This window comes from Pseudophryne corroboree, chromosome 8, assembly GCF_028390025.1.
Source record: "Pseudophryne corroboree isolate aPseCor3 chromosome 8, aPseCor3.hap2, whole genome shotgun sequence".
Classification (NCBI taxonomy): Eukaryota; Metazoa; Chordata; class Amphibia; order Anura; family Myobatrachidae; genus Pseudophryne; species Pseudophryne corroboree.
In genome coordinates, this window is record NC_086451.1 from 294,431,856 (window position 1) to 294,503,944 (window position 72,089).

Here is a 72,089-nt window from a genome sequence, read left to right on the forward strand (position 1 = left end):
TTTTTTTTGCAAAACCAGGTTGATTTTGCCATGTAAATGATTGCCACTTTAAAAAAAACAGGAGAACTCTCACAAAATCTCTCACTTTCTGATTCTCACACTCTATTATATTTCCCCATTATCTGAGAATACAAACAAGGTATAATATGTGTAGGTATCTCATAAAAAATTTGGTGATATTAATCTTGGAATGTGACATTAGCCGATGGCCGCAAATGGCCTCTGCACAAGAGTAAGAAAACCTTTAGTGGTGAAGGGGTTAAAGGGGTAGCTTCAACTAAATTGTCAGTTCTGAGTAATGCAATCGACTGCCGCTTCTCTGCATGTTAAGTCCCAGAGGGTGCACATAACATGGATTTTTCCTCACAGCCTCAGGGGCTGGAATCTAAGGATTAACCTGTGTTGCCTTTGGGTTTTCCGTTTAAGGAAATGGACTAAAAATTTAATAGCTTTGAGCATTAAACCCAGAGTTTTACCCATGCGGTAAACACCACAAGCAATTGAATCTGCACCAAAATGTCTTAGATGTCTCCTAAATAATTTTCTGATATGGGAGCAAAGCAAAACAACAGTACACAAAAGAAAGGAGTAATTACATCTTGGCAAAACCATCTTGCACTGTAGTGGGGCGGATGTAAAATGTGCACAGATATTTAAATTTGATAGGGGTGCGTCCAAACATTATGCATTTAGAATCCCGGTGGTCGCAATACCGACGATGAAAACCCGACAGGGGTACAATGCTGTCGTCGGAAAGAATACCGGCTGAGGTAGGGGATTCTCCCTCTCCAGGACACCCATAGAGGGAGAACAGAACCTCGATGCGCTCACCCTGCTGCCGGCATTCTGGTGGACGGGATGCCGCTGTTGGCATAGTTACAGCCAGCATCCCGTACACCGGGATCCCATACCGATCCCGTCCAAACTCAAATCTATATTGCAGTATAGCAATAAAGCTGTCTAACATTTGTTGGCTTAATGTAAAAACAGCCAGCACTGTATTTACTAGAGATGAGCGGGTTCAGCTCTCAGAGAACCGAGCCACACCGAACTTCACCATTCGAGTCCGGTTCCGAGCCCGGCTCGGGTTTTCCCTCCTGACTCGGAAACCCGAACGAGGCAAGACATCATCATCCCGCTGTCGGGCTCTCGCGGGATTTGGATTCCATATAAGGAGCCGCGCGTCACGGCCTTTTTCACTCCAGTCTCGGAGAGTGTAGTGAGAGGACGTGTCTCCGTCCTCAGTGTCTGTGTGGGGGTGGGAAAGTGGGTTGGTGAGTCTTGGGATGTGTTGTGCTGCTCAGTCCAGTCCAGTGTAGTCAGTGTATTGTGCTGCATCAGTCCAGCCAGTACAGTGTTGGTGTCCTCTGCTGCTATATGTCTCCAGTGCTGCTGGCTGCTGTATAAGTCCCTTGCATTTTTGCTGTGTTGTCTTGCATCAGACCAGGGGTAGTGTCTTGTGCAGCATCAGTCCAGTGACCAGTCACAGTGGTGGTGTCCTCTGCTGCCATATATCCAGTGTAGCTTTATAAGTCCCTTTCAGTGGTGCTGTGTTGTCCTGCATCAGACCAGGGGAAGTGTCTTGTGCAGCATCAGTCCAGTGACCAGTCACAGTGGTGGTGTCCTCTGCTGCCATATATCCAGTGTAGCTGTATAAGTCCTGTGAATGCCAAATTGCTTTCTCACAAATATTTAAAATGCCCACTCTAATATATATTGCAGACGCCAGGCACATCTTATTACCATATACGATAAAAGTGCGCAGTACATCGCAAATCTCTGCATCCCATAAGAGAAAACAATACACCCACACATTATCTGAGTTCCAAAGCTCATTGATGTATATATTTGTTATTAAAAGGATATGGATTCAATATATTACAATGTACAGTATACCTATAGTTACAACTCATACAGTAAGCAGTTAGTACATACAGTTACATACAGTTACAGTTACAGGCCACCAATACAATACCATTCCCTCAATGCTTATGTCTCTCTCTCTCTGTTGGGACTCCATCTTATGCTGAGACCAAAATAGGAACTGCCCTCCTGTGTGGTCAGCAATGTGTTATCTAGTTTCTGGGGGAGGGGACTCACTCATTCATGATGAGTCACTAGTCTCTTTGTATATGCTGAACAGGTTCAGCCTTGGGGACGTCCAAAGGGGCTGGCCTGAGCTTCCTGTCCACTACCTGTTTGGAATATCTATTGTTCTAATAAAAGTGATTTTAGCTTACATACATTTAATCATAATTATTTGTTGCAATGTCCTACAACTTTATAACAAGTATCAAATGAATCTACACATTAATCTGGTTGCTTTAATAGTAAATATGACAGGTCTATCTGGTTTCGTTCAAATAATACACATACATGACATTACTTCATTATATATAATTTTAAATCATCATGATGTCTGGCGCTTGATATTATTATAGTTATGTACTGTATGAAATAAATGTCGAATCCATCTCTGTGGCATGTCTGTGTAAATGCGTGTGTTACCATATATTGCTGTGCTCGCTGCGCGTATTTGCAAGTATAGTGACTCATAATGTGTGTAGTTTGTATGTTCTTTTTATGTAATATTTTTGACTTCGACAGTCCCTTTCAGTGGTGCTGTGTTGTCCTGCATCAAACCAGTGGTAGTGTCCTGGCCATCAGTCATTCCAGTGACCAGGCAGTCACAGTGGTATACACTGCTATCTGTCCACTGCTACAGTATTATAATAATAATAATAATAATAACAACCACAAGTTCCTCACAGGGTTGCTGTGTTGTCCTGCATCAGACCAGTGGTAGTGTCCTGACCATCAGTCATTCCAATGACCAGGCAGTCACAGTGGTATACGCTGCTGCTATATGTCCACTGCTGCCATATTATAATAATAATAATAATAATAATAATAACAACAACAACAAGTCCCTCACAGTGTTGCTGTGTTGTGCTGCATCAGACCAGTGGTAGTGTCCTGACCATCAGCCATCAGTCATTCCTGTGCCGCATATTGTGTTATATAACTCCAGAAACATAATAAAGAACAAAAATTTTGAGGATAGAATAGGGAAAGATCAAGAACCACTTCCTCCTAGTGCTGAAGCTGCTGCCACTAGCCATGACATAGACGATGAAATGCCATCAACGTCGTCTGCCAATGTCGATGCCCAATGTGATAGTAGAGAGCATGTAAAATCCAAAAAGCCAAAGTTCAGTAAAAATACCCAAAAAAAGAAATTTAAATGGTTTGAGGAGAAACGTAAACTTGCCAATATGCTATTTACGACACAGAGTGGCAAGGAACGGCTGAGGCCCTGGCCTATGTTCATGACTAGTGGTCCAGCTTCACATGACGATGGAAGCCCTCATAAATGAGTCCTTGACACTTATGTTGGTGTTAGACGTGTGTCCGGTATCCGCCATTAGTGCAGTGGGATTTAGACAATTGATGGAGGTATTGTGTCCCCGGTAACAAATCCCATCTAGATTCCACTTCACTAGGCAGGCGATAGCGAGATTTTGCCATTTAATTCCAGTGATTTGGATGTATAATTATTAATTACAGTGATCTTGCCAATTAAATCCAGTGATTTGGAAGTATAATTACAGTGATTTTGCCAATTAATTCCAGTGATTTGGACGTATAATTCCAGTGATCTTGCCAATTAATTCCAGTGATTTTGCCAATTAATTTCAGTGATTTGGACATATAATTCCAGTGATTTGGACGTATAAATCCAGTTGGAATTGTTTGTGTCGCTTGGCTTAGTCATACAGCTACCTTATTGCCACCTCTTCGACATCTTTGCATGAGGTGCTGTTTGGGGCCTAGTTTTTGAAAAGTGCCATCCTGTCTGACACTGTCATGTGAGTCCAGGGGTACTGCTGTATTAGTCCTGGGTACTGCCGTATAAGTCCACCAATTGCAGATTTTTTAAAAAGTGACTGGAGCTTGCTGGAGATGCTGTCAGTGGACAGAACAATTGCGGCCCACTCTCGACATTCAGCCACTGCATGACACTACTAGATGGGCCAGGTGGTTGTATCACTTAGCTTAGTCATACAGCAACCTTGGTGCACCTTTTTTCTTCTTTGCATCATCTGCTGTTAGGGGCCTTTTTTTTTATATCTGTCCTCCTGTCTGCCACTGCAGTGCCACACCTAGATGGGCCAATTGTTTGTGTCGCTTGGCTTAGTCATACAACTACCTCATTGCAATTCATTTTCTTCTTTGCATGATGTGCTGTTTGGGGCCTTTTTTTTTTTATAACCGCCCTCATGTCTGCCACTGCAGTGCCACGCCTAGATTGGCCAATTGTTTGTGTCACTTGGCTTAGTCATACAACTACCTCATTGCAACTCTTTTTCTTCTTTGCATGATGTGCAGTTTGGGGCTTTTTTTTTTTTTATATCTGCCCTCCTGTCTGCCACTGCAGTGCCACGCCTAGATGGGCCAATTGTCTGTGTTGCTTGGCTTAGTCATACAACTACCTAATTGCAACTCTTTTTCTTCTTTGCATGATGTGCTGTTTGGGGCCTTTATTTATTTCTGCCCTCCTGTCTGACACTGCAGTACCACTCCTAGATGGGCCAGGTGTTTGTGTTGTCCACTTGTGTCGCTTAGCTTAGTCATTCAGCAACCTCGGTGCAACCTTTTGGCCTAAAGACAATGGCCCTAATTCCGAGTTGATCGCTAGCTGCTTTCGATCGCAGTGCAGCGATTAGGTAAAAAAACTGCAATTCTGCGCATACGTATGGGGCGCAGTGTGCACGCGTTTCGTACTTTCACAAAAGCCATTGCAGTTTCACACAAGGTCGAGCGACGCTTTTCAATCGCACTGCTGACCGCAGAGTGATTGACAGGAAGTGGGTGTTTCTGGGAGGTAACTGACCGTTTTCGGGGAGTGTGTGAAAAAACGCAGGCGTGCCAGATAAAAACGCAGGAGTGGCTGGGAAAACGTAGGCATGGCTGGCCGAACGCAAGGCGTGTTTGTGACGTCAAAACAGGAACTAAATAATCTGAAGTGATCGCAAGGTAGGAGTAGGTCTCGAGCACAATCTTTTTTTGTAGCCGCTCTGCGATCCTTTCGTTCGCACTTCTGCTAAGCTAAGATACACTCCTAGAGGGCGGCGGCTTAGCGTTTGCACTGCTGCTAAAAGCAGCTAGCGAGCAAACAACTCGGAATGAGGGCCAATATTGTGAGGTGTTCAGTATAGACTGGAAATGAGTGGAAATGATTGTTATTGAGGTTAACAATGGTTAATAATACCGTAGGAGCAAAATTACCCCCAGATTCTGTGATTTTAGCTGTTTTTATGTTTTTTTCAAAAATCATCCAGATCCCAAACCAAAACCAAAACACAAAAGTGGAATTAGAACCAAAACACAAAACACGAAAAGTGCCAGCCGCACATCTCTAGTATTTACCCAACATGTAAAAATAGGATTTTGGATACCTACCAGTAAATCCTTTTCTCGTAGTCCGTAGAGGATGCTGGGGTCCACATTACTACCATGGGGTATAGACGGGTCCACCAGGAGCCATTGGCACTTTAAGAGTTTGAGAGTGTAGGCTGGCTCCTCCCTCTATGCCTCTCCTACCAGACTCAGTCTAGAAACTGTGCCCGAGGAGACGGACATCTTCGAGAGAAGGATTTAACACAGATAGTGGCAAGATTCATACCAGCTCACACAAACAAGGCACATCAAGCTAACTTAGCTTGAAAATTCAGTAACCGCTGAAACATTACTTACCAAGTATCAATGCAGTACTCAACTAAAACGAAGTTGTACTGAACCAAATAACGATAGCAGGAAAACAAAGCGCTGGGCGGGTGCCCAGCATCCTCTATGGACTACGAGAAAAGGATTTACCGGTAGGTAACCAAAATCCTATTTTCTCTTGCATCCTAGAGGATGCTTGGGTTCACATTAGTACCATGGGGATGTACCAAAGCTCCCAGAACGGGAGGGAGAGCACAGAGGCTCCTGCAGACTGACTGACTGAACTTCATCAGAGGCCAAAGTATCGAACGTGTAGAACTTTGCAAACGTGTTCGACCCAGACCAAGTTGCAGCTCAGCAAAGTTGTAACAAGGAGACACACCGGGTAGCCGCCCAAAAAGACCCCACTTTACGAGTAGAGTGGGCCTTGACAGTTGTAGGACACGGCAATCCTGCCATTGAATACGCATGCTGGATAGTGAACCTGATCCAGCGAGAGATTGTCTGTTTAGAAGCAGGACACCCAAATTTCTTGGGTTCATACAAGACAAACAGAGAGTCCGATTTTCTATGACGAGCAGTCCTCTTCACATAGATTTTCAGAGCCCTTACAACATCCATGGACTTTGATGAAATTGAGGAGTCATTAGCCACTGGCACCACAATAGGTTGGTTGATATGAAATGCTGACACAAGCTTCGGAAGAAACCGCTGATGTGTCTGGAGCTCAGCTCTATCTTTGTGGAAGATCACGTATGGGCCTTTACAGGACAAAGCCCCCAACTCCGACACACATCGAGCAGAAGCTAAGGCCAACAACGTGACAGCCTTCCATGTAAGAAATTTCACCTCAACCTCCTGTAGAGGCTCCAACCAGTCCAATTGGAGGAACTGCAACACCACACGAAGGTCCCAAGGCGCCATAGGCGGTACAAAGGGAGGTTGGATGTGCAGAACTCCCTTCAAAAAGGTCTGAACCTCAGGGAGGGCAGCCAAATGTTTCTGGAAGAAAATGGATAGGGCTGAAATCTGCACCTTCACAGATCCCAACCTCAGGCCCATATCCACACCGGCTTGTAGGAAGAGGAGAAACCATCCCAGTTGACTCTCCACCACAGGAAATTTCTTGGACCCACACCAAGATACATATTTTTTCCAAATTCGATGGTAATGTTTGGACGTTACTCCTTTCCTAGCCTGTATCAGGGTAGGAATAACCTTGTTCGGAATGCCCTTTCCAGCTAGTATCAGGCATTCAACCGCCATGCCGTCAATCGTAGCCGCGGTAAGTCTTGATAGGCGAACGGACCCTGCTGCCACGGGTCCTCCCGAAGAGGAAGAGGCCTTGGCTTTTTTTGCAGTAGATCCAGAAGATCCGCGTACCAAGCACTTCTTGGCCAGTCTGTAGCAATGAGGATTGCTTGAACCCTTGTTCTCCTTATGAGCTTTAGAACTCTTGGGATGAGTGGAAGTGGAGGAAACACGTACACCGACTGGAACACCCATGGAGTCACTAGAGCATCCACCGCCACTGCTTGTGGGTCCCTCGACCTGGAACAATACCGCCGAAGCTTCATGTTGAGATGAGAGGTCATCATGTCAATCTGGGGTACACCCCAAAGATCTGTTACCTCCTTGAACACCTCCAGATGTAGACGCCACTCCCCTGGATGGAGAGTGTTTCTTCTGAGGAAGTCCGCTTCCCAGTTGTCTACTCCTGGAATGAAGATTGCTGATAGCACCAACGCATGTTTTTCTGCCCAGAGGATGATTCTTGTTACCTCTGACATTGCAGCTCTGCTCTTTGTTCCGTCCTGTCAGTTTATGTAAGCCACCGTTGTCACATTGTCCGACTGCACTTGAACGGCCCAATTTCTCAGAAGATGGGCCGCTTGGAGAAGACCGTTGTAGATGGCTCTTAGTTCCAGAATGTTTAACGGCAGGCAGGCTTCCAGACTTGACCACCTTCCTTGGAATTTTACCCCTTGAGTGACTGCGCCTCAGCCCCGGAGACTTGCATCCGTGGTTAGTAGGATCCAGTCCTGAATCCTGAACCTGCGGCCCTCCAGAAGGTGAGGTAATAGCAGCCACCAAAGGAGTAAAATCCTGGCCTTTGGTGACAGACGTATTCTCTGGTGCATGTGTAGATGGGATTCCTACCACTTGTCCAGGAGATCCAGCTGGAAGGACCAAGAGTGAAACCCCCCGTACTGCAGGGCCTCATAAGAGGCCACCATCTTTCCCAGAATGCGAATGCACTGATGAACCGACACCCGGGTTGGCTTCAGGACATACCCGGACCATCGTTTGAAGCACTAACGCTTTTTCCTCTGGAAGAAACACCCTCTGCACTTCCATGTCGGGGATCATTCCCAGAAAGGACAACCTCCTGGATGGTTCCAAATGTGATTTTGGAAGATTCAGGATCCAACCATGTTCCCTGAGAAGCTGGGTCATGAGAGCTATGGACTGTAACAGCTTCTCCTTGAACGATGCCTTTATCAACAGATCGTCCAGATACGGAATTATGTTCACCCCCTGTCTGTGGAGGAGAATCATCATTTCTGCCATCACCCCAGAAGCAGTGTACATGGATTTGAGTGTATTATCAATTTTACGGTCAGCCGGCTCTTTCAAGGCGGTAGATCCTGGAACAGGTAAAACCACCTTCTTTGAGAGTCTGGATACTGACGCATCAACAGTAGGCGGGTTTTCCCATTTTTCCTATCCTCTACCGGGAAAGGAAATGCCACCAGAACCCTTTTAGGTATCTGGAATTTTTTATCCGGGTTTTCCTAAGCCTTTTCAAAAATAGCATTTAATTCCTTTGATGCAGGGAAGGTTAGCGAGGCTTTCTTATTTTCAGTGAAGTAATCCTCCTCAACCTGCTCGGGTGTTGTATCAGCAATATTCAACACATCTCTAATAGCCTCTATCATCAACTGCACCCCTTTAGCAAGAGATGCTGCCCCCCGCAACACATCCCTGTCACCGTCTGCAGTGTCAGAATTGGTATCCGTATCATGCTGCATGATCTGCACAAGAGCACGTTTATGTGAATATACAGCGGGGAGCCCTGAGGTACCAGAACTGGTCCAGACTGCCATAGAGCTCTGTAAAGCCTGAGTTGCAGATTCATTTTATGCAACTCTATTTGAAATCTGAGAAACCATAGATTTGATAGAGGATAACCACTCAGGCTCCCTTGCTGGTATCTGTGCAAAACCAGTGCAATCCTGATTAGATGGAATGGGAACATCCTGAGAGGACATATCCTCTGCAGCATATGACACAGAGTCCCTGGACATTGCTTAATGGAGACCACAGACACTCCACACACACACACAGGGGAGGACAGACAGAATTTCACCCCCAAGAATGGCAAGAGAGACACAGAGATTGGAGCCAACCCACACACAGCGCTTTTAATGTAAAGGGAGACCCCTACTAGCGCTGACTGTGCACCTTAATAGGTTACACAGTCTTAATGCAGCCTCCCCCCTTCTACAACCCCCTGGTACCGTGAGAGATAGCTGGAGTTGCTGTGGAGGGACTTGATCTTCCTGGACAGCGCTGTGCAGGCAGGAAAATGGCGCTGAACGCTGCTGGATCCGCTCTGAGAAGCTCCGTCCCCAAAATGGCGCTGTCTTCCCGCTCTTCACAAGGATTATACTGGCCTGAGGTAAAATGCTGGCTGAGATCAACGGACCCCGACAGGCTTTCTGACCAGTGCAGGGTTCAGGCGCTGGCTCAGGGCGCCCCTCACAGCACCGACTAAGTACCACTGAGCCTCCGGAGCGCAGTTAGTACTGCACTCCTACCCTGTTGCCGCCATCTTCACACTGGCCCCCCGCTTGCTAGGTGGGTCGGTGACTCACTCGCCACTGATCTTCAGCTCTGTAAGGGGGTGGCGGCATGCTGCTGGGGTGAGCGATCCCCTGTGGCGGGGAATGATCTATCCCATCAGGAGCTCAGTGTTCTGTCAGCGGAGATAGTGGCTCAGACCCCGCAGGGCGGACACTACTCCTTTCCTTAGTCCCACGAAGCAGAGAGGCTGTTGCCAGCAGCCTTGCTCCCTGTAAAATAAGAAACTCTAATAAAAACTTTACTGAAGAAGCTCTGTAGTGCTCCCCTAGCTGTGACCGGCTCCTCCGGGCACATTTTCTAAACTGAGTCTAGTAGGAGGGGCATAGAGGGAGGAGCTAGCCCACTCTCTCAAACTCTTAAAGTGCCAATGGCTCTTGGTGGACCCGTCTATACCCCACGGTACTAATGTGGACCCCAGCATCTTCTAGGACGTAAGAGAAAACAAAATTTATTTGCACCCATTGGTGTCATGCCTCATCTTTGCCGTGAACTGTTCTCACGTGTGAGTGGATCATGGCAGTGACTATTCGCATCTGGCTGCAAATAGTCACAGGGTGCGTACACACAATGCATTTCTATCTAAGAGGTTACATACACATGTGCCTCTGCACAACCGCAGGCACATTATTCGCATTAAACGTGACTCCTTTTTCATGAATAGCTGCACAGATGAGCTAGCACTCATCTGTATAGCGGTGGGGTGCTGTTGCTATGTGGTCCAGAGGCTTAGTGGGCCCCAGAGCCAGCTCATATGGTTGTCGACCAAGGTCTCAAAATTGCCTGCTAAATAATTGTGCCTGGTCCATTTACCGCATACTTGCCTACCTGACCCTCTCCATGAGGGAGATAATGCTCTGCTCCTGGCCTTTTCTGGTAATGTATGATTGCCATCACCTGTGGTGAGCTAGTTAATTGATAAGAAAGGTGTTTCACCACAGGTGATGGCAATCATACATTACCAGGAAAGTCCAGGAACAGGGCATGTTCTCCCTCATGGAGAGGGTCAGGTAGGCAAGTATGGTTACCGGCCTGAAAAGGATAGGTCTCTCCCTCTCAGTAAAGCTTCACATTGACATGACCCATCTCGCACACTCTTGTTTTACCCTTACAGGCCCAGGTGAACTAATCAGTGGGCCTGGCACTGTCAGAGAGTAGTCTCCTTGATCACAGGCCCTCATTCCGAGTTGTTCGCTCGGTAAAAATCTTCGCATCGCAGCGATTTTCCGCTTAATGCGCATGCGCAATGTTCGCACTGCGACTGTGCCAAGTAAATTTGCTATGCACTTAGTAATTTTACTCACGGCTTTTTCATCGTTCTGGCGATCGTAATGTGATTGACAGGAAATGGGTGTTACTGGGCGGAAACAGGCCGTTTTATGGGCGTGTGGGAAAAAACGCTACCGTTTCCGGAAAAAACGCAGGAGTGGCCGGAGAAACGGAGGAGTGTCTGGGCGAACGCTGGGTGTGTTTGTGACGTCAAACCAGGAACGACAAGCAGTGAAATGATCGCAGATGCCGAGTAAGTCTGGAGCTACTCAGAAACTGCTACGAGGTGTGTAATCGCAATATTGCGAATACATCGTTCGCAATTTTAAGATGCTAAGATTCACTCCCAGTAGGCGGCGGCTTAGCATGAGCAAATCTGCTAAAATCCGCTTGCGAGCGAACAACTCGGAATGACCTCCACAGTCTTTGTTAAGTAAGAAACAGTAGGGGAAATGTATTAACCTGGAGAAGGGATAAAGAAGTGATAAAGCAGTGATAAGTGTAAGGTGATAACACACCAGCCAATCATTATGGATTTGAAAATGACAGTTAGGAGCTGACTGGCTGGTGCGTTATCTAGAGATGAGCGCCGGAAATTTTTCGGGTTTTGTGTTTTGGTTTTGGGTTCGGTTCCGCGGCCGTGTTTTGGGTTCGACCGCGTTTTGGCAAAACCTCACCGAATTTTTTTTGTCGGATTCGGGTGTGTTTTGGATTCGGGTGTTTTTTTCAAAAAACACTAAAAAACAGCTTAAATCATAGAATTTGGGGGTCATTTTGATCCCAAAGTATTATTAACCTCAAAAACCATAATTTACACTCATTTTCAGTCTATTCTGAATACCTCACACCTCACAATATTATTTTTAGTCCTAAAATTTGCACCTAGGTCGCTGGATGACTAAGCTAAGCGACCCTAGTGGCCGACACAAACACCGGGCCCATCTAGGAGTGTCACTGCAGTGTCACGCAGGATGTCCCTTCCAAAAAACCCTCCCCAAACAGCACATGACGCAAAGAAAAAAAGAGGCGCAATGAGGTAGCTGTGTGAGTAAGATAAGCGACCCTAGTGGCCGACACAAACACCGGGCCCATCTAGGAGTGTCACTGCAGTGTCACGCAGGATGTCCCTTCCAAAAAACCCTCCCCAAACAGCACATGACGCAAAGAAAAAAAGAGGCGCAATGAGGTAGCTGCGTGAGTAAGATAAGCGACCCTAGTGGCCGACACAAACACCGGGCCCATCTAGGAGTGTCACTGCAGTGTCACGCAGGATGTCCCTTCCAAAAAACCCTCCCCAAACAGCACATGACGCAAAGAAAAAAAGAGGCGCAATGAGGTAGCTGTGTGAGTAAGATAAGCGACCCTAGTGGCCGACACAAACACCGGGCCCATCTAGGAGTGTCACTGCAGTGTCACGCAGGATGTCCCTTCCAAAAAACCCTCCCCAAACAGCACATGACGCAAAGAAAAAAAGAGGCGCAATGAGGTAGCTGTGTGAGTAAGATAAGCGACCCTAGTGGCCGACACAAACACCGGGCCCATCTAGGAGTGTCACTGCAGTGTCACGCAGGATGTCCCTTCCAAAAAACCCTCCCCAAACAGCACATGACGCAAAGAAAAATTAAAGAAAAAAGAGGTGCAAGATGGAATTGTCCTTGGGCCCTCCCACCCACCCTTATGTTGTATAAACAGGACATGCACACTTTAACCAACCCATCATTTCAGTGACAGGGTCTGCCACACGACTGTGACTGAAATGACGGGTTGGTTTGGACCCCCACCAAAAAAGAAGCAATTAATCTCTCCTTGCACAAACTGGCTCTACAGAGGCAAGATGTCCACCTCATCATCATCCTCCGATATATCACCGTGTACATCCCCCTCCTCACAGATTATCAATTCGTCCCCACTGGAATCCACCATCTCAGCTCCCTGTGTACTTTGTGGAGGCAATTGCTGCTGGTCAATGTCTCCACGGAGGAATTGATTATAATTCATTTTAATGAACATCATCTTCTCCACATTTTCTGGATGTAACCTCGTACGCCGATTGCTGACAAGGTGAGCGGCGGCACTAAACACTCTTTCGGAGTACACACTTGTGGGAGGGCAACTTAGGTAGAATAAAGCCAGTTTGTGCAAGGGCCTCCAAATTGCCTCTTTTTCCTGCCAGTATAAGTACGGACTGTGTGACGTGCCTACTTGGATGCGGTCACTCATATAATCCTCCACCATTCTTTCAATGGTGAGAGAATCATATGCAGTGACAGTAGACGACATGTCCGTAATCGTTGTCAGGTCCTTCAGTCCGGACCAGATGTCAGCATCAGCAGTCGCTCCAGACTGCCCTGCATCACCACCAGCGGGTGGGCTCGGAATTCTGAGCCTTTTCCTCGCACCCCCAGTTGCGGGAGAATGTGAAGGAGGAGATGTTGACAGGTCGCGTTCCGCTTGACTTGACAATTTTCTCACCAGCAGGTCTTCCAACCCCAGCAGACTTGTGTCTGCCGGAAAGAGAGATCCAAGGTAGGCTTTAAATCTAGGATCGAGCACGGTGGCCAAAATGTAGTGCTCTGATTTCAACAGATTGACCACCCGTGAATCCTTGTTAAGCGAATTAAGGGCTCCATCCACAAGTCCCACATGCCTAGCGGAATCGCTCCGTGTTAGCTCCTCCTTCAATGTCTCCAGCTTCTTCTGCAAAAGCCTGATGAGGGGAATGACCTGACTCAGGCTGGCAGTGTCTGAACTGACTTCACGTGTGGCAAGTTCAAAGGGCATCAGAACCTTGCACAACGTTGAAATCATTCTCCACTGCGCTTGAGACAGGTGCATTCCACCTCCTATATCGTGCTCAATTGTATAGGCTTGAATGGCCTTTTGCTGCTCCTCCAACCTCTGAAGCATATAGAGGGTTGAATTCCACCTCGTTACCACTTCTTGCTTCAGATGATGGCAGGGCAGGTTCAGTAGTTTTTGGTGGTGCTCCAGTCTTCTGTACGTGGTGCCTGTACGCCGAAAGTGTCCCGCAATTCTTCTGGCCACCGACAGCATCTCTTGCACGCCCCTGTCGTTTTTTAAAAAATTCTGCACCACCAAATTCAAGGTATGTGCAAAACATGGGACGTGCTGGAATTTGCCCATATTTAATGCACACACAATATTGCTGGCGTTGTCCGATGCCACAAATCCACAGGAGAGTCCAATTGGGGTAAGCCATTCCGCGATGATCTTCCTCAGTTGCCGTAAGAGGTTTTCAGCTGTGTGCGTATTCTGGAAAGCGGTGATACAAAGCGTAGCCTGCCTAGGAAAGAGTTGGCGTTTGCGAGATGCTGCTACTGGTGCCGCCGCTGCTGTTCTTGCGGCGGGAGTCCATACATCTACCCAGTGGGCTGTCACAGTCATATAGTCCTGACCCTGCCCTGCTCCACTTGTCCACATGTCCGTGGTTAAGTGGACATTGGGTACAACTGCATTTTTTAGGACACTGGTGAGTCTTTTTCTGACGTCCGTGTACATTCTCGGTATCGCCTGCCTAGAGAAGTGGAACCTAGATGGTATTTGGTAACGGGGGCACACTGCCTCAATAAATTGTCTAGTTCCCTGTGAACTAACGGCGGATACCGGACGCACGTCTAACACCAACATAGTTGTCAAGGCCTCAGTTATCCGCTTTGCAGCAGGATGACTGCTGTGATATTTCATCTTCCTCGCAAAGGACTGTTGGACAGTCAATTGCTTACTGGAAGTAGTACAAGTGGGCTTACGACTTCCCCTCTGGGATGACCATCGACTCCCAGCAGCAACTACAGCAGCGCCAGCAGCAGTAGGCGTTACACGCAAGGATGCATCGGAGGAATCCCAGGCAGGAGAGGACTCGTCAGAATTGCCAGTGACATGGCCTGCAGGACTATTGGCATTCCTGGGGAAGGAGGAAATTGACACTGAGGGAGTTGGTGGGGTGGTTTGCGTGAGCTTGGTTACAAGAGGAAGGGATTTACTGGTCAGTGGACTGCTTCCGCTGTCGCCCAAAGTTTTTGAACTTGTCACTGACTTATTATGAATGCGCTGCAGGTGACGTATAAGGGAGGATGTTCCGAGGTGGTTAACGTCCTTACCCCTACTTATTACAGCTTGACAAAGGCAACACACGGCTTGACACCTGTTGTCCGCTTTTCTGTTGAAATACCTCCACACTGAAGAGCTGATTTTTTTGGTATTTTCACCAGGCATGTCAACGGCCATATTCCTCCCACGGACAACAGGTGTCTCCCCGGGTGCCTGACTTAAACAAACCACCTCACCATCAGAATCCTCCTGGTCAATTTCCTCCCCAGCGCCAGCAACACCCATATCCTCCTCATCCTGGTGTACTTCAACACTGACATCTTCAATCTGACTATCAGGAACTGGACTGCGGGTGCTCCTTCCAGCACTTGCAGGGGGCGTGCAAATGGTGGAAGGCGCATGCTCTTCACGTCCAGTGTTGGGAAGGTCAGGCATCGCAACCGACACAATTGGACTCTCCTTGTGGATTTGGGATTTCGAAGAACGCACAGTTCTTTGCGGTGCTTTTGCCAGCTTGAGTCTTTTCAGTTTTCTAGCGAGAGGCTGAGTGCTTCCATCCTCATGTGAAGCTGAACCACTAGCCATGAACATAGGCCAGGGCCTCAGCCGTTCCTTGCCACTCCGTGTGGTAAATGGCATATTGGCAAGTTTACGCTTCTCCTCCGACAATTTTATTTTAGGTTTTGGAGTCCTTTTTTTACTGATATTTGGTGTTTTGGATTTGACATGCTCTGTACTATGACATTGGGCATCGGCCTTGGCAGACGACGTTGCTGGCATTTCATCGTCTCGGCCATGACTAGTGGCAGCAGCTTCAGCACGAGGTGGAAGTGGATCTTGATCTTTCCCTAATTTTGGAACCTCAACATTTTTGTTCTCCATATTTTAATAGGCACAACTAAAAGGCACCTCAGGTAAACAATGGAGATGGATGGATACTAGTATACTTATGGATGGACTGCCGAGTGCCGACACAGAGGTAGCTACAGCCGTGGACTAACGTACTGTGTCTGCTGCTAATATAGACTGGATGATTGATAATGAGATGAAATCAATATATATATGTATGTATATATAATATCACTAGTACTGCAGCCGGACAGGTAGATAATATATTTATTAGGTAATGATGACTGATGACGGACCTGCTGGACACTGTCAGCTCAGCAGCACCGCAGACTGCTACAGTAAGCTACTATACTCTATAGTAGTATGTACAAAGAAGAAAGAAAAAAAAAAAAACCACGGGTAGGTGGTATACAATTATGGATGGACTGCCGAGTGCCGACACAGAGGTAGCTACAGCCGTGGACTAACGTACTGTGTCTGCTGCTAATATAGACTGGATGATTGATAATGAGATGAAATCAATATATATATGTATGTATATATAATATCACTAGTACTGCAGCCGGACAGGTAGATAATATATTTATTAGGTAATGATGACTGATGACGGACCTGCTGGACACTGTCAGCTCAGCAGCACCGCAGACTGCTACAGTAAGCTACTATACTATAGTAGTATGTACAAAGAAGAAAGAAAAAAAAAAAACCACGGGTAGGTGGTATACAATTATGGATGGACTGCTGAGTGCCGACACAGAGGTAGCTACAGCCGTGGACTAACGTACTGTGTCTGCTGCTAATATAGACTGGATGATTGATAATGAGATGAAATCAATATATATATATGTATGTATATATAATATCACTAGTACTGCAGCCGGACAGGTAGATAATATATTTATTAGGTAATGATGACTGATGACGGACCTGCTGGACACTGTCAGCTCAGCAGCACCGCAGACTGCTACAGTAAGCTACTATACTCTATAGTAGTATGTACAAAGAAGAAAGAAAAAAAAAAACCACGGGTAGGTGGTATACAATTATGGATGGACTGCCGAGTGCCGACACAGAGGTAGCTACAGCCGTGGACTAACGTACTGTGTCTGCTGCTAATATAGAGTCTAGACTGGATGATAAATTATTGATAATGAGATGAAATCAATATAATATCACTAGTACTGCAGCCGGACAGGTACTATATATATTTATTATGTAATGACTGATGACGGACCTGCTGGACACTGTCAGGTCAGCACAGCACCGCAGACTGCTACAGTAAGCTACTATAGTAGTATGTATAAAGAAGAATGAAAAAAAAAAAAACCACGGGTAGGTGGTATACAATATTATATATATATATATATTATATACAATTATATATATATATATATATATATATATATTAAACTGGTGGTGATTGATTATTAAACTGGTGGTCACTTCAGGACAGGTCACGTTGCAACTTGCAACTAGTACTCCGAGGCCTAAGCAGACAATCACAAAATATATTATTATACTGGTGGTCAGTGTGGTCACAACAATGGCAGTGTGGCACTGACTCTGGCAGCAAAAGTGTGCACTGTACGTTATATGTACTCCTGAGTCCTGCTCTCAGACTCTAACTGCTCCCCACTGTCAGTGTCTCCCCCACAAGTCAGATAATACACTTACAGTCACACTATCTAATCTATAAATATCACTTCAGCAAGTAGTATAGTAGTATACAGTAGTACTCCTCCTAATGCTCCCCGAAAATACTGTGTCTCTCTCTTCTCTAAACGGAGAGGACGCCAGCCACGTCCTCTCCCTATGACTCTCAATGCACGTGTGAAAATGGCGGCGACGCGCGGCTCCTTATATAGAATCCGAGTCTCGCGATAGAATCCGAGCCTCGCGAGAATCCGACAGCGTGATGATGACGTTCGGGCGCGCTCGGGTTAGCCGAGCAAGGCGGGAAGATCCGAGCCTGCTCGGACCCGTGTAAAAAACCTGAAGTTCGGGCGGGTTCGGATTCAGAGGAACCGAACCCGCTCATCTCTAGCGTTATCACCTTGCACTTATCACTTCTTTATCCCTTCTCCAGGCTTAATACATCTGCCCCAGTGGGCCTAATTCAGAGTTGATTGCAGCAGCAAATTTGTTAGCAGTTGGACAAAACCATGGTGGTCATTCCGAGTTGTTCGCTCGCTAGCAGTTTAGGCAGCCGTGCAAACGCTATGCCGCCTCCCACTGGGAGTGTATTTTAGCTTAGCAGAAGTGCGAACGAATGGATCGCAGAGCGGCTACAAAATATTTTGGTGCAGTTTCAGAGTAGCTTCAAACCTACTCAGCGCTAGCGATCACTTCAGACTGTTCAGTTCCTGTTTTGACGTCACAAACACGCCCTGCGTTTGCCCAGCCACACCAGAGTTTTTCGTGGCACGCCTGCGTTTTTTCAAACACTCCCTGAAAACGGTCAGTTGACACCCAGTAATGCCCTCTTCCTGTCAATCACTTTGTGGCCAGCAGTGCGACTGAAATGCTTCGCTAGACCTTGTGTGAAACTACATCGTTCGTTGTAATAGTACGTCGTGCGTGCGCATTGCGCTGCATACGCATGCGCAGAAGTGCCGATTTTTTTGCCTGTTCGCTGCACACGAACGAAAGCAGCTAGCGAACAACTCGGAATGACCACCCATGTGCACTGCAGGGGGGGCAGATATAACATGTGCAGTGAGAGTTAGATTTGGGTGGGGTGTGTTCAAACTGAAATCTAAATTGCAGTGTAAAAATAAAGCAGCCAGTGCACATGGTTTTGCCCAACTGCTAACAAATTTGCTGCTGAGATCAACTCTGAATTATCCCCAGTGTGCAACAGTGAAAATCTTCAATCAAGGTGGAATCTTATCTTATGCATTAGGAAGTATCCCCATCAGGTAGAAGCTGGTTGCGCACCACCCCCTCTACTTCGGTTCCGCGGCCGTGTTTTGGATTCGGACGTGTTTTGGCAAAACCTCCCTGAAAATTTTTTGTCGGATTCGGGTGTTTTTTTACAAAAAACCCTCAAAAACAGCTTAAATCATAGAATTTGGGGGTCATTTTGATCCCATAGTATTATTAACCTCAATAACCATAATGTCCACTCATTTTCAGTCTATTCTGAACACCTCACAATATTATTTTTAGTCCTAAAATTTGCACCGAGGTCGCTGGATGGCTAAGCTAAGCGACACAAGTGGCCGACACAAACACCTGGCCCATCTAGGAGTGGCACTGCAGTGTCAGGCAGGATGGCACTTCAAAAAAATTGTCCCCAAACAGCACATGATGCAAAGAAAAAAAGAGGCGCACCAAGGTCGCTGTGTGACTAAGCTAAGCGACACAAGTGGCCGACACAAACACCTGGCCCATCTAGGAGTGGCACTGCAGTGTCAGGCAGGATGGCACTTCAAAAAAATTGTCCCCAAACAGCACATGATGCAAAGAAAAATGAAAGAAAAAAGAGGTGCAAGATGGAATTGTCCTTGGGCCCTCCCACCCACCCTTATGTTGTATAAACAGGACATGCACACTTTAACGAACCCATCATTTCAGCGACAGGGTCTGCCACATGACTGTGACTGAAATGACTGGTTGGTTTGGGCCCCCACCAAAAAAGAAGCAATCAATCTCTCCTTGCACAAACTGGCTCTACAGAGGCAAGATGTCCACCTCATCATCATCATCATCCTCCGATTCCTCACCCCTTTCACTGTGTACATCCCCCTCCTCACAGATTATTAATTCGTCCCCACTGGAATCCACCATCTCAGGTCCCTGTGTACTTTCTGGAGGCAATTGCTGGTGAATGTCTCCACGGAGGAATTGATTATAATTCATTTTGATGAACATCATCTTCTCCACATTTTCTGGAAGTAACCTCGTACGCCGGTTGCTGACAAGGTGAGCGGCTGCACTAAACACTCTTTCGGAGTACACACTGGAGGGAGGGCAACTTAGGTAGAATAAAGCCAGTTTGTGCAAGGGCATCCAAATTGCCTCTTTTTCCTGCCAGTATACGTACGGACTGTCTGACGTGCCTACTTGGATGCGGTCACTCATATAATCCTCCACCTTTCTTTCAATGGTGACAGAATCATATGCAGTGACAGTAGACGACATGTTAGTAATCGTTGGCAGGTCCTTCAGTCCGGACCAGATGTCAGCACCCGCTCCAGACTGCCCTGCATCACCGCCAGCGGGTGGGCTCGGAATTCTTAGCCTTTTCCTCGCACCTCCAGTTGCGGGAGAATGTGAAGGAGGAGCTGTTGACGGGTCACGTTCCGCTTGACTTGACAATTTTCTCACCAGCAGGTCTTTGAACCTCTGCAGACTTGTGTCTGCCGGAAAGAGAGATACAACGTAGGTTTTAAATCTAGGATCGAGCACGGTGGCCAAAATGTAGTGCTCTGATTTCAACAGATTGACCACCCGTGAATCCTGGTTAAGCGAATTAAGGGCTCCATCCACAAGTCCCACATGCCTAGCGGAATCGCTCTGTTTTAGCTCCTCCTTCAATGTCTCCAGCTTCTTCTGCAAAACCCTGATGAGGGGAATGACCTGACTCAGGCTGGCAGTGTCTGAACTGACTTCACGTGTGGCAAGTTCAAAGGGTTGCAGAACCTTGCACAACGTTGAAATCATTCTCCACTGCGCTTGAGTCAGGTGCATTCCCCCTTCTTTGCCTATATTGTGGGCAGATGTATAAGCTTGAATGGCCTTTTGCTGCTCCTCCATCCTCTGAAGCATATAGAGGGTTGAATTCCACCTCGTTACCACCTCATGCTTCAGATGATGGCAGGGCAGGTTCAGGAGTGTTTGCTGGTGCTCCAGTCTTCGGCACGCGATGGCTGAATGCCGAAAGTGGCCCGCAATTCTTCGGGCCACCGACAGCATCTCTTGCCCCTGTCATTTTTTAAATAATTCTGCACCACCAAATTCAATGTATGTGCAAAACATGGGACGTGCTGGAATTTGCCCAGATGTAATGCACGCACAATATTGGTGGTGTTGTCCGATGTCACAAATCCCCAGGAGAGTCCAATTGGGGTAAGCCATTCTGCGATGATGTTCCTCAGTTTCCGTAAGAGGTTGTCAGCTGTGTGCCTCTTCTGGAAAGCGGTGATACAAAGCATAGCCTGCCTAGGAACGAGTTGGCGTTTGCGAGATGCTGCTACTGGTGCCGCCGCTGCTGTTCTTGCTGCGGGAGGCAATACATCTACCCAGTGGGCTGTCACAGTCATATAGTCCTGAGTCTGCCCTGCTCCACTTGTCCACATGTCCGTGGTTAAGTGGACATTGGGTACAACTGCATTTTTTAGGACACTGGTGATTCTTTTTCTGAAGTCTGTGTACATTTTCGGTATCGCCTGCCTAGAGAAATGGAACCTAGATGGTATTTGGTACCGGGGACACAGTACCTCAATCAAGTCTCTAGATGCCTGTGAATTAACGGTGGATACCGGAACCACGTTTCTCACCACCCAGGCTGACAAGACCTGAGTTATCCGCATTGCAGCAGGATGACTGCTGTGATATTTCATCTTCCTCGCAAAGGACTGTTGGACAGTCAATTGCTTACTGGAAGTAGTACAAGTGGTCTTCCGACTTCCCCTCTGGGATGCCGATCGACTCCCAGCAGCAACAACAGCAGCGCCAGCAGCAGTAGGCGTTACACTCAAGGATGCATCGGAGGAATCCCAGGCAGGAGAGGACTCGTCAGACTTGCCAGTGACATGGCCTGCAGGACTATTGGCTTTCCTGTGTAAGGTAGAAATTGACACTGAGGGTGTTGGTGGTGTGGTTTGCAGGAGCTTGGTTACAAGAGGAAGGGATTTAGTGGTCAGTGGACTGCTTCCGCTGTCATCCAAAGTTTTTGAACTTGTCACTGACTTCTGATGAATGCGGACCAGGTGACGTATAAGGGAGGATGTTCCTAGGTGGTTAACGTGCTTTTCCCCCTACTTATTACAGCTTGACAAATGCAAAACACAGCTTGACACCTGTTGTCCGCATTTGTGTTGAAATAATTCCACACCGAGGAGGTGATTTTTTTTGTATTTTGACCAGGCATGTCAATGGCCATATTCGTCCCACGGACAACAGGTGTCTCCCCGGGTGCCTGACTTAAACAAACCAAAACAAAAATTGATCACGGATGCGCTAACTATGAATAGAAGCCTATGAGAAAAGATGGTGCCTCACAAATTCACCACAATAATCACAACAGATAAAAATATTTTTTGTCACAATGGCGCATATCACTTAAATGTTTGAAGAAAAGTCTTTACTCCAATTGACTGTAAGAATGGAAAAAGTCCAAAATCCCTTTTGTCATGAAGTGGAATAATTCTTATCCATATGTAGTATAATTTTCACTTATCCAGACACCGAAACCTAGATTTCAGCACCCCAAAACATCTTTCTATCACATTCCGCGTAGACTTATGTGCATTATTATAATTGTGTTCAGCAGGAGAATCAGGTTGGGACAATGGAGTAAGGAGCCAAGAGTAGCAGCCATAACCACCATCACCTGAAAGACAGATATAGGCAACATTAGGACATGTGGATTATGGTAAATAACATACAAAAATCAGGAGGTTGAAGTTACCACACATACACACAACACACTTACCCAGCAGCCAGCCATCAGGCATTTGTCCGTCCTCAAACTTATCGAAGAAGGATGACTGACTGAGGATAAAGGAGTCATGGCAGCCGCCAGGGTAACCTGCAACCACACTCATAATTTTTAGATTTGCATCACAAACCACCTGGACATTAGTGGATTGGCCCATATGTGTATTTGTATAAATATATTGCCTGCCCCTAGGTGGTCTCAGCTCAACGTGTGTGCAATCTATGGCACCCAGCACATTGGGCATGCCAGCAAGCTCATAGAAAGCTACCCTGACTGCATGCCACTGCGACTCCTGGGTAGGGAAGCAGATAGAGGCATCTATGTGGGGTTCCAAGACATCCAAAACCTGAGTGGACATTACAAAATATAAGGTGAGTGTCATGATCTGTAAGCAATACAATACTGTGTTATATATTACATAACAGAAGCACCACTTAGACATAGACGTGTATGTATGTTTAAACTCACCTGATTTAAATATTTTGAAAAGGTGGGCTGGGAGATACCAATTACATCGCCAGTCACAGCCTGGAAGCTCCCAGTAGCCATAAAGTGAAACACAGCCAGGAGTTTGTGCAGGCCTGAGACAGAGCGAGAGCGTGCTGTCTCAGGGTCTAGGTCCAGTTTGACAAGGTCATACAGACGGAAAATGTTGTTTCTATTTAGCCGGAACATCTGTATGACCATATCATCGGCCAATGCGTTCAAGTTTAAACGCCCCCTAAAAAAACGAGGCCTGCGCAGCCTCCGCGGCACCTGTACAACCTGCTGACCATGTTCACTTACCTGGCCCTGGTTTATTGTAGCCTCATGGAGCAGTCTCAGGTATCCCCCAGCAAACAAGAAATCTGTAGTACACACGGCAGCAGCCATTTCAGAGTGAGAATTGCTCAAAATGTGCTTGGGTCCCTTTTAAAGGGCCAGAAATTCAGGTGTGACTAATGTATAATTGAAAACACATGTAAACACGCTTCTCAAAAGCAGGTCTACTTTTTTTTAGGACTTTTTTACGCTTTGTATTTTTTCACGGCCGCAAATGCATTTTCACGGTAGAGATTTCAAATACGAATGTTTAGTAAATGACCGTGTTCCATACCTAAACAGCCGCGTTTGACCGATGGTTTATTCATTCGTATTTTTATTCTTGGACTTCCAAAAAAATACGAATACCCTCATCACTGCCGTGATTTGAGTTTAGTAAATTCCCGAGATGACACTTTGAAGAAAAAACACCATCTCGGTCAAAATCGGGACCTTAGTAAATATACCCCACGGAGACTTGAATTTGGCAGAAAATTGTTAGCTATTTATTGTAGCCCTAACCACTAGAAAAACCTGTAAAAGAAAATATTAAATTAGCATATAATATTAACCGAATATGGTGGCAGAAAAAAGAACAGCTAAAAACCCACTGAATATAACCTCAAATATATTAAAACTAAAACAATCCTAATCTACCATAAAATCCATACATAGGTATCCAACTCAGACCTCCACGCAGACTACCCAACCTGATGGGTGATGACACTGCCCCCTGTCGGGTGATCTAGCGGCCTTAAAAGTCGATAGAGGTGAGTGCACCTAAACCACACCAACGCCGTAAAAACTGTGACTAACAAGCCAAACCAGAACCTGCCGTTCTTTTCTGCCAACAGCGAAAGACTCTTCTACAGAGGCTTCGCACCGCCACCATACCCTCAACCTAACTCCTGCAAACCCTCAAACAGATCCTCCAGGAAAAACATCATCCCTTCCTTGTACAAATGTACACCATCAGGCCGAAAAAGGTGAGTGTCACGGAACCGAATCCTAGCGTGGTGAACCACTGTCCCTCCTTGAGCGAAAACCCACTTTGCTACCGCTGCATTCACCTTTTGCCTGGCCTCATCAATAGGGCGACCATCCGCTACTCCTCACCAACGCAACCTTGGCATAATCACGGAGAACACCAAAACACAGCTAGGCCAAGCTGTGGCAATATTTGACAAATCTTCCACCATGGACCATCTCAAATCCAAAGACGTCCTCTTACCTAGATCGTTACCACCCAAATGGACAACCAGGACCCTAGGGACTCCATGCTCCCTGGCTTGACTGACCAACCTACCCTTCAAATCATGCCACATCATTCCACGCCAACCAAGCCAATGAACACTATGAGCCTGGGGGAAAAAACTAGAGATGAGCGGATTCGGTTTTACTCGGTTTTACTCGGTTCTCAAAACGGCATCTTATTGGCTATCCAAAACACGTGACATCCGTGAGCCAATAAGATGCCGTTTTGAGAACCGAGTAAAACCGAGTAAAACCGAATCCGCTCATCTCTAGAAAAAACGCGCCCCTTCTGAGGCCAAAAACCTGGCTGCCCAGTAAACAAAAGAGTAACCGACTACCCATACTGACAACTCGTCTTCCACCCAACCTAAAATGAAGGAAAGGAATACAAAGTAGGTTAGTAAATGTCCTAACATGAGCTTAATACATGACTTAACCTGAAGGATCTGCCAAAAGAAAAAAGGTTTTCATGTCTCATTGAGTCACGGCCTAGCCGTGCTAAACAAGCTTCAAGCCAATCAAAGCGTAACATAAAGGCACAAAGGGAAAGATCAAATAAAACAAAGCAAAAGTAAAAGAAGGGTGGGGGGGGGTGGAAATAGGGAAAACATAGAAGAACTCAGCTGGAGGTGAAAGCTTAAAAAGCCTGCCGAGGGACTTTTAATTGGAACCAATCAGCCGAATTATGGTAAAATTGAAATTCAGTCCGTCAGGTCAGGCAAAAAGTGCAAAAGAACTCCAGACCCCCACTGCCAGCAGTGGCGAGTAGCTAATCCCTGAGTAGAATGAACAGGGGAGACAAACGGACACAAACTGTACAATGACGGACTCTACAAATCCAACTCATAACTCCGGGCGAATATATCGCATGTAACTGGAAGACTTCAAGCGCCCCACCGCCTGAATCTCTGCAACGGAAAAACCCGCCGACGCAGCCGACATCGCAGCCCCAATTAGAAAGGAATGCGTACCAAAGCAGTGGGTGAAAGGCCCAAGCTGGCCAGACAGCGACTCAGCATCCAGCGAAATTGATACTTCATCAGTGGTAAACAATCATAATGCAGCAGCCAGGATCCCCTCGCATCGGGCCGTACTGTCGCATATCTCATTGCCAACTTTACCGGGCAAATGCGCTCATCCAAAGACGAAACCAAAGTGACCCATCGCCCTCTACCCACCTGGTCCGTCTTAGAGCGACGCAGTCTACACAGCAAAGACCTCTCACCCATCACCACATCGTCTCGGAGCATGCGCAAATCTGTCCATTTAAAAGGCGCCAGCAGTTCCGAAACCCGAAAGGCCCCATGATAAGCCATGGAGAACGCCAACTCGAACAACAACGACTCAAAAAGTCAAGACGCGACCTTGGCCACCGTGCCGATGACTGCCAGCAGCAGAGCCGCATCGATCGGGCGCCGCCTATCCGGCGGAGCTGGCGCCACACGCGCCCACCCTTTCATCGGCCTTGCAAGGAGGCCGCTCTTTGTCACGTCAGGAAAACCCTTCATTTTACTAAAAAATTAAATCCCTGCCAGGTACCGTGACACCACGGCTCTAGACCTACCTGTGACAAAAAGCTGTCAAATAACAGAAAACATCAGCCGATGCCTGCTCTTACCTTCTTGCCCCCGCGCTTGGACAAACACTTCCCACTCACTTCAAGCTTGACTGTAAGCCTTGAGCGTGTTCGGAGCTACTGATCGCATCGCTAAGCTCTCCAGTCCGGACCGATCACCTGCCAAACATAATTAGGACATTGAAAGGCACATCGGCCTTAGGTGCTAAAAACTGAAATCTTTACCACTGCCTGCGGGACAATGTGTCGGCAATTCCGTTTTCAGTTCCTGGAACATGCTGCGCTTGAAATCAAACATTCCGATGCAAGTTAGTCAGCAACAGCTGCACAAGCACCCTCAATACCACCAGCGACTTGGCCCTCTGATTATTAATCGCGCGCACCATGCCCAGATTGTCGCATCTGAACAAAATGCCGCGATCAGCCAGACGCTCACCCCAAACCTCCAAGGCCACCATAATGGGGAAAAGCTCAAGCAGCAAAAGGTCCTTAGTGAAACCTTCGGGAGACCATTCCACTGGCCAAGGAGCCACACACCAAGATCCCTCCAGGTAGCATTCGAACCCAGAGGAACCCACCGCGTCAGTAAATAGCTGTAAGCCAGCATTGTTGACCGTAGGGGCCAAGCAGATACGCACCCCATTGAAGTCCTCCAGGAACGAGGCCCAAACGGCCAAATCCCTCTTAATCTCGAAGGATAAGCGAATGAAGTGATGCGGTCTGGCACACCCCACCGTCGACCTTTCCAACTTTCGGCAAAAAACCCTGCCCATCGGGATGACCTGAGAAGCAAAGTTCAAGAGGCCCAACAAAGACTGCGCCTGCCGCAGTGTAACCTTGCGCGATGCCACGAACTGCCCAATAACCTCGTGAAGCTTGGCAACCTTGGCCTGAGGAAGGCAGCATGAGCCTGCCACTGTGTCGATCTCAATACCCCAAAATGACAGGCAGGAGACCGGCCCCTCCGTTTTATCTTCGGCCACAGGTACGCCAAAGTGATAAAACAGGGCTATGATGCTAAACAACAAATCGCTGCAGTGCGGCGAATCCGCCGGTCCCACGCACAGGAAATCATCAAGGTAATGTGCTACCCCATGACCAGCCGTAGAAGACTCCACGCACCAGTGCAAAAACGTGCTAAACTTTTCGAAGAATGAGCAGGAAACCGAACACCCCATTGGCAAACATTTGTCAACAAAATATTCCGCTCCGATCAGAAAACCCAGAAAACGGAATGAGTCCGGATGTAGCGGAAGCAACCTAAACGCGGATTCAACATCAATCTTAGCCATCAGAGCTCCCGAGCCATAAGATCGAACAATCCCCAGTGCTTCGTCAAACGACTGGTACACCACCGAACATCGCTCCGGCGGAATGGCGTCGTTGACTGACGACCCTGACGGGTAAGAGAGATGCTGAATGAGCCTAAAGGCACCCGGAGTCCTCTTAGGAACCACCCCCACTGGAGAAATAACCAATTCATCCAAAGGGGGTAGGCGAAAAGGGCCTACAATCCTACCCAGTCGCACTTCTTTCTCCACTTTGTCGTGCAAAACTGATGGGAAAGTGCAGATTGAAGATTCTTGAGGGCCCTAACTCTCACGTCGCCCGCAACCGGCAGGCGGAAACCAAACTTGAACCCCTGAAACAAAAAACTAGCGACTTGCCTATTCGGATACCATCCAAGCCACTTGGACATGGCATCCAACTTAATTGGCGTTGGAGCCCTGTTGAGCGCTCCCAGGGGGTTTACCATAGCCTTGCTTACCCCCTCTCGGGCCCTGCCGACTCCCCTTAAAATAGTTGGAGGCCGGGTGAAAACCGCCGCATTGCACGCATGAGTGTCAAAAACGACACTGCCTGCCGAAGGAACAGGTCTCGTTATTATATGCGAAGCATTTACCCCTCACGGGCGCCTGCCTGCCCCCGCGATTAGCAGCTCTTCCTATCCTGCCCAACCCTGCCTCCGCGCTAGCTCCCTGAGCGGATGACCAAGCTTGCTATACATCCACCCCCGGATTCCGCGGCTCTTTCGCAGCTTGAGAAGATCGAGTGACCTGAAGACATATCTCCACGTCCTTGCACCCAAAATCAATTATCTGCAAGCAACCCTGCTTTTCCCGAAACTTCTCGTCATACGCGCGCCATTCTACTCCTGTTGACGTTCGCTGCATATCGTGAATCAGGTGCAAGTACCGGATGACGTTCATGTGCTCGTCCGGCCTATCCTCCAAATAACACTCCGCAAAGACGCAAAAGCCAGCCAGCCAATTGTGAAACGACTGGAACGCCTCAGCGCCGATGCCTTTCTTAGCTTTAGCTGCCTTATTCTCTTTCTTAGCATCCTTAGTCAGAATGAACAAATCCACGTACTCGCCTCTACCAATTTTCTTCCGGCAGCTATCCCGCAGCCCCCTCAACACTGCCGTATAGTCACAATGAACTACTCCCGGCAAATTACAGTGCTTCTTGGCCCTGCGATCGCTTTTGCTAAGCCGCTTGCGCCTCTTCCGCTTCTCCCACTGCCCTGCCGCCTTTTTTGCGTACCTGGCAGCCCGCTTCTTCGCTCTAGTCGTTCTACTAACCTTGGACGCTTGCGACGATAAGGATGAAGAAGAGGAGGAACTGTCAGAACTAGCGCACGCGGAGGAGCCCGATGCTGAAATCTCCACCTCACCTGACGTTGACGACCGCTCGGACTCAGACACCACTGTTGTGTGAATCTCAAAATCCTCGTCCCCATCATCCTCCATCTCGCCAAGCCCTCCTGAAAAAGAAAACAAAGAACGGGACCCAGAAACCCCTGCCGGGACTGGCAGGCCGAGACATTCCCGCCTGCTCAATCCGCGAGCGCTGCACCCCCGTTGGCGTGTTGCCCAACTGCGCCGCGGCCTCCTCAAACTCTTGGCAAGCGCGCGCTATCTGCCACACCGCCGATCCCGACGGCGCGGCAGACGTACCTCTGACCCCCCGCGTGCCCGCATGACTCATCGACCCAGAGGAGGCAGCTGCCACCAATGGGGACAAAGCCGACGCCACTGACGACAGCTCAGTCGCCAGGTCCCCAGAGGCCTCTTGTTCGCCCCTATCCTCCCGGCCCCTGCCAGGCGAGACATCAGGGGCATCCAGTGCCCCACTCCGCCTCCTACCCTGGCCCACATAGGGTGCCGAGGAGGGCCCTGCCCCTAACTGATCAGAATGCCTGTCCGACCTGTAGGTCCCCCTTCTGATCCCCTGTCCGGTCCTCTGCACCCCGCCCCCCTCATTCATCCTGTCCTCCAATGCCCGGCCACCGCTGCCAGCCCTGCCTTGTGCTCTCATACCTGTCCCCAGCCGGGAGGCTCCATGTACCTGAAGCCTGGAGCTCCCCTGAGCTACATGGAAGGCAGCCCCCTCAGCCAAGCCACCATCAGTAGGAGCATCATTAATATTAACATCACCAGCTGTGCCCGCCCCCCGCCCCCTCCGCCGTCCCCGGCTGGACTCCGGCACTGAGGGAGGCAGCAGGGGAGAGTGAGAAGCAAACGCTGCTGCTGCTCACACACGTGCGCGAGCGGGGCCAGCCGCAGCAGGGACGGACGCACATGATCCTTGCCGAGTGCGCTCCCCGCACTGAGTGGAATCCAGGCCTGCAGGGGAGAGAGACGCCGGCCGAGATCCGGCTGCCGCCTCCCCTTGCCTTTCCGCCGCCCACGGCCGGCAGATAACTGCAGCCTAGCTATGGGCGGCAGAGGTGGCACGACTCCCACTAAAGGAAGGCGCGCAGGCCCTCCTCGGCGCGCACGCCCGCAAAATCAGGCCAGCGACGGAGGGAGCCGCAGGCCGAGCCCCGGCCACCACTCCCTCGCTCGCCTCAGACTGGCGTCCCCCCTGCCGCCCGCGACCGGACCGCAACAACGGTACTGCCAACTGCAGCAGGGGAGACAGATCCCTACCTACTGCCGCCGGGCGATGGGGCCGAACGGGTGGGCGAGACTAAAGGCCCCACAATGGCCCTCTGAGCGGTAGCGAGCAGGGGCCCGGGGGTACACAGGGGTCGGGCTGCGGCAGCCATGACAAGAGAAGGACAAGGAGGGGGAGGTAAGCAGCAATAAATCCCCCAAAGGCTAAGCTAAGCTTTATTAAACAAATATAAGTGCAGCCCTTAATGGGGATAGAACCTGCTAAACTAATCTAACTCAAAGCACCTAAGCAAGAGAAATAAAACTGTCCTAATCAGGTCAGCATAAACTCACCGCAAGGCAAACTAAAAGAGACCCCTAATGCCCTATGCATCCCCTATATATACTGATCCCTTCCCTACCTATAATTGGCTGTAACCTGTCATGTCATTTTGGTCCACACCCATCACCGGAGGTTTAACTCTCTCCATTCCCATGTTTGTCATTCTGTTCTCCATCTATGCCTAAAGTTGAGTTTGGCCAGTTTAATTACTTGTTGCCCAGTCCCAATCATTTAAATAGGGAGTCGAGACCAACAAGCCGCATCAACCCTGTAAGTGTGCTGCATCATCCCAGGGTGATGCAGCACAGTTTGGGAAATGCTGACTTAAGATATTCTTCCTGGTTTGAAGCTAACTTACACAGGCTTTTAAAGGTGAAACAACCACCAAGCATATCAGCCATGAAACACTTAGGAAATCACCTGACACATGATGGCTTAAAAGAGCTAACACTGGGATGCACAAGAAGATGTGATCACAAAAATATTAATAAAAAATTAATAAATAACAAATAAACAAAAGTTAATGATCTACTGCATTCACCACTCCTAGATCTGAGGTGCATGTGTAGTGTAATGTAATGACGTTATTTAAACAAAAATCAATGAGGCTCTGCCCTCACCATGAGCGTTTTAATGGCCTAATTCAGATGCTGTTGCAAAGCGGCTATTGGCCCTAATTCAGTAAGGATAGCAAATTCTGCTAATTAGCAGAATTTGCTATCCTTTTCCTAGCATTCTGGGGACCGCCCATCGCTGGGCAAGACCGCCCAGCATGCTGACCGGAACCTCCCCACCCTTCAACAAGCAGAAATTGCGATCATCTCGCAATTTTTGCTTGATAGCAGAAACAGAGGACAGCTCCTGCCGTCCGCTGCGCCCACAGGAGTCCCGCCGCCACAGCTTAGCTGCGCCCGCAGGAGTCCCGCTGCCACATTCTTGATCACGGCGGCTGCGTGTAACATCACACAGCCACCGTGATCATGCCCCGACACGCCCCCTTTCGGCCGCCTCCAATCCCTGTTCGTGCAGCCCCGCCCCTGCACCGCCCCCGCACCGCTCCATCTCCTCCCTGGAAATGGAGCGTTGCACGCCCCCCCCACACTGAGACCACCTCTGCCTGATTGACAGGCAGAGGCTAATCGCATTTTCTGCATCCCCCTGCCGCAGAAAATACGGGCACATGCGCAGAACAGGCGCTGTGCATGCGCGCCCGGGCCGATTGTAAAAATTCCAGTTGTATCGTGATTTGCGATCCAACCTGAATTAGGCCCATTGTGTGCAAATCAGTCAATGTACGGTGATTGCATTGCGATGACAGTTGCACAGAGGAAATAGGTGCAAAGTAAGCTGTAGGTAAACAGTGTTTGGGTGTGGAAAGGGGGAGTGGTTGGAAAAACTGAGGCGTGTCATGGCCATTCAGATGGCTTTTTCTGGGCATGCATAAATTAGCAGTTGCGATCTTACTTGCTACTGGAGCAATATTTTAATATCTCCTGAATGTATTAAAGAGCTTTTGGAGCAGTCTTCGATATAAACTAATCCAAACCATTTAATTTGGTGTGTTTTTTAGTAACAAGATAGCATTTCCCATACTTATAATGAAAAATGCGATCTGACCAATTTGACTAAAAAATAAACTTAAAAAAAAACTGCAGTAAGCGCTGTGACAATAACGCTATCCTGAGACAGCGTTATCAGAGAGCTCACTGCGGTATCCTGCCTCCTGCACAGTTTTCTCTGCCCTAGTACTGTAACTAACAAAAATGCAGATACTATAACACATAGGGGTAATTCAGAGTTGATCGCAGCAGCAAATTTGTTAGCAGTTGGGCAAAACCATGTGCACTGCAGGTGTGGCAGATTATTATTATTATTATTATTATTATCCTTTATATGGTGCCACAAGGGTTCCGCAGCGCCCAATTACAGAGTACATATCCACATAATCAAAACAGGAAAACAGTGATTTACAGTTGAAGACAATATAGGACAAGTACAGGGTAACTAAGCATAACTACACCAGTAAACATAGAGATAAATTCCAAGGTGGCCAAAAAACTGCGAGATTTGGGCAGTTGAGGATTATTGGAGTAAGAAAAGGATAAGCACATGAGGGAAGAGGGCCCTAGTCGTGAGAGCTTACATTCTAAGATACAACATTTGCAGAGAGTTAGCTTTGGGTGGGTTACTTTGTTTCTGTGCAGTGTAATTACTGGCTGCTTTATTTTTACACTGCAATTTAGATTTCAGTTTGAACCAACCCCACCCAAATCTAACTCTCTCTGCACATCTTATATCTGCCCCCCCCCCCCCCCCCCCTGCAGTGCATATGGTTTTGCCCAATTGCTAACAAATTTGCTGCTGCGATCAACTCTGAATTAGGCCCATTAATGCTTCCAATTTAGGGTGGTGTACTACTCTACTTAACAATGTAATAGTATGGCACATTATAAAATAAACCACGCAGGCAATGCAATGGACAGCAAGCTATAATAAAAGATCCATCATAACCTACCTTTGATGAAGGCCTTGTAAGGGATCTTGCTGTCAGAGTGACAGGGGTTAAGTGCCACCAGAATTTCTATAGCTCTCCACTAATGTTATACTCAGAATTATTTTAATGGGAAATTGTGGCCCATTTTGGAAATAGGTGCAGATGTGCCCCACACCACCAATGAGTCATCTCAATTACCTCTCCGTGATTTAAAGTGGAGAACCTAGAGCCCAGCCCGCACAAACTGTGGTCCCAAACATTTCATACCTGTGCTAAGGACTAAGTGCCTCAAGATAGGTGGATCAGATTCAACACCTACTGCACCACTTTATGAATGTTGGTGATGTTGTTGGCCATGTCTATGACATGTGTGTGCCACAAGGAATCCTAAAGATAATCCATTTCCCTTACCGGAAGCTTGTTTTTGTGGAGGCATAGTTGGTCTAATATCATCCTCCATGCATAAGTGACAGGGGCCAAGACTGGATTTGCTGAATCTCTAATACCCATTATCATTGGTAGCAAGTGTGCCTCAGCTATCATTTGTATTTAACAAATGCCCAAGTGCTAATCTGGAATATCAGTTCCATTTTTATGCTTAATCTCATAGTCAATTGACATCTTCAAGTCACTGCCGCAGGTCCCCAGGGTTGACCTTGCTGTTTTCATCTCCTGTCACTCTTCCTATTTTGATAAATCCTCTCTTCTTGAACTGCGCTGTCAGACTGTCTTTGAACGGGCAAAGTGATGATGCAGCAAACCCAGATTGACTGAGCAACAACACCCATTTCAAAATATGGCTCACTAATTGGACAAGATTTAATCTTTTGCAGATTCAAGATTTCCACATCTTGAAGGGCTATTGACTCACCAGACAGGTCATTGAAGTTGGCGGTACAGATGGGCGTGGTCCAAGTGATAACTCCAGTGATGCATAGCAGGTTAGTGTCATCATCTACAGGCCTCCTACCTCCCACATTGGGGACACTTGCACAGCCATCAGGTCACTCTGCAAACACTTCTACTGAAATGGGGAGGTACAATAAGTGGAGCTTTTGGTGAGTATAAAGTTCCACTTATGGTGCCATTTTGAATCAGGACTTCTGTATATGCACAATTCCTAGTGAAAGTGGATGGAAAAGAGTTTACAAATAGGATGATAAACAATTTGATATACAAACATATAAATTGTCCCTTGTTGAGACCTAGCGCTAAGGTAAGACAGTCTAGCTCTCTATTAAACCAGCTTGCCCCAATGATCGCCTAACCCATTCTTCTTCACAGCACTAGCCTGATTGACGTGTCAAATCCATGTCTTCCTCCTCCAGAGTCTGACACCTCCCATCCCGCTTAAAGGTTATCTGAGCAGGTGATGTGTTTGGCCTTTCTACAAGGCCTCATAACAGCTACACTCAGGAGCCTACTAGCTGCAGACTGCTAGACATACATGGAAAGTTATTCACTTTGACACAATACATACTTATTGATTTAATCCTCTATTTCCTTAGCCCATTTGTCAGGCTCATAAAGTGATTTGCAAGGACACTTTTATTGAAGTCACTTCCCAGAGACAGAAATCCTAGAATGGAGGTGATCACATTTTTGCTGATTGAAATAGAAGACAAAAGTAACATCTGACACAGAATAAAGACCACAAATAGAGTGAAAGTTAAAAAAAAAAAAAAAAAAAAAAAAACTTTACTATTTAATCAGATATACAGTTTTATAGCTTTCCAGTTTCAGAAATGATATAAAAGCAGTGTCACCTAACTTCTAAGCTTTTAAAGCAGAACAAGGACTTTTGGTTGCCCTCACCTTCCCCAATCATCTCAATACTCTATTATACTAGATATGTTTGTAGCATAATTCAGCAAGCAAATGTCTTATGACATAAGTATACCCTGTTTATGTACATGTGGACAGATTGAGATGAGAGAACCTATATGGAGTAGTGCACTATTATGCATAGTTGTCATCGGTGAGTATGTGTGTGTGAACTGCAGGTACAGGTTTCTCTACCTAGTGGACATAAACCAAAAGTTCTACCTATCTGTCCATAGCCATGGGGCAGTGTGTTATGCACACCAGTGCCTGCAGGAAAGTACTGGTGTCAGAACTGTTATGCACTCCAGTGCCTGCAGGAATGTACTGGTGTTTGAACTGTTATGCAAAACAAATGGACTCACAGACAGACTGGGGAATATGACATAACGTACACAGAAGGTGATAGGGTAACAAAATACACACAAGGTGAACAGAGAAGCCCAGAGGCTAAGGAACTGGGTATCTCCCTTGTACTAGAACTGCTCAGATGGGAAAAGCAAGATGTTGTGTTTTAATACGTAGAGAACCCGAAATGCTGTTGCTAAGGCAACAGCAAAACCCTAACGGGTTACCAACGGGTGTGGCAGTAAACTCCTTGGTCAGAGATGGAATGATAGACACAAGGAGAGTCTCCACAATCCTAATTCTCACTTGCAGTGCACAGGTTCAGCTTACTGCCACTAAACTGACCCCTGACACCTAGCACAGTGAGACAGGATTAGACAGGCAAGTCTTAGAATACAGCCGCAAACTTGCTAAGTTCACAGAGTAGTAACAGAACCCCAGCAAGCTAAACGACTGACTCCAGTCTTACTGCTAGGTCTGGATTGGCAGAGTGTAATACCAAATCCCCAGGCCTATTTGCAGTAAGCAACAAACAAATACAAAGCTACACAGTACTGGTTAACTTTCAGGAACTGACTAACCAACAAAGATTCAGCAGCATCTGCTTACCCTGAGAAGAGGCCTTATAAAGCAGGTGCTGTCCACGCCCCACTCAGACCTCACAGACTGTGAGCACAAAAACCAGCACCGGATCCCCTGCCGTGCACAGAGCCTATAACCACTGCACAGCAAAAGACCCGAACCGGAGTATCAGCTGCGCTCAGGTTACTCCGCTAGCACTTGTCTCCCGGTTGCCATGACGATGTGGCAGCACAGAGCAGGAGACCCTAACAGTACCCCCCCTCTGACGAGGGGTCAAAGAACCCCTACCACCGGGTTTATCGGGGAACTGCGAGAAGAAAGAGCGTATCAGTCTGGGGGCATGAAGATCACAACTGCGCACCCACGACCGCTCCTCCGGGCCATACCCCTTCCAGTGCACCAAAAATGTCAGCCGACCCCGAACCACCTTGGAGTCAAGAATCCTTTCAACAACAAACTCCCTCTGGCCACGTATCAGAAGAGGGGAAGGTCTTCCACTGGAAGAAGGATTACTAATCGCCCGTTTTAAAAGGGAACAATGAAATGTTTTATTGATACCCAAAGAACGGGGCAGATCTAACTGAAATGCCACCGGATTGATAACCCTGGTGATCTTATAAGGGCCGATGAACCGGGGGCCTAACTTATGAGATGGCTGTCTCAACTTCAAATTCTTGGTAGACAACCAGACGAAGTCTCCTAATTTGAAGCTGCAGGGTCTTTTCCGCTTATCAAAAACCCTTTTGGTCACTAATGACACAGACACAAGGGCTTTCTTCACTTTCCTCCAAATACCTCTAAGGACCGAAACCACAGAGGAACCACCAGGCGTGGAGTCCAGGGGGTCAAAAGAATTGGCCTTAGGATGATGCCCATACACACAAAGGAAGGGAGAGATCCCTGTAGCAGAGTGAGCCGCGTTGTTATAGGCAAACTCCGCCATTGACAGATGAGCAACCCAGTCAGTCTGACACTTGGAGACATAACACCTGAGGAACTGCTCCAAGGACTGGTTCACCCTTTCAGTCTGCCCATTAGACTGCGGATGGTAGCCTGACGACAAGCTGACAGAAATCTGGAGATCGGAACAAAATGCCCTCCAGAATTTGGCCACAAACTGGGATCCGCGGTCAGAGACCACATCAAGTGGCAACCCGTGGAGACGCACAACATGCAGCATAAATAATTCAGACAGGCGTCTGGCCGATGGCAGCCCAACCAGTGGAACGAAGTGCGCCATCTTCGAAAACCTGTCAACGACAACCCAGATGGCTGTCATCCCCGAGGATTTGGGCAAGTCCACAACAAAATCCATTGAAATGTGGGTCCATGGCTTAGATGGAATAGAGAGTGGATGTAATGGGCCAACAGGAACCCCTCTAGGAGTCTTATTTCGGGCACAGATGTCACATGCCCGAACCCACTGATCCACATCCTTAGCCACCGAGGGCCACCACACCGCCCTAGATAGCAACTCCTGAGTTCTGGCAATACCCGGGTGACCTGACGACTTCTTGGCATGGAATTCCAGGAACACTCACTGTCTTAACCTAGGAGGCACAAACAAAAGACCTACCGGAAGGTCTGGAGGAGCCTGCTCCTGTGCTCTAAGGACTAATGACAAGAGGTCCTGGGTAATGCCCACTTTAATACATGATGGGGACACAATGGGCAACGGCTCCTCGGTGGTCTCCTGGATTGGAGCAAAACTCCGCGAGAGCGCATCAGCCTTGATGTTTTTTGACCCAGGGCGATATGTTATCAAAAAATTAAAGCGAGCAAAAAACAAAGCCCATCGTGCCTGCCTGGCATTGAGACGCTTTGCTGACTCTAAATATGCCAGATTCTTATGGTCAGTGAGAATTGAGACCACAAACTTAGCCCCCTCAAGCCAGTGTCTCCACTCCTCGAGTGCATCCTTAATAGCCAACAATTCCCGGTTACCCACGTCATAATTCATCTCGGCAGGCGAAAATTTACGGGAAAAGTAAGCACAGGGATGAAGGCGATTATCAGACACTCCCATCTGAGAAAGCACTGCCCCAATACCCATCTCAGAGGCATCCACCTCCACCACAAAAGGACGCTCTGGATCTGGGTGTCGCAGCACCTTGGCCGAAACAAATGCCCTTTTGAGACGGGCAAAAGCCGCTTTAGCCTCACAAGACCAGTGAGCAACATCCGCCCCTTTCTTAGTGAGTGCCACCAAGGGCGCCACTATAGACGAAAATCCAGCGATAAATCGTCTATAAAAATTTGCAAAGCCCAGGAAACGCTGAAGCGCCTTCAAACTAGTGGGCTGCACCCAATCCAGGACTGCCTGTACCTTGGAACCCTCCATTTGGAAACCTTCTGAGGAGATAATATATCCTAGAAATGCGATTTGCTGAACTTCAAATTCGCACTTCTCCAGCTTCGCCCCAAGCCGGTGGTCTCTGAGTTTCTGGAGGACTAAGCGTACATGCTTCCGATGTTCCTCCAGGGAATGGGAGAAGATTAGGATGTCATCTAAGTATACAACTAAGAATCTATCCAAATATTCCCTGAGCACATCATTCATGAAATCCTGGAAGACTGCCGGGGCATTACAGAGCTCAAAAGGCATCACCAAATATTCATAATGCCCTGAGTGGGTATTAAAGGCAGTCTTCCATTCATCCCCCTCTCTTATTCGGATTAGATTGTACGCACCGCGTAGGTCAATCTTAGAAAAAATGGTGGCAGTACGAAGCTGGTCAAACAAGACCGAAATGAGAGGCAGTGGGTATGAGTTTTTAATCGTGATACGGTTCAATTCCCTGAAGTCGATGCAGGGTCGCAACGAACCGTCCTTTTTACCCACGAAGAAGAACCCCGACCCAACTGGAGACTGTGAAGGTCTGATAAATCCCTTAGCCAAGTTCTCCTGAATGTACTCTGCCATAGCCTGAGTCTCAGGACGTGACAGGGAGTACAACCTGCTCTTGGGAAGCTTAGCATTTGGCAACAAATCAATGGCACAGTCATAGGGGCGATGGGGAGGTAGTACCTCTGCAACTTTTTTGGAGAACACGTCCGCAAAATCTGCATAACACCCTGGCAATCCTGGCAAACTTAGCTGCGAGAGCCTGACTGGAAGGCTCAAGCAACTCCTGAAACAATCAGTACCCCAACTAAGAATCTCCCCAGAGACCCAGTCAAATTGAGGATTGTGGGCCTTTAACCAGGGTAACCCCAACACCAATGGGGCAAAAGTACAGACAGTCACATAAAAGGACAATTTTTCAGAGTGTGTGGCTCCAATAAACAAAGAAATCTGGCTAGTGCAAGAGGTAATTTTACCTTGGGATAATGGTTCCCCGTTTAACCCACAAATCTCAATTTCCGATGCCAAGGGTACTAAGGGAACAGAGTGTTTCAGGGCGAATTGGCGGTCCATAAAAACCCCGTCAGCCCCACTGTCCACAAAGGCCTCAGTCTTGACAGTTTGACCGAGGATCTTCAAGGTCACCGGAATGATAAAAGTCTTCTTGGGAAATTCTGACTTCTGGCCTGACAGGATATTTCCCATCACCCTCAGGCCCTGAAGTTTTCCGGCTTTTCTGGGCATGATACTACCACATGACCTTTATTCCCACAGTACAAACACAACCCCTGCTGTCTCCTCCGCGTCTTCTCACGCGAGGAGAGGCGGGTAGCCCCAATCTGCATAGGCTCCTCGGAAAATTCCTCAGAGTCTGAGGTTCCCTTGGGAAGGAAGGAAATCTCAGTCTCCCTTTCAAGCCTACGCTCTCTCAGCCGTCTATCCACCCGGATGGATAACTGCATGAGCTGATCCAAGCTATCAGGCAAGGGATATTGTACCAGTTGGTCCTTTATCTGGTTAGAAAGACCTCTTCGGTACTGGTGTCTCAGGGCTGGGTCATTCCACTGGGTATCATGGGCCAACCTCCGAAACTCCGTACAGTAAACCTCAACTGGCCTTCGCCCTTGCTTAAGGATCGAAATCTGAGCCTCGGCTGAGGCCGTCTTGTCAGGGTCATCATACAACATGCCCAGTGCCGTAAAAAAAGCATCAACACTTTTAAGCGACGGACAGTCAGGCTGCAACCCATATGCCCAGACCTGTGGGTCTCCTTGTAGCAAGGAAATCACTATGCCCACCCGCTGAATCTCCGACCCAGAAGACTGAGGCCTAAGCCAGAAGTATAGCTTGCAGCTCTCCTTGAAACAAAAGAACTGCGAGCGATCTCCAGAAAAACGATCCGGGAGATTTACTGTCGGCTCCTTAACCCCTGCAGGTGCTGCTGCTGCGGGAGCTCCGCCAGCAGCCTGGGAGGTGTGCATTTTAAAGGACAAATCATTAAATTGTCGAGTCAGGACCTGCACCTGATCGACCACCTGTTGCAACGTATTTTGAGGGGTATGCTCCATATTCCCACAAAATTTCAACAGGAGTATTAGGCTGCTGAATATGTTATGCACACCAGTGCCTGCAGGAAAGTACTGGTGTCAGAACTGTTATGCACTCCAGTGCCTGCAGGAATGTACTGGTGTTTGAACTGTTATGCAAAACAAATGGACTCACAGACAGACTGGGGAATATGACATAACGTACACAGAAGGTGATAGGGTAACAAAATACACACAAGGTGAACAGAGAAGCCCAGAGGCTAAGGAACTGGGTATCTCCCTTGTACTAGAACTGCTCAGATGGGAAAAGCAAGATGTTGTGTTTTAATACGTAGAGAACCCGAAATGCTGTTGCTAAGGGCAACAGCAAAACCCTAAAGGGTTACCAACGGGTGTGGCAGTAAACTCCTTGGTCAGAGATGGAATGATAGACACAAGGAGAGTCTCCACAATCCTAATTCTCACTTGCAGTGCACAGGTTCAGCTTACTGCCACTAAACTGACCCCTGACACCTAGCACAGTGAGACAGGATTAGACAGGCAAGTCTTAGAATACAGCCGCAAACTTGCTAAGTTCACAGAGTAGTAACAGAACCCCAGCAAGCTAAACGACTGACTCCAGTCTTACTGCTAGGTCTGGATTGGCAGAGTGTAATACCAAATCCCCAGGCCTATTTGCAGTAAGCAACAAACAAATACAAAGCTACACAGTACTGGTTAACTTTCAGGAACTGACTAACCAACAAAGATTCAGCAGCATCTGCTTACCCTGAGAAGAGGCCTTATAAAGCAGGTGCTGTCCACGCCCCACTCAGACCTCACAGACTGTGAGCACAAAAACCAGCACCGGATCCCCTGCCGTGCACAGAGCCTATAACCACTGCACAGCAAAAGACCCGAACCGGAGTATCAGCTGCGCTCAGGTTACTCCGCTAGCACTTGTCTCCCGGTTGCCATGACGACGTGGCAGCACAGGGCAGGAGACCCTAACACAGTGGCATCACTAGGGGGGTGCAGACCACACAGGGTGACACCATCAGAGGTGTCAATGAACAGGGAGGATGGCGCATTATCCACACTGTGCCGGGTGGGGCCTGAGGCCACTTTTCCTCTTGGCCCTATGTGATGTACACATACACCTACTGTAGATACACTTACCTGGGCATAATAACTAGTAAAGTTTTTTTTTATCATTTTGTTTTAAGAATGAAAAATGCTATCACCATTAGGCTTTGATTTGAATAAACAAAAGCCCCCAGAAATAAAGCAGATATAATAATCATCCATCTGGTGTCAGAATGCAAAAAGTTAATTTTTAAATATGTCCACAAACTGAAATAACAAAGACAGGATTAATGAGGAAGCATCTATTAGCGTCAGAGGTGAATCTGTAATTAGCCAATCCACAGTAGCTATATTTTATGTATTTATTTATTACCGGTTACTTATATAGGGCATACATATTCCGCAGCTCTTTACAGAGAATATTTGGCCATTCACATCAGTCCCTACCCCAGTGGACCTTACAATCTATGGGCCTAATGCAGGCCTGATCGCTGCGCTGCTAATTTGCAGAGGTCTGCAATCAGATAGTCGCCGCCCAGGAAGAGTGAAAACCCAGCCCGTGCAAGTGAGCAAATTCATGTGTATGCCGTGTGCAAACTTTGCCAGACAGCAGACAGCTGCAAATCCGTTCGCAACTCACTCACCATCAATGATTTTTCCATACTGTGCAGTCTGTGCGTAGCCCAGGACTTACTCCTACAGTGTGATACAAACTGGCTGATCGGGGCTGGAGCTGATGTCACACAGCCTCCCAGAAAACGCTTGGGAACGCCTGCGTTTTTCCTGACACTCCCAGAAAATGGGCAGTTACTACCCCAAACTCCCACTTCCTGTCAATCACCTTCCGAACGCCTTGCGATCAAAATTTTCGCACCATCCTGTCGCTGTTTGGCATTGCGCCTGTGCTTTGCAGTGCATACACATGCACAGTCAGTCGATAATCAGCCGCTGTACGATTTCGCACAACAGCGATTAGGTCTGAATCGGCCCCTACAGTATATTCCCACATACAGTACACACATACTGTACATACAATGGATGGAAATTGATGGAAAATTACCTTTAGTAAATAAACTCCCTAATCTTTTACTCATATGATAATGAGAAATTGATGTATATAAAAGATCAGGCAAACATGTTATTGAAATAAATGAATTTTATTGAATCAAATGATAGAAGCACTGATATCTGGGTTGTTCATTCCTTCACTCCAAGATCCAATGGAGCACACTGATATATAGAAGGTTGTATTTAGGGTATTAGCTTAGTGTGTTATTCAGGTATTACCACCCCACCCCCAATTTTCTAAAAAAATCATCACATTTGTCAATTTGATAACCCCCCTAAAAAAAAAAAATACACACACCAAAAAAACGAATATTGTATACTTTGTAGCTTTGCAAAACCATGTTGCACGGCAGGTGGAGAGGATTTCATATGTGTGGAGAGATTTAGGGTGGAATGTAATGCCGTCCAAGTTCGACCGACGTGCGGGATACCGGCCGAAATATGACTTTTTTTTAAAGGGGCAATCACATACAACGCAAAACCATGCCTTGTAAGTGATTGCACCTTTAAAAATAAAAAAACCTCACAGTTCGCCTGCAATCCCGCACGTCGGCAGAACTCGGGCGGCATTTCACCGCCCTTAGATGTAAGATGGGTGTATCCAACTCACATCTAAGTTATAGTAGAAAGCTGTGGGCCACATTTCTGGGCTGCATGCAAAAACAGCCAGCATTTACCCTGCACGTAATATAAAAATGTATTTGCACCAGATACAAAGTTACAGTACTTGATTTGCTCCAAAGTTAGAATCAGGAGATACATGTTTTGATCAAAATGTGAACCAATACCTCATACTTCTATTTTTATAGATACATACAGTACATAATTCCTGTAGTAAGGATAAAAGCTGGTAACAGTTCTGTTGTTGTTTTATATCCATGCAGGGCTTTTATATTACCATGTACTTGGTAACCTGGAGAATACTGGTTTGATAAAGCACTGTTTTTTTTAAATGTATTTTATATTTTAGTTTTTCAATCTTGTTGATAGACTGAGACTGCAACTTCTGCAACAGCAGATTATAAACATGTTAGCGGCAAATGTCCAAATCCCCAGGCTGGAAAGAATTTCAGACCTTCCCAAAGATCAGTGTAATGATGATCTGTGCATAGGTACAGTAATGCAATTTGGGCTTATGGGTTTTTGTTGTACAGTATATTCCATTGATGTACAGAAGCTTCGTACCAAACGGCATTATGACAGTTTTCCTTTCTGTCATTAAAGCAAAAATACATACTGTACAGTAATTAAACAAAAATGTAAGTACTCAAAACAATGTAATATATGTCCATAAACTTTGTTAGAACATATCAGTTATACCAACTCTTCAGTGGTACAGTAGCTATTGCAAACAGTGGGGATCCCCATTGTCACTGCAAATCTAACTGGTTGCTGACACGGGCATGGTAGTGCAGAACATTTTCAATTGAATTTGAAATGAAATGGGAACCAGTATGTCACTCTGAGTAGGTAGAGCAAAACTATTATTAGATATTTGTCCTCATGCACTGCACTTGGCTATATTAATCACAGCTATATGAGTTCACATGATGACTCCAGACAGGATATTACTGATGGTCATCCTGGTACTGTATGTCTGCCTTTCATTTTTTTCAGTCTCAGCATTATAAGGGACCTAACATCACTACAAGGCATCTCTGTCCTTTAACTGCACTGCCTCCTTCATCACTTGGTATTCACAGCTGGAATACACCTAGGGGACATCTTTACAGTGGACACCCATGTTCTGACAGCACCTGAAAACTGTACCATTCATTGCATTCTAAGGGCCTAATTCAGACCTGATCGCAGCAGCAAACTCTCTCTCTATTGGGCAAAACCATGTGCACTACAGGGGGGGCAGATATAACATGTGCAGAGAGAGTTAGATTTGGGTGGGTTATATTGTTTCTGTGCAAGGTAAGTACTGGCTGCTTTATTTTACACTGCAATAAACTTGATATATCTGCCCCACCTGCAGTGCACATGGTTTTGCCCATTAGAGAAAAATTTTGCTGCTGCAATCAGGTCTGAATTAGGCCCTAAGTCTTCCTAGCAGCACTCATGAGGGCATGCATTTCTCACTAACTCCTCCTGCATTTCGAATTGGCACCAGAATAGGAAGGGCTGTAATGCCACACCATGTATAGATGTAGCCACCTTTATCTTGACTGGCTGAGGCGTTTGTCCCGATCGAGCATACGCAGCGTACCATGGCATAGGGAGGTGCGCCTAGTCACAGAGAGGAATACCTAATCGCACGGAGGCAGACAGAGCGTTTGGCGTTACCTTTACGTGTAATACCTGCGATCATCCACCAGATGTCGCTTTTTACAATCACCACTGCGCATGCGTGTGGTCTCATGTAAAATACAATACTGAAATATATAATAAGGACTACTTTACTAAGGCGTCTCATTACGCTGCATACAGTAAATACTCATTACGCTGCATTATTTAATACAGTAAATACTCATTACGCTGCATTATGTAATACAGTATATATGGTACAGACACAAATAGTACAGCATACAGTATATGATCCATCTACAGTACTTTATGAATATGTGAGCGTCCAAGTCCCGCAGACAAAACAACATAAAACCAGTAGTGTACACTGTCGCAAATGGACGTGTTAGAAGTTCACTATTGCCTCTTGAGATTAGGAATTGTGTACAGTATGTTAGCGTCCTAATCCCGTAGCCATTGCAGCATAATCAAAACCAATGGATTTATTCATTTCTCTGCGGCGAAGTGGTGAAGTGTTCCGTTTCCTATACTCAGAGTCCCGAGTTCGAATCCTAAAGTACGAATGCATGTTAGTTTTTTCCAGACACTTTATTATTATTTTTATTCACATAAACAAGGGCAAAGCTGCAGGAGCGGTTCTACTGTTAAGGTTCTATGCACCATACAGTACACATACAATTCTGTAGCAGGGCAGACTCAATAGAAATGGCTACCACCTATGACTCCTTGCCCCACGGAGGCCCAAGGCTATGGAGCAAGTAACAGTCCAGATTTTGCAGGCTATGGGGCAATGCTGAAGGAGCGTCACAATCTCCTAGCTAAAATACACAGGGGCGATAGGAATAAGCGAGGTCTATGCACATTACGGTACACCGGAACCAATCGCATAGCACACTGGCAAAATGGCCGCCGCCCCTGAACCCCCACCACGTGGCAGGCAGCGCTCGGATATGGAGTGAGAGATGGCATAAGTTTTGCAGGCTACGGGGCAATGCTGAAGGAGCGTCACAATCCCCTAGCCAAAATACACAGGGGCGATAGAGATAAGCGAGGTCTATACACATTACGTTACACCGGGCTCGATCGCATAGCAAACTGACAAAACACAAGTTTTACATAAAGCAGGGCAAAGCTGCAGGAGCGGTTGTACTGTTAAGGTTCTATGCACCATACGGTACACATACAATTCTGTAGCAGAGCAGACTCAATTGAAATGGCTACCGCCTGTGACTCCTTGCCCCATGGAGGCCCTCGGCTATGGAGCAAGTAACAGCACAGATTTTGTAGGTCACGGGGCAATGCTGAAGGAGCGTCAGAATCCCCTAGCTAAAATACACAGGGTCGATAGGGATAAGCGAGTTCTATGCACTTAACGATACCCCAGACCCCATTGCATCACAAAGTTACAAAATGTCCAAGGCACATGAACATCCACCTTGTGTCAGCACTCAGCTATGGAGCGAGTTACAGCATAGGTTTTGCAGGCTTCGGGGCAGTGCTGAAGGAGCGTCGGAATCCCCTAGCTAAAATACACAGAGGCAATAGGGTTAAGCGAGGTCTATGCACATAATGCTACAAGGTGGGGGTTCATGTGCCTCGGACATTTTGTCACTTTGTGATGCGATAGGGTCTGGTGTATCGTTATGTGCATAGACCTCGCTTATCCCTATCGACCCTGTGTATTTTAGCTAGGGGATTCTGACGCTCCTTCAGCATTGGCCCGTTCTTTGAACACGGTATTTTCCACTGCCTCGCCCTACCACCATCCCACTTTCCCCTTCCCCCCTGGGAGCCTGCACACTTCATGCAGCAGACAGGTAGGGAGTTCTGATCAGGTTACAAGACAAGATTTATGTGAAACCTGTGTGCACCCTTCCATTGAATGTATAACAAAGAAAAAAAATTATAATAAAGTGAGTGTCACGGGAACTCGGACGCTCATACGGTACATGTATTTCAAAAGCACGGTGTTTATGCATTGTACATACTTCCTTTTACACAATTAGTTGCGTCTCCATACACAATCTTGCATCTGCATACACAAGTGTTTTAACATGTTCGTTTGTGTTTGTATAAACTATTTATTTATATTGAGAACTCTCACTGTCTGACCATTGGTCACCATCAATTAACATTACAGTCGTGACTGACCATTTGCCAGAGCTGTAGATCAATCCACCGCTATACGATCGAAAGTACTGGATTAGTGGAGCATTAGCCACCCAGTGGTGGAGATGTGTAATGCATGCTGAGTATCTAGAATCGCCTCAACGCGCCTGCCTGTGATTAAACTCAGCAAGCTAAGCTATCGCCTTAGCGTGACTAAACGTCCGTCTAGGCGGAGAATCAGTCAAGATAAAGGTGGCTACATCTGTATTTAGACCTGCATGCTGAGGGCTTGGACTGGACCATTAAGTAATAAATTAGCAACTCTAGAAGATATAATGGTAGTTCAATGCTAGATGAGAATTTTGTTTCCCAGGCTTCGTTGGGTACATTTACATGCTCTGGCCGTGCTGGTACCCTACACACCTGTGGCGGAGGTATTTTCATTCACCTCTGTGGCACACATCGCTGGGGCATCACACAGGTATATGCATCCAAAGGAAGCATTACAATGAGAATGCAAATGATCTGTTCACTTTGAAATACTGACATCAGGCTGGAAATCTCCGTTTACAACAAAATGGTTTCTTCCACTCTGCCATGTAACAGACTCACCTGAAACATTTAAAAGTCTTCATATTAAAGAGAGAAAACAAGATCTACTTTACCTGTGTACTGGCTTTTATTTGTAGTTTCCTTGATATTCTCTATGAAAAACCACAAATGAAGATTATTTTTAACCCAGAACACGGCAGCCATGGTGAACTTGTATTGTACATGTTTTGTTCCAGGCAGGCTATGCACAAGACATGTGGCTATTTTATGTGTAGTGCTTTTATTCAGTGCAGACGTCAAGACAAATATTGCTGTCCTTGGAGTTCTTGTTTGTGAAAGAAGCCTTTGTGAATGGTGGTCTGAGATCTACAGTTGTATGTTGTAGGGAAAAATAAAGCATCAAATGATCGGATAATCTTTACTGAGGTCCAGATAAGGAATGCACCATGTGCCGGAAATATCCTTAGGGGAGGAAAGAAAAGATTCATTACTCAAGGCAAAAGGTATAGTAGACAAAGCACAAGGACAAAGTTACTGATTAGAGGAAAACAAGCTTCACAAATTTGTTTTGAAATGGGCGCGCATGGGTTGTGATACTGTGGTTCATTTTCACAAGACATAAAAAACAACAAGCTATTATTACCTAAGGCCATGCCAATATAGCTTTTGTGTATGTCACAATTACTCTGAGAAGTAGACTTCTGGTTAAAGTTAATTGTGGAGCCATCATCAAGAACTAGACAGCGTATAATAGTCTTTGATTGTTGACCATTTTGCGTGTTCTGGTGTTGGTATTTCCCCATGTCCGCTGGCGCTAATTAAGTGGGTTTTTTTCAGGATTTTGTTGCCTGACACGCCTCATACTTTTTTGTTTTAAATTGGTTCCATGTTGTCAGACTTAATGAGAATGTAATAAGGTGTGGGAATCAGAAAGTGTGAAATTTTATGAGAGTTCTCCTGTTTTTTTAAAGTTTTTTTTAAACCAGGCTGATTTTGCCATGTGAATAATTGCCACTTTAAAAAAACAGGAGAACTCACAAAATCTCTCACTTTCTTATTCTCACACTCTATTTTATTACATCCCCCCACAATATTAGGATGTAGTATGGTATGCCGGCGGCCGGGTTCCCAGCGACCAGCATACCGGCGCTGGAATCCCGACCGCTGGCATACCGACAGCGTGACGAGCGCAAATAAGCCCCTTGCGGGCGCGCTGCGGGCACGGTGGCGCACGTTATTCTCCCTCCAGTGGGGTCGTGGACCCCCAAGAGGGAGATAAAGTGTCGGTATGCCGGCTGTCGGGATTCCGGCACCGGTATACTGTGCGCCGGGATCCCAAAAGTTGGCAAACTGAGGACCACCCCAATATTAGTATCCTGATATTTGTTATTTATTTATTAACAGTTATTAATATAGTGCGCCCATATTATGGTGTGTTTTATTTTAGTCATTTACATCAGTACCTGCTTCAGTGGCTTACAATCTATATCCCCTGTCATGTGTATACACTAATGCAGTGATTGCCATCTCCAGACTTCAAGTGGCCATATCAGGTCACATGTTGAGGATTTCTGTTTGGGGAAGTAGGTGGGATAATTATTGATATAGAAAAAAGAGAATGGGGTTGTACTGGTAAGGTGCACAAAGAATAAATTAAGATATAACTTTTATTGTCACATTAAAAGGCCGTGAATCGGTCAGCATAGCGAAATATATGGTTAAAATTACATATAGAAAGAAAATAAAGTGCTATAAGATAGAAAAGTGATAAGATTTAAAAATATCTCCACTTCGATGGATGCAGAAACTACCAATATATGTTGTTTGGAAAACTGATAAATTTTCTAATTATATATATGAATAAATCGAGCCCACAATTGATGGCTACTGAAAACTTCCAGGTCTCAGTGTCCTCTATAATATAAGTATATGTAGTGAATTTTTAGTTGTATGTCTCACACACTCTACCCACAACAGCCCATTTGTGTCAAGAAATTACTCAAATTTGAGGTAAGACAACAGGTTAATACTTATACAGATTTGTATGCCCTGGATTTGCTGTCTTTAATCGCCTGAACATTCACTCCTATTATATATACCGCCGTATCACCAGCAGTGTAAATTGAATATAAGGTATAATAATCAATAAAGCTGAGCGATGGTTTGTCAAATGTGTGTCGTTATGTTCATTGGCAATTAAAGGACAGTTTTATTGAAAAGATAACTTAATTACAAGTGTGTCCCTTTGTTACATAGACACTGCAATGACAGAAATTAATGCCTCCACCCCACCGTGGCAGCACAGTAACTGTGTCTAGATGGGGTTAATTGGAATACTGGTATTAAATGTACAAGCCCAAATAGGCATGTTCGAATCACATATCCACTTAACTGCGTATACAGATGGTATATCCACTGTGATTCAGTAATCAATTGGATCTATTATTGATCCAAATTATTTAAGCTGGATATAACTGTCAGTGGAAGGAATAGTACATAAATGTCAGCTTAATACGCAGCTCATAAACCCACTGATTTGCCTTCAAATTAAATACTCTTAGTGTTGATATTCATTAGGGTCCTAGACTGACCACACTAAAGTGTATCAGCCCCCCGTGATCACAAGTGAGAAAGTATATATGAGGTAATGGCGGCACTTATAGAGGTAGATATTAAATACTGACTGATTTTTTAAAACGTTTATAGCTGTAGAATATAAGAATAAATGTGCTGCTGCAACATACAGTCAGTCAGCATTTATCCGTTTATTGGACATTTCCATGCGTGTCACGTAGCCTGGTAACAACTCAGTGAGTACATACTATAAAGATGGTACTCATGGTATTCTGTGGGTAAATCTGCTGTGTCGACATCTAATGAGTCGACATTTGTCTAATTACCGGGTATTCCCGTTTCGGTGCAGCAGTCCCACCTCTAAGTGTTAAAACCCACACCAAACGAGTGGAGCTGGAGACACTCAGGTTTACTATAACAGCATGTGTAAAGTCAGCATATGCCTGACTGTCAAGTACTTCCTCTATTAGCCGTGTACTGGTGTATTAACTATAATGAACACCTGGTATCATCAGTATCCTGAAAGGCACATAGGGCTGTCAGCTATAAAGGTAGGTATGCTACCACGGCACATATTAATTCAACATTCAACCGTTTATCGGGTATTCCCGTACCTGCCGTGTAGCAAGATGTCTAATCTCGTCTATATACAATGTGAAGACAGACATATAACACTTGAGACTGAGAGGGTGAACATACTGCAGCGGCACCTATAGAATCAGCATTTGTCCGATTAACGGGTATTCCCGTTTTGCCGTGCAGCAGTCCAACCCCCTATTGCATATGAAAGTTAACAGATAAAGCAGTTATTGCAAGAGCATCTACGTGGAGAGAGATGCCGATGCGCGCATTTCGCGTATAGCTTTGTCGAGGCTTAACCCGACTGTCACTCCTGACAAGACATTTATTCATCTAAGAAGACCAATCACATCTAATTCTAATTGGTCTTCTTAGATGAATAAATGTCTTGTCAGGAGTGACAGTCGGGTTAAGCCTCGACAAAGCTATACGCGAAATGCGCGCATCGGCATCTCTCTCCACGTAGATGCTCTTGCAATAACTGCTTTATCTGTTAACTTTCATATGCAATAAGGGGTTGGACTGCTGCACGGCAAAACGGGAATACCCGTTAATCGGACAAATGCTGATTCTATAGGTGCAGCTGCAGTATGTTCACCCTCTCAGTCTCAAGTGTTATATGTCTGTCTTCACATTGTATATAGACGAGATTAGACATCTTGCTACACGGTGTTATGATACCAGTACGTCTGACCAGAGGTGATCTTATGACGGAGGTCAGAGTACTGGAATGGAATGCTGGTTACGGGAGCAGGAAAGCCTAGTAACCCCTGGCGCCCTAACTCCGTTGTCTCGCCCGTGTTATCAGAAATCCCCTGCGAGACTATGGTTGCTTGAGCCCATGGCAGCCGCGTTTGAAGGGCGGATTATGTCTGCCCAACTCCGATGCCCCCTCAGGTCTTAATGGGAGACAAAGGGAAATCCGAGACAGGGTGATAACAAGGGGCCCTCTGACTAAGCAACCAGGCCAGGGGCTACAAGCTAACTAACTTAAACCAGAAGTATGTGCGGACAAACCGCCAGGGAAAAGGACAACCAAAAATCCACGAATCCGTAACTCCTATCCAGCACCGCTGGATACCAGAGTGGATTTGTGGGAGCGGAATCCTCCGCAAAAGCTCCGAAACACAATATAACCAAATAATAAATAGTAAGCGGTCAAGCCGCAACACACGGCTACGCCGCGACTCACGAACACCACAGGATGTTAAAGGTGCTCGGTCAGGACTCCAGGAAAAGATGACAACTTCCGAGTATTGGACCACTGAGGACAGGAACGACCGGATAGACAGGACTGGAAAACTCTCTGCAACAGACACAGCAAACAGGAAGCTATTACCGGCGTCTGTGAGAAGTCCAGAGAGTGCTTTTTACTGGGAGCTCTCCAATCAGGAGCCAGACAGGGTAATTAACAATCATGCCGTGCAGCTGCATGCTGCACGGCCAGGATACCAATGAGGTGATTAATCTAGACCCAGCAACGGGGAACGCGGTCCGACAGTGGCGTCCCCGTTGCTAGGGTCTGAGCGGCTCCGTGCGCCCGGCGTCTAGCGTTGCTAGGGAGCCGGCGGCTGTCCGCATGCGGCGTCCCTAGTTGCTAGGCGCCGGGCCGCACTGACGGGTGGACCCTCGGCGCCTAACAGTACCCCCCCCCTTGAGGAGGGGTCAAGGAACCCCTAAGGCCAGGTTTCTGAGGAAATTCTCGAAAAAATGCCTTTTTGAGCCTCGGGGCATGGAGATCCTCATCCAGGACCCAAGACCTTTCTTCTGGACCATAACCTCTCCAATGTACCAAAAAATAAAGCCGACCCCGGGACAACTTGGAATCGAGAACCTTCTCCACCAAGAACTCCTGCTGACCCTGTACATCTATTGGTGATTTCCCCTGAGAGATCTTCCGAGGAAATCTACTGGAAGAAACGTATGGTTTCAACAGGGAGCAATGGAAAGTATTTCCGATCCGGAGAGTTCTTGGTAAACGTAACCGGAAAGCAACTGGATTGATTTTTTTTTATAATATGAAATGGTCCAATAAATTTAGGGCCCAATCTGGCTGAGGTTTGTCGAAGTCTAATGTTGCGAGTCGACAACCACACCCTATCTCCAACTTTAAAAGTGCACGGCCGCCGGAGCCTGTCAGAAAAATTTTTCTCCCGAAATGCCGCTTTTCTGAGAGCAAGGTGCACTTTTCTCCAAATGAGTCTGAGATGAGCGGTCAAGGTCAGTGAGGAGACAGAGGAATGTTGAAAAAAGGAATTAGCTCTGGGGTGAAAACCAAAAACTGTAAAAAATGGAGACACATTGGTGGAGGAATGACAGGCATTGTTGTAAGCAAACTCCGCCAACGGAAGAAACTCGGACCAGTCATTTTGGAGTTTGGCCGAGTACAAACGCAAATATTGTTTTAATGATTGATTAACTCGCTCAGTCTGCCCGTTGGATTGGGGATGGTAGCCAGACGTTAAAGACAATTTCATCTTTAAAGAGGCACAAAAAGACTTCCAAAATTGTGCAATGAATTGTGGACCCCGATCAGAAACAATATCAGTGGGTAACCCATGGAGTTTGAAAACATGGCGGAGGAACAAAACTGCCAATCCCTGGGCAGATGGCAATCGGGGAAGAGCAATGAAATGGGCCATCTTGCTAAAACGGTCAACTACCACCCATATGACTCGGCATCCGGCTGACAGAGGGAGGTCCACCACAAAATCCATGGAGATATGAGACCATGGCCTGAGAGGAACATTCAAGGGCATAAGTTGACCGATAGGCAAGGAACGGGGAACTTTATGCTGTGCACAGACCTGACACGAAAAAACAAACTCCTTAATGTCTTTGGAAAGACCAGGCCACCATACTGAGCGGGAGACTAATTCCAAAGTCTTAGCGATCCCCGGATGCCCGGCAACTTTGCTATCATGAAACTCCGTCAAAACAGTTGCTCTCAAAAACTCAGGGACATAAAGACGACCAGCAGGAGTATTTCCAGGAGCTTGATGTTGAAGCTGCTTTAACTGGGTAAATAAATCTTGTGTGAGGCCTGCCCGAATGACTGAAGACGGAAGTATGGGAGTAACAGGACTGTTATCATGAACTGGAAGAAAACTGCGTGACAGGGCATCCACCTTGGCATTCTTGGAACCTGGCCTGAAGGTGATAATAAACTTGAAACGAGTAAAAAATAAAGCCCAACGAGCTTGCCGGGCATTCAGCCGTTTAGCTGATTCAATGTACTGAAGATTTTTGTGATCAGTCAAAACTGAAATGGTATGTGTTGCTCCCTCAAGCCAATGCCTCCACTCCTCGAAAGCCCATTTAATAGCCAGTAATTCCCGGTTACCAACATCGTAGTTGGATTCAGCAGATGAGAATTTCCTGGACATAAAGGCACAAGGATGTAATTCTAGAGAATCCGGATCCTTCTGAGATAGGATAGCCCCTACTCCAACCTCCGAGGCATCAACCTCAACAATGAAAGGCAATTCTGGGTTGGGATGTCTGAGGACCGGGGCTGAGACAAAGGCTTGTTTCAAGGCCTGAAAAGATAACTCAGCTTCACGTGACCAGTTGGTTGGATCCGCTCCCTTCTTAGTCAGTGCCACAATGGGAGCAACTAGGTCGGAGAAAGAGTGAATAAATCTTCTATAATAATTCGCAAACCCTAAAAAGCGCTGAATTGCTTTTAAGTTGGTGGGTTGCGCCCAACTAAGGATGGCTTGGAGCTTCCTCGGTTCCATACAGAATCCCCGAGGGGAAATAATGTACCCTAAAAAGGATACCTCCGTGACATGAAATTCACACTTCTCCAGCTTGGCATATAGGTGATTTTCACGTCATTTTTTTAGAACCTGACGCACCTGGGTAACGTGTTGTTCAATAGAGTCAGAATATATCAAGATATCGTCTAAATAGACTACTACGAATCTTCCAAGAAAATCACGGAGCACATCGTTAATGAGATCCTGGAAAACTGGCGGAGCGTTAGACAGGCCGAATGGCATAACCAGATACTCATAGTGACCCGACTGAGTACTGAATGCCGTTTTCCACTCATCCCCTGACTTGATTCGGATGAGGTTATATGCTCCTCTCAGGTCAATCTTAGAAAAAATCACAGCCGAACGTAGCTGATCAAAGAGGACAGAAATCAGCGGCAAAGGGTAAGTATTTTTTACTGAGATTTTATTCAAGGCTCTAAAGTCAATGCAAGGTCTGAGTGATCCATCCTTCTTCTCCACAAAGAAGAAGCCTGCACTTAAAGGGGATTTAGACGGCCTGATAAATCCTTTCCCTAGGCTTTCTTTAACATATTCATTCATGGCCACAGTTTCTGGTCCGGACAATGCATATAACCTTCCCTTAGGCAAAGTGGCACCAGGAATTAGCTCAATAGCACAATCATAAGGCCGATGGGGAGGCAGAATGTCCGCATTGCCCTTGGAAAATACATCAACAAAATCCTGGTATTCCACAGGAATGGGTGCGGGAATGACAGCAGCTATTCTGATGGGAAGCGTAATACATTCCTTATTACAGATGGTACCCCACTGTGAGATCTCCCCCGACTGCCAATCAATGATGGGATTATGAAAGGCCAGCCAAGGGTGACCCAGAACCACTGGAACTGCTGGACAATGGGTAAGGAAAAATTCAATTTTTTCGGAATGAAGAGCTCCTACCGAAAATAGTACAGGAGGTGTACAGAGAGAAATAACCCCATTGGACAAGGGACTCCCATCTAAACCATGCATGGTGATACACCTACCCAAGGCTAACTGAGGAATACCTAAGGCCTTGGCCCACGTTAAGTCCATAAAGTTCCCTGCAGCTCCACTGTCAACAAAAGCCGACACCGAGGAACAGAGGCTGCCAAAGGAAACTTTAGCTGTGACTAACAGTGAATTATTTGAGGAGATAAGCTGCAGACCAAAGTGAACCCCCTCACAATTCACTTGGTCGAGGCGTTTCCCGACTTGTTCGGACAATTACGGGCAAAATGTCCCTTACTCCCACAGTACAAACAAAGACCAGAATTTTGCCTTCTGGTTCTTTCTTCAGGAGACAGCTTGGAGAGACCTATCTGCATTGGCTCCTCTAGGTCCACAGGAATGGAAAAAACACCAGGAGTAGACCCGACAGATGCTCCTTTTTCAGCCCTCCGCTCTCTGAGACGACGATCAATCTTAATAGAAAGCTCCATGAGTTTATCAAGAGTCTCAGGAGCGGGATACTGAAGGAGACTGTCTTTTATAGACTCAGATAAGCCGAGGCGAAACTGACTGCGCAGGGCTGGGTCATTCCATCCACAGTCGTTCGACCAACGGCGAAACTTCGTACAATAAATCTCTGCGGGATTCTTACCCTGTCTGAGAGCACGCAAATGACTCTCGGCGGATGCCTCTCTATCAGGGTCATCATACAATAGCCCTAAAGACCCCAGAAAGGCGTCTACAGACAACAATGCCGGATCGTCAGTTCTTAAACCAAAAGCCCAGGTCTGGGGATCCCCCTGAAGTAAAGAAATAATAATTCCGACCCGCTGAGATTCCGTACCTGAGGAGACTGGTCTTAAACGAAAATAAAGTTTACAAGACTCTTTAAAATTAAAAAACTGCTTTCTATCCCCAGAAAAACGGTCAGGCAAATGCATTTTTGGTTCAGGAACGACCCTCGGGGAAGTCCGTAACAGATCTTCCTGTGACCTCACCCGAAGGGATAGATCCTGAACCATCTGAGTAAGTTCTTGAATCTGACTAACTAGAAGCTGGCCAGGATTTGGCCCTACACCAGTGGGATTCATGAGGCCGACAAATCTTCCAAACTGAAATAAGGGAAAAAATCAAACCCTGTTTAATTTTAAATTTTAGTCTGGCCGGTAATAATGTTATGATACCAGTACGTCTGACCAGAGGTGATCTTATGACGGAGGTCAGAGTACTGGAATGGAATGCTGGTTACGGGAGCAGGAAAGCCTAGTAACCCCTGGCGCCCTAACTCCGTTGTCTCGCCCGTGTTATCAGAAATCCCCTGCGAGACTATGGTTGCTTGAGCCCATGGCAGCCGCGTTTGAAGGGCGGATTATGTCTGCCCAACTCCGATGCCCCCTCAGGTCTTAATGGGAGACAAAGGGAAATCCGAGACAGGGTGATAACAAGGGGCCCTCTGACTAAGCAACCAGGCCAGGGGCTACAAGCTAACTAACTTAAACCAAAAGTATGTGCGGACAAACCGCCAGGGAAAAGGACAACCAAAAATCCACGAATCCGTAACTCCTATCCAGCACCGCTGGATACCAGAGTGGATTTGTGGGAGCGGAATCCTCCGCAAAAGCTCCGAAACACAATATAACCAAATAATAAATAGTAAGCGGTCAAGCCGCAACACACGGCTACGCCGCGACTCACGAACACCACAGGATGTTAAAGGTGCTCGGTCAGGACTCCAGGAAAAGATGACAACTTCCGAGTATTGGACCACTGAGGACAGGAACGACCGGATAGACAGGACTGGAAAACTCTCTGCAACAGACACAGCAAACAGGAAGCTATTACCGGCGTCTGTGAGAAGTCCAGAGAGTGCTTTTAACTGGGAGCTCTCCAATCAGGAGCCAGACAGGGTAATTAACAATCATGCCGTGCAGCTGCATGCTGCACGGCCAGGATACCAATGAGGTGATTAATCTAGACCCAGCAACGGGGAACGCGGTCCGACAGTGGCGTCCCCGTTGCTAGGGTCTGAGCGGCTCCGTGCGCCCGGCGTCTAGCGTTGCTAGGGAGCCGGCGGCTGTCCGCATGCGGCGTCCCTAGTTGCTAGGCGCCGGGCCGCACTGACGGGTGGACCCTCGGCGCCTAACACACGGCAGGTACGGGAATACCCGATAAACGGTTGAATGTTGAATTAATATGTGCCGTGGTAGCATACCTACCTTTATAGCTGACAGCCCTATGTGCCTTTCAGGATACTGATGATACCAGGTGTTCATTATAGTTAATACACCAGTACACGGCTAATAGAGGAAGTACTTGACAGTCAGGCATATGCTGACTTTACACATGCTGTTATAGTAAACCTGAGTGTCTCCAGCTCCACTCGTTTGGTGTGGGTTTTAACACTTAGAGGTGGGACTGCTGCACCGAAACGGGAATACCCGGTAATTAGACAAATGTCGACTCATTAGATGTCGACACAGCAGATTTACCCACAGAATACCATGAGTACCATCTTTATAGTATGTACTCACTGAGTTGTTACCAGGCTACGTGACACGCATGGAAATGTCCAATAAACGGATAAATGCTGACTGACTGTATGTTGCAGCAGCACATTTATTCTTATATTCTACAGCTATAAACGTTTTAAAAAATCAGTCAGTATTTAATATCTACCTCTATAAGTGCCGCCATTACCTCATATATACTTTCTCACTTGTGATCACGGGGGGCTGATACACTTTAGTGTGGTCAGTCTAGGACCCTAATGAATATCAACACTAAGAGTATTTAATTTGAAGGCAAATCAGTGGGTTTATGAGCTGCGTATTAAGCTGACATTTATGTACTATTCCTTCCACTGACAGTTATATCCAGCTTAAATAATTTGGATCAATAATAGATCCAATTGATTACTGAATCACAGTGGATATACCATCTGTATACGCAGTTAAGTGGATATGTGATTCGAACATGCCTATTTGGGCTTGTACATTTAATACCAGTATTCCAATTAACCCCATCTAGACACAGTTACTGTGCTGCCACGGTGGGGTGGAGGCATTAATTTCTGTCATTGCAGTGTCTATGTAACAAAGGGACACACTTGTAATTAAGTTATCTTTTCAATAAAACTGTCCTTTAATTGCCAATGAACATAACGACACACATTTGACAAACCATCGCTCAGCTTTATTGATTATTATACCTTATATTCAATTTACACTGCTGGTGATACGGCGGTATATATAATAGGAGTGAATGTTCAGGCGATTAAAGACAGCAAATCCAGGGCATACAAATCTGTATAAGTATTAACCTGTTGTCTTACCTCAAATTTGAGTAATTTCTTGACACAAATGGGCTGTTGTGGGTAGAGTGTGTGAGACATACAACTAAAAATTCACTACATATACTTATATTATAGAGGACACTGAGACCTGGAAGTTTTCAGTAGCCATCAATTGTGGGCTCGATTTATTCATATATATAATTAGAAAATTTATCAGTTTTCCAAACAACATATATTGGTAGTTTCTGCATCCATCGAAGTGGAGATATTTTTAAATCTTATCACTTTTCTATCTTATAGCACTTTATTTTCTTTCTATATGTAATTTTAACCATATATTTCGCTATGCTGACCGATTCACGGCCTTTTAATGTGACAATAAAAGTTATATCTTAATTTATTCTTTGTGCACCTTACCAGTACAACCCCATTCTCTTTTTTCTATATCAAGTGTAGCTATTTGATTGTCTTAGGTAGCACCCCCAAGATCGATGTACATTAAACCTGAAAGTATATATTGGGGTACTATGAGTGATTTATTTCACTCTACTATTTCCTAGTATACAATTTGAGAGTGCAGATCTTCTTTCTAGTTTTTGTTGTGGGATAATTATTGACCCAGCCACAACAGAGTAACTCAGCTGAGCATGATTAAAGAAACCCATAAAACATGACCTGTTTGTGGTACTTGAGGTCACTAATTTGGAACTATTCCACAAGAGTTATTTTTTTTTTTTGTCTGAAACCAATTAGCCAACCTGTAAAGTATTTTTTTTGAATGCAGGAGAAAACTGGAGCACCTGGAGGACACACCTGCAAATATGGGGAGGATATACAGAACTCCACACAGATAGTTCCTATTATGAAAAATAGGTTGCACTCATTTTGAGATTTTTTTCCCCCTATTATTCCACCTCCTTTTCCACTGATAGGTTTGTGTAGCTCTGTTACCTTTACCTTTATCTTCCTTTTATAAAATTATCACTGCTTTTTATTAACAAGGATGTATCTACTCGTTGGCCAGGATGGCACTTGCCAGGGGTGCCAGCTGAAGGCAGTTGGAGGACACTGCCCCAGGGGTAGTATTCCATAGTAGTTCTGTGCATAGGCAAAACTATGGTGTATTAATACCACAAGATAAAAAAATTATCAGAGAGCGCAACAACCATTTATTACAAATTAGAATAAAATAGTACACGTCAAATACTCACATACACAGATAATGAGGTAATTAACATGAAAATAAAAACAATACTCTATTTCTTTTTCTACTCCAGTGGAAAAGGACGTAACAACTTGATGTAGAGAGTGAGACTCCTTTGTTATGTCCAATTAGAGCTCAGACTTGAGTTGGTAAATGTTTTTTTATGGTTTAATTCCAAACAGGGTCTCATACAATGTAATATGTCCCTTTCAACCTGCTGGCAAATAACAGCTAGTATGGTAACGTTCCTCCCCACTATCTCCACGGAGCCAGTCAGTTCTACCAATCTCTAATAGACAAATTCAAGGTTCTAAGTGCCTAATTCAAGGTTGATTGCAAAACAACATATTCCTCTAATGGGCAAAACCACATGCACTGCACATGGGGCAGATGTAACATGTGCAGAGAGAGTTAGATTTGGGGTGTGTTCAAACTGAAATCTAAATTGCAGTGTAAAAATAAAGCAGTCAGTATTTACCCTGCACAGAAACAAAATAACCCACCCAAATCTAACTCTCTCTGCCCCACCTTCAGTCCATATGGTTTTGCCTATTAGAGGAAAATGTTGTCTTGCAATCAACCTTGAATTAGGCCCTGAGTACATAATAAGTTGAATTTGATCTCGCTGTTCACTAGCGTTACAGATGGCTATCTTTCTCTTGGACTTTAGTGCTTGCAATCAGTGATGTGGAAGGGCTATTAATAATACAGGTTGAGTATCCCATATCCAAATATTCCGAAATACGGAATATTCCGAAATACGGAACTTTTTGAGTGAGACTGAGATAGTGAAAATTTTGTTTTCTGATGGCTCAGTGAACACAAACTTTATTTAATGCACAAAGTTAGTAAAATTATAGTATTAAATTACCTTCTGGCTGTGTGTATAAGGTGTATATGAAACATAAATGAATTGTGTGTATGCACACAAACTTTTTTTAATGCACAAAGTCATTAAAAATATTGGCTAAAATTACCTTTAGGCTGTGTGTATAAGGTGTATATGAAACATAAATGCATTCTGCACTTAGACCTGGGTCCCATCACCATGATATCTCATTATGGTATGCAATTATTCCAAAATACGGAAAAATCCGATATCCAAAATACTTCTGGTCCCGAGCATTTTGGATATGGGATACTCAACCTGTATTGAAACTTTGGATGTTAGAATAAATATGAGGGGTGTGCAATAAGTTTCCAGATACACAAAAAGTATTATATTTACAAACAGTGAACATTAAATTTTATTCAATGTATTCACCAGAGGAGTCTATGTATGCACTCAAATCACTTGGTGAAGCAGCTGGACCAGTCCGAAACAAGTATGTCTTCTACGTTCTGGATGAAGGTCTCCACTGCAGCTTCTGGTGACACAAAATGAATCCCGCGCATCTTGCGCTTTATTTGTGGTAACATGAAGAAGTGTTAGGTATATACAAACGGACAAAGGGGTATATTCAATTGATGTCGAATTTCTGAATTTGTCGAAAAACGGGGCTTTTTCGACCAAAAAAAATTTGTCGAATTGGATTCAACAATTCAATACGGTACTTTTTGACAAAAAACCTGTCGTTTCAGTTTTGACTTTTTGCGCTTCGACACTTTCATGTCTGCAATGCTAAAAATGCGGCTTTTCGACAAAAGTATATTCAATTGAAGAATGTCGATTCGACAACAGTGTTTTCGACAGTCATTTCGTCAATTTCATTGCGTCTCCTTTTTCTGTCGTGAGCTGATAATAAAGTTTTAAAACATGTTTTTTTTTTTTGCTTTTTTGTTTGCTAAGATTAGCTGAAGGCTGCATAAGCCTGATGCCATACAAGAGCCCAATTTTTTGTGATTGGTTGTTTATGACTAAACTGTTGCTAGGTAGATTAGTGTTTTCTCTGGTATTTTTCCTATACGATTATAGGGCTGTCCGTCAAGGGTTCAGGGGTTGGTCTTGGAATAATATATAAGCCATAGTCATGTGCCTCAGACTTCCTCTTGCCATTTTGGAATGGCTCTTGCCATTTGGATAGCTAAGTGACACAGGCTCTGTGCCTGTTTTATTTATTTTTCCTATGGTTTCTGTTTTACTGGTCTCACTGTTTTATTACTTCCCCCCTTGCTGCCTCTTCTCCCCCTCCCTCTCCTTTCCGTTTTTCCCCCTCTAACGTGCCTCGTCCCCGCAGGGCCGCTCCCCCCTCCCATCGCCATGGGAGGCCGCGGGTGCACGGTGCTTGCGTGCATGGAGCGCGGCCTCCTCTGCTTGGTCCCCGCACCTCTGCAGTCTCAGCGGGGTCGGGCCGCTGCGGCCCGCGCCGCTATAATGCTGCTTGCCCGGCCTGCGGGCGTGCTGCCCCGGCCGCGGCGGGTGGCGGCTCTTATAGGCAGCGGTCGCTGGGATCGAGCCCGGCGGCCGTTGATCTGCGGCGGCTCCTTCACCTGACCCGATGGCTCCGGGTGCGTCCCTCGCCTCCTCCCCCGTTTGCGGCTTTGGCCAGCGGCGCCGGGGCCCACGCGGCACCCGGCGTCCTGGAGTGGGCTGCGGGGGGGGGGGGAGGGGGAGCGGAGGCTGCTGCAGGGGGACACTATGTTAATGGGGCAAGAGGTCTTCCCTGTGCCCCTGGGTTTGTTTCCCGGGCTGCTGCTAGGTCCCCCCCCACGCGGGGGGCCCGCCTTCGGCGGTATTTCTCATTCTGGGTGGGGGTTAGGGGGGGATGTTTGCACGGGTGGCGCCTGCTTCCCGGGCTGCTCCTGTGCTGGGGTCCCCGGCCGGGACTATTACGGGTATTTTCAGTTTCCGGCCGCTGGCACCTTGGCCGGGCTCTGTGCGCGGGGTCACGGCCCCCTCCCCGCGGTTGGCGCAGTGTTGGCGACGCATCGGGGGGACGTCCTTTGCGCGCGATTCTCTGGGGGGGGCGTTTTTGGTGGGCTCCCGGATGTTCCCTCATGGGGTCCCCCAGCTTGCACATAGGGGCAGGTGGGTTTTTGGTGGCTGCGGTACGGTCACTGGGGGTCGGGTCACGGGGTTTCCTTCTGGGGCCCCGTGGCACGTAGATGTTTCCCCTGCGCCCACTGCGGGCGCGCTTCAGGGTCCCCTTTCCATTGGGTGGTTGCTTTCTTCTGCGCCCTCCTATGGGTGAACTGTTTCATCACCTGCCGGGCGTGATCTGGGTTGCTGATGGTGTCCTCCCAGGCCTCTCTGGCTGGCTCCCACCGTTGGCCTGTCCCTACTTCCCATCGTCCACGCTGGTCCCTCCGTTCCACCCCCCCTCTGTTGCGCAGCCATTCCCCACCTCGTTCCCAGCAGCGCTTTGTTTCACGGCGTTTCCTTTTCCCTGTTAGTGCCCCCTCTTTTCTTTCCAGCTACGTGTTTTCCTGGCCGGGCGTCATCAGTACCGCGGGTTGTGGGTCCGCGAGTCGAAGGTCGGGAGAAGATTCGGTGGCGGTGTCTGCTGGAGATGTTTCGGGCGGGATCGTAGTCTTCTGGAGTGGTTCCGGGTTCTTCAGGTAACGGTGAGCAAGCTGTTTCTTTCCTTAGCATTGTTAGTAGTTGGGTTTCCTCGGTTTGCCCCGGGCGCCCGCGTGATTTGCCTAGCTTACTGCGCGTCACGCGGCTGCAGGGAGTGGGTATGTGGGGGTACCGGTAGCTACGGGCATGTCAGCTCCCTGTATTTTGTTGGCAGGTTCATGGTGCTATGTCGGAGGTTATAGGCGGTGCGGACGGTGTTATCGCGGCATTGCTGCCGCATTGGTTCCCGAATGGCGGCGGTGGCTTAGTCCGTATCCCGATGGGTCAGTCGCAGTTCCGGGGGTTAGTTTCAGTCATGGTTTCCGCCTGCCCTTTTCGGATTCGGTACCCGTTGTGGAACGCCGATATTTGAATCAGCCTGTGGCTTTCCCGCGTTAGGTCCGTCGGAAGGTGTATGCTGATAGCGGCTGGGGCACATGTGTGGGCCCTATGCCGTTTTTCCCCTCTTCCCTACTTGGGCATCTCCCCCTTAAGGTTGGTGCCCGAGAGGACTCCGGGCAAGTCCTCCTCATCCAGCGTTTTGTTGTGATACGGAGATCCTTAGGTCGCTGGTTCATTTCCAGGCTTGAAGGAAAGTTTGGGTTCTGTTGAGGTCTCCATTCCCTAGGCCGATCGCAGAGTGAATATCAGTCTTTCAGCAGGCCCTGCTTTTGGTTCGGGACTGTGGTCCTGGTTGCCCTGTTGGCTAAATTTATACGTGGAGTCGGATTTTCGTCCCTTCCCCTGCTCCCTTATTTACTTTCAGGTTATGCGATGGGTTTCAGGTTTGCAGGTTCCTGCCACTGTTTTTTTCTGTCTCGTGCCTATGGTTAGAAATTCGTCTCTGACTTTCTTTGGTGCATACTATCTGCCTCCGGCACCCCGGTTTCTCAACACCGGGCCGGTTTTCTCTTCGTGGGTCCGGGAGACGGTTCGGTTGCAGCAATACTTTTGTTGGTTGCCAGGTCAATGCGTAGGTTGGGAGTTCCTGCCTTACCTGGAGCGGGTTTGTTATCACTGAGCGCTGGTTGCCTAATGTGTGCGGCACTGGCCTCCCAGGCAGGGATTGTGGGTTCTGGTCCCATCTGGGATGGAAGGCATTATGGCAACCGTCTCATCTCTAGCGTTGATATTTTCACAGTGGCGGGTGCTGCCACCTCCCCGCTGATAAAGTACAGGAACTTTTGGGTTTGATTAAGAATGCTTGGGACAGCGCTGAGTTCGGCTTACGCAGTTTCGGTCGTTGCTTGCCCTTCAGGTTTGCGGTTAGGTTTTTGCCCAAGAGTGGATATATTTCACAGTAACCTTGTACGGGCCGCTGCGGGGACCGCCAGGTAGCATCACACGTTTAACCCTCCCGCGGGATCAGATATGATTTGCGGGTTTGGTTTTCATTCCTGGAATCGTTCTACTGGGAGGTTTTGCCGTTTAATTGTGGGCTGCTCCTTGGCCTCCCTCTCGGTCTCCCGGGGTTTCATTTGGAACCTTCGGCTGTGGGAAATTGTTTCCTATCTGGGTAGCCTTGGTATTGTGGCCTGCAGGTTCTTGGTTAAGGGACGTTTGGTCCTTTACTACAGCCTGGGGTGTTCACACTATTAACGATCAGCTTTCTTACACCCAGGCGTTGCGACTGCCGCGTCATCTGCTTGTTCGCTTGCGCCGCAGTATTACTTTCGGGGAGCTGTTCTGGCCAGGCATGCGTTAGCTCCTTCTTCGCCTAGGGCCGTTGCGGCCTGGTGTTTTCAGTAGGTTTCTACAGCGGGTGTGTCCCTGGTGGACGGTTTTGATGGCTTTCATGGGGGAGGACGATCTGGGAAGTAGGTCCATGGCAGCCATGTCTTCTGCCTTGCTAGCATTTCCTTCCATTCCAGGCCGCACGGGCTGGCGGACCCCGCCGGGTCTTGCACTCCTTTCATAAGCGCTTCAGGATGGGGCTAGGGTGCGCCCGCGCCTGCGATTACCTGGGCCTGTTACGTCGCAATTTTGTCGGAGATGCTGGGTGTGCGGCCTCGTGTCGCCGGATCGGTGTTTCGGAGTGGCCCCCTTTTTAGTTTGGCCTTTGCTTTGGCTTTCTTACGAGGCTTTTAGATTAGGCGAGGGGTGGCGAGCAGCGAGGCGTTGCGGGATTCCGGCGCCTGGTCCGTTACGGCATGTGGCTGGATGGGCTGTTGCTCTGCGGCTTGTGTGGTCCGAGTAGGATCAGACAGCTCGGGGTCGCTGGGTGTCCTTGGAGGCCCTGGAGATGTGGATGTCTGCCCGCTGCGCCTGGCGCATGAGTATACACGGGCCTCCGGGGGGCGACCAGTTGCTGTTAATTGCGCCCGCTGGTTCTCTCACTAAGTTGCAGTTTGCCGCTGTGTTTTTTTTTTTTTGTTGTTTTTTTGTTTTGCAGTGTGCAGGTTTCGGTACCCATTCCTTGCGGATTGGGGAGGCTACCATGCGGCGGACACGGGGTCCTCCACGGCAGCTGTTCAGGAGCTGGGCCATTGGAGGTATACTTCTTGGGTCCTATTCCTTGCGGATTAGGGCGGCTACCATGCGGCGGCCACAGGGTCCTACACGGCAGCTGTTCAGGGGCTGGGCCGTTGGAGGTATACTTTTTAGGTCCTATTCCTTGCGGATTGGGGTGGCTGCCATGTAAAAAAGGCTGCCGTGCGGCAGCCACGGGGTCCTCCACAGCAGCTATTCCGGAGCTGGGCCGTTGGAGATATACTTCTTAGGTCCTATTCCTTGCGGATTGGGGAGGCTGCCATGCGGCAGCCACGGGGTCCTCCACAGCAGCTATTCCGGAGCTGGGCCATTGGAGATATACTTTTTAAGTCTTTTTCCTTGCGGATGGAGGCGGCTGACCATGCGGCAGCCACTGGGTCCGCCACGGCGGCTATTCAGGAGCGGGCCGTTGGAGGTATACTTTTTAGGTCCTGTTCCTTGTGGATCGGGGAGGCTGCCAGGCGGCGGCCGTAGGGTCCTCCACGGCAGCCATTTCAGGAGCGGGGGTGTTGGAGATATTCTTCTTAGGTCCTATTCCTTGCGGATGGGGGTGGCTACCATGCGGCAGCCACACGGTCCTCCACGGCGGCTATTCAGGAGGTGGTCCGTTGGAGGTATACTTTTTAGGTCCTATTCCTTGCGGATGGGGGTGGCTGCCATGCGGCAGCCACAGGGTCCTCCACGGCAGCTATTCAGGAGGTGGTCCGTGGAGGTATGCTTACTATAAGCCCTTCTGCATGTGGATAATGTTTAGTTGCGCCTGTTGCGCTAACCCAAAAACTTGTTTACCCGTCGGTTTTTGAACGGGTAGCGTTCAGGAATCGAGGGTGTGAAGTGACTTTTGAAATTTTCCTCCGAGTGGGCCTAATTAAAATTGGCTCCTCAAAGGTCCACCGGAGGTTTTTTGAGTTTTCTCCTTCACTTGAGTTAAATCTGTTCTCTGTCACTTGGTTTTCCTATGTGATGTATGTCAGTGTGATGATGTTAGGGTGTTTTTCTTTTGCAGCCATCGATGGTTTGAACAGGAGTGGCTGGTTGGCCACCCTTACAATTTTTGGGTGGCAGGGCATTCCTTGGTGCGTGGGACAGCTGATGTTTTGGTCAGGGTGTTTGGTTGGTTGGGTGTCCATGGTGAAGGGATACTGAGGGGTAGTTGTACAGCTCCTTTGCCACCGTGAGCGTAGTTGGGGTCGTCCTGGCGGTATTGTCTTGCGTTGTGGGCGGCGCTGATAGGGGTCGCGTCGATAGCATCTACCTCAATTTGTTCATTAAGGCTGATTTCAGGGGCCACATTGTCACTGGCCGGAGATCCGTTTTGGGTGGTCAACTACTACAGCGTTTTTTCATTGGGGGGGGGGGGGGGGGGGCGGTGCTTTTCTCAGATGTGGAGAGAGCCCGCCAGATGGTAATTCGGCTGTTTCGTTGTTACGGCTTTTAGGTGGAGTAGTTGTCCGGCATCCCCTGCTTGTACTGCGTCAGCGGCAGTTCTACATGGAGGTTGGGGTTCGTCTTCTCCGGCTGGAGTTTTCAGGTTTTCTTAAATGGGGTTTTGGTCCTTTCCGTTAGCGATCTTGTTTTCCTGGTTTTTATTGGTTTGGATGGCGGGGCGGTTTGTTAAACCTTTGTGGCGGGAAGTCGCTACCAACCAGCGGTCAGATGGGCATAAGTGGTCATTGTGGGGCACCCTCTTTTGAAGGACGGCCGGTGTGTCCTTACCTTGCGGTTGGACATTTAGACGTTCCCCTGCGGGAACCGAACGTTTGCCAGAGAAAATAGTGGTGAGCCCTGCACAATGCGGGTTATGCAGGGAGGAGGCGGTGTTGTGGTTTAGTCCCCTCCTCAGTTTTTGTGTTTCAATCTAAATGACTGGAGCTGGTGTCTGGTAGCGACTTTTCCTTTGCCATCCTCCAATATAAAATCAATTCAATTACAATTATAGTTTAAAGAACAGGTCAGCGATCAATAAATATCGTCTGACCTTTAACTACAGCTAACCGTGTCCGTGTCGTTATTTTAGTGTGTCATTATTTTAGTGGTAAACTAGCTTAAAGAAGTGTTTATGTCAATTGCAATAAAGTTTATGGATACCCATTGGATTCAGATGCGGAAACCCTGTTGCACGGCATCATAGCATCTCTGCCAAGGGACTGCCAAGACTATCCTGACTGGGTAACATCCTGTATAAATTAACTGATTGAGAGGTTCTGGGAAATAACGCTTGTCCTATCTTTATGCTGTATTACCATTAGTGGTGACAACAATAGTGAGACGGTGCATTGGAGCACTTTCTCATCCATTTTATAGTTCTAATAAAATTTGTGAATCTTTTACCTATCCGTCTATTCACTATTATTATAATATAAAATATCCTAATTTATACATATACATATATATTTTTTAAGTATTTTGATTAAGGTTGTAGGATAAACAACAGCGCTGGTTTTCTTCCATTTTCTTAGATTTGTCACAATTCTGTTACAACAGTTGTTTGAGTTGTGTGTATTTATACAATAAAAAGATGGTGCTTTTTTGCCAAGGTGTTTTAACACACATCAGTGGCGTCCCTGGGTCTGGTGACACCTGGTGCGTCAAATAAGAACCCAGAGTGCACCTTCGACCATAAGGAGCATGATCTTATGGGAAGAAGGTGTGACACCTGTTGAAATAATGTAAATCAGACAAAAAAAAAAAAGGGATTTGCAAGCCCTATAGGATATAGGGCTCTAGTTACATTCAGTAAGAAAATAAAATCATATTGGTTTTACTCTTTAGGAGTGGATTTCTTTTCTCTGTTCACTGTCAGGGACCAGTTGCAGTTGTCCGCTGCGGGGACAGCTGCCTCAAAAAGCAACTATTCCTGTGATTAGTATAACTTATACAGAAGTAGTCAGGACAGGGCCTATTAATAATGGATTTGGCCAATGTGTATGTCCATCCAGGCCCCCTCCTCTCTAGCCGGCAGCGCAGATCTCCGGGAAAATGATCACTAGGTCACGCGCATGTCTCTGGGAAAATAACCCGGCGGTCATTTTCCTGGCAATTTCACAACTGCACATGCGCACAACATTGGGAAAATGGACGGTGATTTGTGCAGTGCTGCTGATGCAGTATTGTGGAGAGGTAAGTAATGAAGAAATGGGTGCAGGGTGTGTGCGGTGTGAGCCCCCCCTGAACCCAGGTGCCTGTGTGCATGCCACACACTGCACCCATTATCGATATGCCACTGGAGGAAGTGGTGATACTTATCTGTGCTGCCTGCCGACTGTGCATGTGTGACCTGAGATCACACATACCCACAGCCAAAGGTCGTGCTTGGCGGCAGAGCTATGAAGATGCCATTGGTTCTCATGAACAAACTCTGAAAACATTCAGTTTTCGGATATGCTGACTATTAGGTGGCCTTATTGGGCCCCTAACAGTGAATGGGCCTGTTACATAAAACATGTGGAAACTAGCCCATTAGTAATAATTAATTAAATGACAGTGAATAGGCAGTGCCAGATTAAGCTCTACCTGGGCCTGGAGCTGAAATTTATGAAGGGCCTATTGTGTGCCCTGGCAGGAGGTGTGACAAGAGCTGTGGTGGTCTAAATAGGGGGTGTGGCCTGTGCCATAGGTGTGGCTATATCCATGGAGGTCATAGCTAGTGCCTACCTTCATCCACTTAATAGATGAGCAGAGCAACTGACCCATACACACATACATACAGTGGTCATTAAAGTGTGAATTTTGAAGTGGGTGTATGAGAAATGAAATGGGATTACTGGTGCAAACGCCAAAAAAGTGGGCATGGCCACTGAAAAGGAGTGTGTCTTTAAAAGTATATGCATTTGTGTGCCCCCTTCCCTCCTGGTCTGTATGTGCATCATTGTATCCCCTCCTAGCCTGTATATGCATTTGTGTGGGTAGAATCTAAAGTATATCCCCATCGTCTTAAGGACCCTGATGTGACATCAGGTGAGGACGGGGGTTGTCTTATGCCACTGCAGCATTTTTATTTTTTCTCCAATATTATTTATAATATTCAATAATATTTGTTATATTTATTCAATAATATTTGTTATAAATTATTTCCTGTTTTTTTTGGGCTCAATTGTAGCCTCTCTTCGCTCGCCACACTTCGGGCCTGGTGTCTCACTTTGCCTGCCACAGGTTACTATTCCCAATAGATGGTGACATCGACCCAGTGCATTGTGGGAAAGGTCCTCTTAGCAAAGGGGATCTAGGCGCTACCCATTAGTGTGCCCCCCTCCCCTCCTAGTCTGTATGTGCGCCAGTGTGCCCCACCTCCCCTCCTAGTCTGTATGTGCATCAGTGTGCCCCCCCTCCCGCCTAGTCTGTATGTGTGTCAGTGTGCCCCCTCCCCTCCTAGTCTGTATGTGCGTCAGTGTGCCCCCCCTCCCCGAATAGTCTGTATATGTATTAGTGTGCCCCCCCTCCACTCTTACTGTGTATATGTATTAGTGTGCCCCCCCTCCACTCTTACTGTGTATATGTATTAGTGTGCCCCCTCCATTCCCTAATAGTCTGTATATGCTGTAGTGTCCCACCCAGTGGCGTAAGTTCATCACAGTCGCCCGGAGGCAAGATAAATATTGGTGCCCCCCTATTTCCTATATTAAGATAAATGTATGTATGTATATGTATGTATGTATGTATGTATGTATGTATGTATGTATGTGTGCGTGTATGTATGTATGTGTGTATATATGTGTGTGTGTGTGTGTGTGTGTGTGTGTGTGTGTGTGTGTGTGTGTGTGTGTGTGTGTGTGTATATGGAGTGTTCTGAAAAAAAATTATATACTGTATTTATTAGAGATGAGCGGGTTCGGTTCCTCGGAATCCGAACCCCCCCGAACTTCACGCTTTTTACACGGGTCCGAGGCAGACTCGGATCTTCCCGCCTTGTTCGGCTAACCCGAGCGCGCCCGAACGTCATCATCCCGCTGTCGGATTCTCGCGAGGCTCGTATTCTATCGCGAGACTCGGATTCTATATAAGGAGCTGCGCGTCGCCGCCATTTTCACACGTGCATTGAGATTGATAGGGAGAGGACGTGGCTGGCGTCCTCTCCGTTTAGATAGAGAGTGAGACACTTGATTTACTGGAGCATTAGGAGTACTCAGAGAGTGCAGAGTTTTGCTGATAGTTATACTAGTGGTGACCACCAGTTTTATTTATTATTTAATATAATCCGTTCTCTGCCTGAAAAAAAACGATACACAGTCACATACCATATCTGTGCTCAGCCTCAGTGTGCTGCATGATAATATCATCTATGTATATCTGACTGTGCTGAGTAGTGCTCACTGCTCACACAGCTTAATTGTGGGGGAGACTGGGGAGCAGTTATAGCAGGAGTACATATTTAACAGTGCACACTTTTGCTGCCAGAGTGCCAGTGTGACTGACCAGCAGTGACCACCAGTATATTGTCTGCCTGAAAAAGTTAAACACTCGTGTGGTGTTTTTATTTTTTATTCTATAAACGCATTCTGCTGACAGTGTCCAGCAGGTCCGTCATTCATTATATTTCTATCTTCTTCATACTAGTAGTTTAGGAGTCTGCAGTGCTGACAGTGTCCAGCAGGTCCGTCATTATACAATATATACCTGTCCTGCAGTAGTGATATATATATATTTTTTATATCATTATCATCCAGTCTATACTAGCAGACGCGCAGTACGGTAGTCCACGGCTGTAGCTACCTCTGTGTCGGCAGTCGCTCGTCCATAATTGTATACCTACCTGTGGTGGGTTTTTTTTTTTCCATCTTCATACTAGTAGTTTAGGAGTCTGCAGTGCTGACAGTGTCCAGCAGGTCCGTCATTATACAATATATACCTGTCCTGCAGTAGTGATATATATATATATATATATATATATATATATATTTTTACATCATTATCATCCAGTCTATACTAGCAGACGCGCATTACGGTAGTCCACGGCTGTAGCTACCTCTGTGTCGGCAGTCGCTCGTCCATAATTGTATACCTACCTGTGGTGTTTTTTTTTTTCCATCTTCATACTAGTAGTTTTGGAGTCTGCAGTGCTGACAGTGTCCAGCAGGTCCGTCATTATACAATATATACCTGTCCTGCAGTAGTGATATATATATATTTTTTATATCATTATCATCCAGTCTATACTAGCAGACGCAGTACGGTAGTCCACGGCTGTATCTACCTCTGTGTCGGCAATCGCTCGTCATCCATAAGTATACTAGTATCCATCCATCTCCATTGTTTACCTGAGGTGCCTTTTAGTTGTGCCTATTAAAATATGGAGAACAAAAATGTTGAGGTTCCAAAAATAGGGAAAGATCAAGATCCACTTCCACCTCGTGCTGAAGCTGCTGCCACTAGTCATGGCCGAGACGATGAAATGCCATCAACGTCGTCTGCCAAGGCCGATGCCCAATGTCATAGTACAGAGCATGTAAAATCCAAAACACAAAATATCAGTAAGAAAAGGACTCAAAAATCTAAAATAAAATCGTCGGAGGAGAAGTGTAAACTTGCCAATATGCCATTTACCACACGGAGTGGCAAGGAACGGCTGAGGCCCTGGCCTATGTTCATGGCTAGTGGTTCAGCTTCACATGAGGATGGAAGCACTCAGCCTCTCGCTAGAAAAATGAAAAGACTTAAGCTGGCAAAAGCACAGCAAAGAACTGTGCGTTCTTCGAAATCACAAATCCACAAGGAGAGTCCAATTGTGTCGGTTGCGATGCCTGACCTTCCCAACAGTGGACGTGA